At 55.2% G+C, this 71,937-nt stretch overlaps 3 protein-coding genes across 3 annotated transcripts; all 3 read right to left on the bottom strand.

The window, feature by feature from the left end:
- Positions 1–200: 200 nt before the first annotated feature.
- IUM83_12861 (uncharacterized protein) lies at positions 201–9,536 on the bottom strand (the record flags this gene model as incomplete). Its single annotated transcript, XM_067937506.1, has 3 exons — positions 201–775; positions 873–1,070; positions 9,254–9,536. 3 exons carry the CDS (start codon positions 9,534–9,536, stop codon positions 201–203), a joined length of 1,056 nt encoding a protein of 351 aa, XP_067788031.1.
- Positions 9,537–10,484: 948 nt separating this feature from the next.
- Positions 10,485–11,372, bottom strand: IUM83_12862 (Pol Polyprotein; the record flags this gene model as incomplete). The annotated part of the gene is made up of 1 exon (XM_067937507.1): positions 10,485–11,372. The coding sequence occupies one exon, from the start codon at positions 11,370–11,372 to the stop codon at positions 10,485–10,487; it is 888 nt and encodes a 295-aa protein (XP_067788065.1).
- Positions 11,373–52,459: 41,087 nt separating this feature from the next.
- IUM83_12863 (Secreted protein) lies at positions 52,460–52,867 on the bottom strand (the record flags this gene model as incomplete). The annotated part of the gene is made up of 1 exon (XM_067937508.1): positions 52,460–52,867. The coding sequence occupies one exon, from the start codon at positions 52,865–52,867 to the stop codon at positions 52,460–52,462; it is 408 nt and encodes a 135-aa protein (XP_067788030.1).
- Positions 52,868–71,937: the final 19,070 nt, after the last annotated feature.

The raw sequence follows: 71,937 nt of genomic DNA on the forward strand, positions 1-71,937 counted from the left end.
CCAGCCTGTAGCACAATAAGCAAAAATCGCCGTGGTAAGCCCTAGCTTACCACGCCAGGTACACCGCTTACCTCCGGCAATATTCCATCTTCGCGCACGCTGCCACAAACACCTTCGTTCCCCAGCGATGCGGCTTATCCTTGTTGAACTGGCGCATAGGATTGAATCGGGATCTTGAGGGTAATGTAGCTTCATCAAAGCTAATGACGGGCGGGGGGTGCTTTGTATCCACGCGCGAATGTCCTCTGTAAAACATTCACTACCCGTCGGATCTTCCACACCCGGTCCTGTCGAGCTTGAGGCGACTTGTAATTCGAGAAATGCAAGTACCCCATGATGTGAAAGAACCTGTGCTTCCCCATGTACAACTTGAACCGGGTCGTGGGCATAGCGCCTACCCTCTTTGTAGACCAGTGAGAAGCGATGCCCTTTCGATTCGGCGCCAGCATGCGCGCAATAAGCAGTGCCATGACTCGGAGAACTTCAAACGCCTGGATGTCCGGTACACTGGCCAACCTCCGGCGAATCTCACCTAAGTCTTCAACTTCGTCACCGCGTCGACGCGGTTGAGCCCGAATCGCCCGTGCTCGCGCAGGAATTGTTTGCTTGTGGTAGGTATTGCTCTCCACAGCAATTTGAGACCACAGCTTTGGTGGCATGAAGTAGAAGAGCAGCGCAATCTGATCGTCAGACACGCCAAGTACGCCATCATTTGGGTCATACGGGCCATCGTAAAGCCCATGATACTCCGGGTCTGCTCCAAACTTTGACGTGTCTACATCATACAACACAATAGCATGTTATGTTAGTCAATATGTAGAAAATGCGTTCCTCCAACAATCCTTATGTTGCATTCATCCAACATTGCGTACCGTACTCCCAACCATTGTCACGCATCGATGCGATCAGTCGCTTGTCCTTCGCCGCCGATAGCCAGATCGAATCTGGAAGCTCCTCCGCCTCTTGCGCAGTCTCCTCATCAGTCAGATAGCCGATGTCCCAGTCATCCGTCCAACTACCATGATCGGATTCGTCGTCTTCAGGCTCCTCGCGTAGATCTGGGTCCTCGTCTGAGTTGAGACCGGATCATTCATGTTCCATCAGGTTTGGGTCTGCATCGACGACACAGGTATGTATCGGGCATGGGTCATCTTGTCCACTCCCCTCTGGTTTGTCTTCATCACTTGGGGCAGACCGATCGCACTATCATAAACATATATATGTTAGACCTTATGTTGTAACGGGGTTACACACACAAGTGGCAACAGTCACTTGTGCACGACAACGGTCACAAGTGACAACTGTCACTTGTGCATGACATTTGTCACTTATGGTTTAACAGATAAATATCTGTTAAAGGTTTTAGATACTTCCTCACATTGGTGTAAGTCACACCAATGGATACATTGAAGTGGGCCACCACAATGAGTGGTCCACACCTACCCAAATATCCTATTGGTAGAAAGCAGCATCATTCTACCAATTAGAGACGTGCATATTAGCGGGTCTCTGACAGCCAGCCGCTGTCAATCCCTTTCATATATGATAAACAGTTTTTAGCAGATTTAGAAGGAAGATCAATTTACAAACAATACAGTTCTCATTTTACCTTAAACTAGCTACTTGGTGTTTTATTTGATTTATATTATACTTGTGGACTCAAGTATAATTAATTCAAATTATTAATAAACTCCTACGCTTCCTCATACACGCAGCGCGACGTGTAAGCTAAAGTAGTGAGCCAAAGTAGGCCCACTACACCTGGTAGCACTTTGTAGTCCGTCCAACGACCGACTACGTGACGTTCGTACAGGGTGTACGAACGCGGAGCCGAGAACCCCATGAGCACGGAGGTGCCCATGGAGAGCCCCAATACGCCTGCAACGCATGTTGCACGCGCGGACTGCCCCCACCTGTCAGATCCAGAGTGGGAGGCCCTCCAACGACTGTCAACAGTCATTGGGAGGCGGCGATAGCTGCGATGTTGCGTACGCTATCGCCGACAGAGCAACATGGTGTTGCTCTGGGGTTCATCATGAAGGAGCAGCGTGATGCTGCTTTCTCAGTGACGGCGTCGTCGGGGACGACACCGCGTGCTCAATCATTAAAATTGAGCGTAAGCAATTACGTGGGAAGAGAGGGCGAGCCTCTCCTCCGGTGGTCGAACTCGACACAGCCATAGCGGCTCGATGCATTGTCGACCCGCTGTCGAAGGTCGCGTTCGCCATGTCCTGCCTGGGCGGACGCGCAAGGAGTTGGGCGTACGGACGCCGACTCTCCGATCCTACGTGCTTCAGCACGTACAAAGTATTCAAAGAGGAGCTCAGACAAGCGTTTGAGCCCCCGCAAAATGAGTTCCGGTCGAGGGCGGAATTCCTCGACCTGCAGCAGGGTAAGCATGACGTCCATGCTTACTCGCAGCGTTCACGATACTGGGTCTCGACTATCGTGACTAATCCAATTGACGAGGCGACTAAGGTCGTCACGTTCATGAAGGGACTGAGAGACGGGCCTGTGAAGACCTATCTCTTCCGAGAGTACCCGAGTACTCTCGAAGCTGCAATCACCCTTGCCATGCAATAAGAGTTTAGCCTGCGGCAGTCTAAACTCCATGTAAATGTACCGAGGCCGCAACCGCGCCCGGTACCGAGGACGGGAGGTCCAGAACCAATGGACCTCTCGAACGCAACAACTGCTGGTTACCAGCAGCAGGGAGGTAACGTGCGATGCTTCCGCTGCGGGAGGATCGGTCACTTTGCACGGGAGGGCACAGCTCCCATGCCCCCTGGAGGTGGCCGTCGTGGCGATGCTAGGCATCACCGCGGACCAACAAAAAACGCGAACATCCAGTAGGCGCGGGGCGGCCTACTGATAATGCAGTCACGCGTGCCGACATTGGGCACGCGACACTGAGGACTGCAGCCCCCAGTGAGACCAGGTCTCGCTGCAAGAAACAAGATGGCAGGCAGAACCTGGTCATCTTGAAGGTAACGTCGAAGAGAGCGAGCGACTCTCTTCGAGCTTTGGTAGATTCAGGCGCGTCGAACAACTTTGCTCGACTGCGGAGTTTACCGAGTCTTGACTTCGAGGAGGTAAAGGTACCCCGAAGTCTTCTGGAGGTACGACTGGCAACAGGTGCCATCGTGAAGACTGAGAAGCGCGTCGTGAACGTGCGCTTCTCGTACAAACAACGGATGTTTGTCGAACACTTTATCGTCCTGGACCTGGACGATAAGTTCGACGTTGTTATGGGCATGCCGTGGCTTGCACGGCATGATCAGGTAATAGACTGGAAGAAGCGCACGCTCGTGCGTTTCGGTCGCGACAGCGGAATAGAGAGCGATGGCCCTGTTACCGCAGCGCACGCACCAGCAGGTGCGTGCGACTCGCCAGTCGAGACAGCGCTTAATGCCGCTGTCCCGGAATGCCCAACGGATGCGCACAAGTGGGATCCACGTCGTCGGCAGCACCGCCGACGTCGGAAGATGAGGATGTGTCGGTTGCGGGAACCAACACTAGCGTTCAAGTACGCATGGGACAGTCCCTGACCCGAAGAGGTCAGGTCAACGACGACGCGTCGGCTCCGGGAGTAGACGCATCCCCGGTTATGAGGGGCTCCGCCAATAACTGGCGTCGAGGTGACGAAGGCGTGTCAACTCCGGGAGTTGACGCTGCAAACAGTGCGGACGGTTGCAAACGTACCGCACTGACGAAATTTGTATGCTGTCGTGCAGCCGGGCTGCACGACGAAGCGCCATGCGATCAAGCCGGGCTTGATATCGCGCGCCCGCAGACAGGGTCTACCGGCGAAAGGACACATTACCGTGCAGCCGGCCTGCACGAAGGAACATGCGGTCAAGCCGGCGAACAACTATCCACGGCCGGGCCTGGACCAGAAGAACAACTGTGCGGAGCCCGGCTCCACACAACAAGAAGACGGCGCATGCGATGAACGCTGCGCAAGTCTCGGTCCGGGACCGAGACGCTACAAGAACTGTCTGCCGGGCAGACAGAAGCGGTGACGCCGGGCGTCGAGACGCTGAACGTCTTGACGCGTACCGATACTGGATTCCAGTATCGTGAGATGGAACTCGCTAGTCCTCCGACGACGGCGTCGGAGTTGACTTCGCTTCCAGTCATGAGCTGGAAGCGCTTCACGCGCGACTTGCACGATGGACGGATCGAGCAAGTCTGTGTTCTTTCGGACAGCGAAAGAACGAAGAGCGAGAGCGAAGAGCTGAGACAGCTCTTCATGGGAAGTACCACTGAGAGTGAAGACGCTCTCAGTGCGAAGACGAAGCGAGAGCGCTTCGAGGAACAAGGTTGGAACTCGCTGAAGTCGAGTCCCTATTACGAATTGTTGAGGGAGTACAAAGACATACTCCCGGAAGACATTCCTGCGGAGCTTCCGCAGGATAAGGGCATTCAGCACGAGATTGATCTCGTGCCGGGCACGAAGTGCTGTGTTACGCGGCAGAGGCCACTGCCGCGAGATCAAGTGAAGGCGATCGACTACTTCTTTGAAAGTCGTCGAAAAGCTGGACAAGTGCGGGAATCGAAGTCCCCGCACAGTGCTCCGACGTTCTGTGTCAAAAAGCCACAGGGTGGATGGCGTATCGTTCATGCTTACAACAAGCTGAACGATGCGACGGTACCGGTGCAGACGCCGATACCGCGAAAAGATGTTATCATCGATTCGATGGCCGGGAGCACCGCTTACAGTGCTCTCGACTTGCGAGATGGGTTTTATCAAATCCTAATGCGTGAGAGCGATATACCTCTCACGGCAGTGAGCACGCCAAGCGGCATGCTCTGGGAATGGCTAGTAATGCCACAGGGGCTTAAGAACGCCCCTGCGACTTTCAACAGGTGCGTGACGCACTTGTTGCGCTCGGTGCGCGACTTCGCACCGAGCTACTTCGATGATGTATTCATCCACAGCCGGGCTGTGGACGGGAAGACCGACGTAGAGATGCACAGGCTGCATCTCCGGAAGCTACTTGAGCTTATGCGAAAGCATAAGCTCTACGCGAACCTGAAGAAGTGTATCTTCGGGGCGAGCGAGATACCCGTCCTCGGGTGTCTCGTAGGGAAGAATGGTGTTCGCCCTGACCCGGAAAAGGTCAGAGTGATCAATGAATGGCCAACGCCTTCAAGTGTCAAGGAACTGAGGCAGTTCCTTGGCTTGGCTTGGCCACGTACTTGTGCAAGTACGTGGAGGATTACGCGGGCAAGATCCGCCCGCTGTCACAGCTTCTTAAGAAGGAAGCTGTGTGGAATTGGACAACCGATTGCCAAAAGGCATTCGATGCAGTCAAGCAGGGCTTGACTGAGGCGCCGATCTTGGCAGTGGCTGACCAAGATCGTCCATTCCACGTCGTATGTGACGCATCCGACTTCGCGATCGGATGTGCATTGATGCAGCACGATCACGAGGGCCGTGATCGTGTCGTCTAGTACTAATCGCGTCAGCTGAAACCAGCTGAGCGCAACTATCCGGTACATGACAAGGAACGCCTTGCCATGAAATACGCACTCGCAAAGTTCCGAGTGTATTTGCTTGGAAGTAGACCGTTTGTGGTCTACACCGACCATGCTTCACTGCGCACCGCAGTGAAGTCGCCACACATATCACAAAGAATGGCGAGATGGCTCTCATTCTTTGCGGAGTATAACTTCCGGGTCGAATACAAACCCGGAAGATTGAATGTAGTGGCCGAGGCGTTATCACGTCGGCCGGACTACGCAGAAACTGCTGACGTCAATATCATTGACGCCATGCGAACGAGCACACCCACGTCGTCTCTGTTGGACGACGTGAAGGCCGCGTACGCGCACGACGCGGACGCGAAACGCTTGCTGGCCTATGGCACAGCGCCTTCTGACAAGGCTCGTCAGAAGTTGCCCAAGCACCTTCGTGCGCGTGCACACCGCTTTCGTGTGCACGACGGACTACTGCTTTGCAATGCAGTCGACGACAACGCGGATCGCGTTGTCGTGCCGAACGACCATGACCTGCGACTCAGGATCATGTACGAGTATCATGATGCCCCATCTGCGGGACATCTCGGACGTGAGAAGACGTACGTCCTTCTCACGCGTGACTTCTACTGGCACCACCAGTACAAGTGTGTGCGCAAGTACGTCCGTGCTTGCGAGGTGTGCCAACGCGTAAAGCCTGCGCCGTTTGCGCAGGCTCCATTACAATCACTACCGACTCCGTCGGAGTGTTGGAAGTCCATGTCTTTGGACTTCATCTTTGGTCTTCCCCCGGACAGCGGCGGGAATACCGGTGTTGTGGTCTTCGTCGACCGCTTCAGCAAGATGGTACATCTTGCTGCGGTGCCGGCAGAGGTGACCGCGAAGCAGACGGCCCGTCTGTTCGTCGACATGGTGTTCAAACACCATAGCATGCCGATCGACATCGTGTCGGACAGAGACCCGCGCTTCACAGCGCACCTGTGGCAAGAAGTGTTTACACTTCTTGGGAGCCAACTTTCAATGTCGACTGCGGATCATCCGCAGACGGACGGTCAAACCGAGCGCGTGAATCGCGTGCTCGTCGATATGTTGAAGAGCTACGCTCACTCGTTCCAATACTGGAGCGAGTGTTTGTCGATGGCGGAATTCGCCATCAACAACTCGGTGCATGCCTCGACCGGGCATACACCGTTTTATGTGAATGCCGTGCGGCATCCCCGTCTGCCGAGTTTATTCGGAGTGGTGACTCCCACTTTATGTGGGGGAGGATCTACGACTGCAACACAACAGTCGCAAAAAGCCACTGACACCTGCACAGAGTCAGCCGCGACAACAAGGAACAAGACAACCAGGTCTGCACCCCGCGCAGACCTTGGCAGGAAGAACCAAGGGTCAGCGCAAGGTGCTGACCCCCAGAACAAGGAAAACGAGTCTGTGCAGAGCACAAACTCCACAAGGAACAAAGACCACTGGTCTGCGCAGGGCGCAGACACCGCGAAGAACCACGCAGAGGCCGGGCCTGTAGCGGAGAGCGAGCTGAACTCGTTCAGCTCGGATGCGATTGACTTTATCAATAAAAGACAAGCCGTAATTCGGTTTGTCCAGGACACGATTGCAGCTTCTGTGGATAAACAGAAGCTGAACGCCGATAATATTGGCAGGGGCAATACAAATGAATTCAACGTGGATTCATTGGTTTTGTTATCTACTCAAAATCTGCCTAAACATGCAGTTTCAAATTTCGGAGCAAGTAAGCTTGCTCCGCGCTTCATCGGGCCATTAACGGTGATGGCACGCCACGGTAACGCATACACGCTAGACATACCGTCTAGCATGCGGCTCCACCCGACATTTTATGTCGGGCGGTTAAAGCCATACCTCCAGCACGAGCCAAGTGGCTCGTCTGACCCGAAGAGACAGACTCGGCAGGGGAAACCCTCCTCTCCAGCGCGTTGTCGCGCTGGAGCAGTTAATACAGTCGGGCCTACAGCCCGACCGGCACGTTCAAGGCGGTCTGGGAGACCGCCACAGCCGGGACACGAAGGAACAGAGCGGCAACCGCCGCACTCTGAAGGTACTCCACGACCGTCACTTGGTCGTGGAGCAACACGAGATGAAGGTCAACACGGCGTTGACCATGGGGGCGTGTTACCACCACCTCCGCCACCGCTGCGAGACGCACGCGGAGAAATTCGCTGGATCATCCAGCGAATTGTTGATCATAGGAAAACAATCAGAGGTCCAGATTGTTTTCGCATTCGCTGGAGAGGTTTCCCTCCCCAACACGACACGTGGGAACCACGGAACGTCATGATGGAACACGTTCCGGACATGGTGAAGGAGTACGAAACCCGACACGCACTACCAGCAAGAAGGTAGTGCGAGCGCTGTAGTAATCTACAACGCCTGACGACTCGCGTGCTAGATAATTAGCACGGAGATAATTGAAGCTTTCAGGTATACGTATAGTATACCTGTTGTGGTCGCGGTTGCTAATATGCACCGCCACCTGGACGGACAGTGCGCACGACGCACGGACACCAGCCTCCACCGCAACAGCGTGGAGTTGCTAATACTTGCCTCACTTCGAGAAGGAGTCGAAGTGCTTTGGCACTTGCTTACCCGGTCACGGTAAGCAACAGAAATTCGCTTAGAGATGTCGACGCACAGGCGCGGTCGACATCGAAGAATCGTACACAGACACTGTGTTGTCTGTTCCCGTGGTAGTGGCGAACCTCGCCCTACCGCGCATTGTACACAGCAACAGAGAGTTTACACTCTGTTGCAATGGTGGTCTTCAGCTTGATCGTGCTCATTGCGGATGAGCACGGACATCCCCAGCACAAACAATTGAAAAGCAGTCAATATTAATTGACGTGTCGAGCCGACACGTCTAAGCTTAACGGGGGGATGGTGTAACGGGGTTACACACACAAGTGGCAACAGTCACTTGTGCACGACAACGGTCACAAGTGACAACTGTCACTTGTGCATGACATTTGTCACTTATGGTTTAACAGATAAATATCTGTTAAAGGTTTTAGATACTTCCTCACATTGGTGTAAGGCACACCAATGGATACATTGAAGTGGGCCACCACAATGAGTGGTCCACACCTACCCAAAGATCCTATTGGTAGAAAGCAGCATCTTTCTACCAATTAGAGACGTGCATATTAGCGGGTCTCTGACAGCCAGCCGCTGTCAATCCCTTTCATATATGATAAACAGTTTTAGCAGATTGAGGAGGAAGATCAATTCACAAAACAATACAGTTCTCATGTTACCTTAAACTAGCTACTTGGTGTTTTATTTGATTTATATTATACTTGTGGACTCAAGTATAATTAATTCAAATTATTAATAAACTCCTACGCTTCCTCATACACGCAGCGCGACGTGTAAGCTAAAGTAGTGAGCCAAAGTAGGCCCACTACATGTGTTGGATACATGGTTGAATGAACATTATTATGTTGGAGGATCTCAACATAGCTCACCTCATCGTCAGCTTCATCATCTTCTTGCAGAATACCGCGGCGCCGCTTGCCGGACGATGCTTGAGTTGTTCTTTTACGCTTCTGCTGTCGCGAAGACAGTCCCTCAGAAGAGAAAACGCGACGTTGCACAGGCGTCGTAACCGCAGCACATTCCACTGACGCCACCATATCTGCAATCACTTTTACCACCGACGTTGGAGTTGCTGCACTCGTTCTCGTTTCCTCCACTGTCGTTCCCCCTTGCCACGTAGTCTTCTTGCGCACAGTCACAGCACCTTTCGCCACTGCATCAGCTGCCGTTGCCGGCGCGATGCCTACACGACCACGCGCATCCGGCATCATAGTTTCCTTGGCTTCTGCGCAAGCGCGAGCTTCCACTGGCGCCTGCTTCGCTTCCGCGATCTCCATGCGTTGGGCGGTCGCGGTCGAAGTGTCTACAGTTTTGGACTCTGCATTCTCCATCTCCGGCGTTGTCAGTTTGGCAGTCCGCTTGCGTGTAGCCTTTTTCGTTTTCTTCTTGTCCTCTTCTCGGCCCTCTTTGCGTTCCGCCCGCCTCATACGTCGCTGGTAACGATCGCCAAGCAGTGCCTCAAGGCATCCCATGCGTTCTTCCTCGGTAAGTTGGTTCCGCGGAGTCTTTCCCGTTGTAGCTACCATCTTGACTCCCAGCAGGCCTTTTGAAGAATGACGAACTGGTGGCTGCGAACCACTCACCCGTTGATGGGTGTGTGGGTCCTGTCTCTACCACCTTCAACCGAACCCTCCCGACTGAAGACCTAAGCCTGTACATGCCGATGTTATGTACAAGAACATATCTTAATTTCATTATACTGATACATGGACATGTGTTCAATACAAATCTCAAGTTTAAAATATTCTTATGTTGGAGGTCCAACATACCAGAGACGCTGCGAAAAAGGTGAATTAGGGTAAAGACCTCTTATGTTGTACGGTACAACATAAGTGAAGTAAGGGGTTAAAGCTCCATGAGCTGCTGGAGCCGCAGGAAATGGTGAGGGGTACACGGCTTGCGAGATTGATGCCGCGCTCACCCTGACTGCTACCAGCGTTAAAACAAAAATGGTGACAAAAGTCGGCAGACCGGGTACTTGTTTCAGTCAGATGACAGGGGACATACTATAGAGCAGCTTGGTAACGATCTAGCAGCAAGGCTCTTTCCGCATCTTCTAGTTCCTCGACCTGAACCAGCATGCAGCGCCCACCCTCCGAAGGACAACATCCCGGCTCGCACTGCCTTAGCTCCCGTGTTGTGAACCGGTGATGCGAGGAATAGAGCAAATTGGAAACTGAGAATTGAAAGTTAGCTGCGTTCCGTGATCCTAACCCTACACTAACTGCGTGCATGCACTAGGGAGCGCCTGGGGCTGCCTCTTTGACTGGGTTCGCACCCAAGGTTGGGTGTCAGCTGGCTCCAGCTAGCTGCAATTGGGTGAATAGATGTATTTTCTGACCATCGCCTGTCGGGATACGACATCCGCCCCCAGGTTACACGTTGGTCGTGGTCGTGAAGTAGGGCTTGATGCGTCTCGTGCTGATAGTCTCTGTGTAGCGACCACGGTTGACGGTAACCGTTCCGTTCGTCCCGACTGCGGTGACAGGAAAGATACCATCAATAGGTTGAGCAAGTTTAGCCAGTTTGCAAGTTTTGCGAACAATGAGAACTTTATCTCCAGGATTGTAGCTGTGGTCGATGCGTGCTGCATTCTCACGAATATTTTCACGAGGGGTTTGGCGCTCGCGGCGAGTTAACATTCGTGCCCAATTAGCAGTGAACGCTACGGCGGACATCATGTCCCTGCCGAAGACGAGTTGTGCTGGCGAGGCGTCCAGTTTCGTGTGGTGGGTGGCTCGAATTGCGAAGGCGACTGCAGGCAGAAGCTCGATCCAGGCTTGTTGATCAATACGAGTAGTTCGTATCATATTGCCGACGAATTGGTGAACACGCTCTAGCACACCATTGGCTTGGGGGTTCTCCACGGACGTGGGCTTCGACTGGATTCGGTAGGACTCAAGCATTTCCTGGAATTCACGGCCTGTAAACTCCGGTCCCTCGTCATGAATTACACGCAGAGGACGCGGGTAGTGGCACAGCCAGTATTTATCTAATTGTTTATCAGTCAGAACCGATGTCTTGTCATCAAGTGGTGCAATCTCGATCCAATGCGTTGCCATGTCCATCATCATTAGCGAGTAAAATTTCGGAGCGTCGGGTTCATCAGCGTACGTGTACGGCCCAATCGGATCAACAGCAATTTCCGTCCACGGCTCTTGTTCGTGCTTCTTGACAGGTAGTTTGTCGTAGCGTTTTTGCGACGGCTTCCAAAGCTGGCAAGTGCTGCAGGATTTCACTAGCTGTTCGACCGCGCGTTTCATTCTAGGCCAATATACCGCTGCAGCCATCGTCAAGTACATTCTGGTCATGACTGGGTGCAACAAAACACTGTGGTAAAATGACAGCACAGTGTCTTGAAGGGCACTTGGGATCACAAGTTGCTGCCTCTGCGTGGCAATTATGGTCCTGTTGCCCAACTCCTTCTTCACAAACTTGCGGGGTATTTCGGCACGGTTTCTTGGAGTTCAGCATCTTCTTGGTGTGCTTCAGCCAATCGCTCGTAGCTCAGAGGATAATACTCTTCCGCTAAAACAACGCAAAGCTCTTCTGTGTTCTCTGTGTCCGGAAGTCGTGAAAGTGCGTCAGCGACAATGTTGTCTTCGCCTTTGATGTACTGAATAATTGACCCAAATTCTTCTAGCAGCAGACGCCAGCGCATAACTCTACTGGAGGCAAAGTTCGCACAGGATAAATTCTTATGATCGGTGTAGACAGTACTTCGTTGGCCGAGTAGCTTCGTACGGAATTCTTTCAGGATCTCCACGATCGACAGCAATTCTTGCTCCATGACTGAGTAGTGCTTCTGTGCTGTGGTCAACGTTCTGCTGTAAAACGCGAGTGGCTTGCCCTCCTGTGAGATAACCCCTCCACCAAGCTGCACACCGGACGCGTTTGCGTGCACATCAAATCCTTTAGTGTAGCCGGGGTAGTGTAGGGGTGTTTCGCGCTCCATGATCGCCTTGATCTTGTCAAAAGCACTCTGGTGTTCAGGGAGACAGACCCAGGATACTTTGGTTGATGTCAGGGCAGAGAGTGATGCAACCAAATGTGCTCGTCTTGGCCACACCTCTCGATAATAGTTCACCATTCCGAGGAAGTGACGGAGCTCCTTGCGGTTGCGCGGTGTAGCGATGCGTTGAATAGCAGCGATTTTGACAGGTCGTGGCATGGTGCCTTCTGGGGTCAACTTATAGCCCCAAACGTCTGCTTCCTTCGGTGCAAAACGGCACTTTTTGACGTTTACAGTGAGGCCTACGTCACGTAGTCGATCGAACACCAACTTGAGGTTACGGAGATGGTCCTCGAAAGTTGTAGTCGTCACAATTATCACATCGTCCAAGTAACAACGAACACAATCCAAATCCACGAGCAAAGCATCAATGCGTGCTTGAAAGGGATCAGGTGCTGTTGAGATCCCCATTGGCAGTCGTAAGTAGCGAAATTTGCCGAAAGGTAGGACAAAGGCTGTCAGCAGTGACGAGCGATATGTGAGATCGATCATGTAGTACCCCATGGTAAGATCGATCACCGTCACGGAGATGTAGCGCGGTATACTGCGCAGCAGGTCGTTGATCTTTGGTAAAGGCCACGGAACACGCTGTAGTTGCGCATTCAAACGCCGTTGAGAAGACGTGCGCTGCGATCCTTCTTTGGTAAAATGAAAGTTGGACTGCCCCACGGGCTGTCTGTTTACCTGGTGATGGTCTTTAGTCCTTCTAGGCTGTGGATCTCCTTCTTCACAATGGATAGCTGGCTGTGAGGAATTGGGCACGGTCGGGGAATGGTACGGTTGCAGATTCGGTAGTGTCGGAATCTCGTAGGGCTCTCCTTTCCACGTTCCGAGTTTCATACTGAAGAGAGTTGGCTGGTAGCTTTCTAAAAGCTGGAGGAGCCCATCTTGCTCCTTCCGACTGAGCTAATCAGGTATATACTCGTCTAAGGGCTCCTTCTTGTAGTCGGCGTCCAGAAGTTCGAGCTGGCGATCCTCAGCTGCTGTAATAGGCGAGTTGACTGGATCATCTCTGAGTACCTCCAGGGTGTCTGTATTAATCTGCTCCAGAGTGTGTTCTTCAGCGAGACGCATCGGAAGCGTAGATCCGTCCCAAGCGACGGTCTTCGCACCGAAGTCGAGAATAATACCGAGGTATGCGATGACGTCGCGTCCAAAGATGACTCCGTATGGAAGTTTAGGTACCACATAGCATTTCCAACGAACTGTGCGTTGCTCTCCGAATTCTGTCAACTGCAGGTCCAGCAATGAGTCCACTTGCAATAAGAGAACCTTGAGGCAGGTTGAACTTCTTCTGTGTTGGGAAAGTCGGAGTTTATCTAGTAAATTCGCCGAAACCAAAGTGCGACTAGCACCCGTATCAATCAGACCAGAGAAAAATCGACTGCCTTTAAGGCGAACAAGCGTCTCACACTTGACATCACTTGCTGGGTACTCTTCGATAACAACATGAAACTCCTCCGCCGGGCCATCTGGCAGGTCGATGTAGCTCAGCTCGCCCCGACGTTTGTTTGGCCGTTGAAAGTTGCATTCTTCACTGGAGTGTGAAGTCGTCCGATGGTGATCACACCATTTGCCGTCACCGCTGGGCTTGGCCTTTTGCTGGTGGTGGCCTGGCTTGCTCTTGGGCTTGTTCTTGTTGTTGCTGCGCGAGGGCTGCAACTCTTGGCGTCGGACCGGTTGGGTCTTTTCACGTCGAACCTCGTTTCGTTCCAAACAAAAGAAAAAGCGTGCAAGCTCGGCTAGTTTCTCCAAATCCTTGCCACTATCGTCAAACTGGTCTTGCCACTCGATAGGCATGCTCTTACGGAAATAGTAGCGCAGACTCTTCTCAGGTACAGGTTCGTCATCTTCGGGCAACACGCTCACCAGCGACGCTACGAGTCGGATTTCGGCGAGACGCTGATGCATAGTGATGTTACGTGGTTTTCTGCTATTTTTCAGTTTGTCCAGTAGATAGTAGCGTAGATCGCGAACCAGGAATTCCTTAGCGACTTCCTTCATTGCTTCTTTGAAGGATTGCTGGGTTTCGGAGACCCCATCCGCTGCGTTAAATGCGTCGAGAGCGTCGTCGCGCAGCAGAATCCGAGCTTTCTGGAAAAGAATTGGGCCTTCCTCCCACTGCTTGAGGTTGATTAGTTTCTCAAACGACTTGAGCACCGCAACCACTCGAAGGTGTTGCCGGCGCTGAAGGTCTCGACGACTACCTTGACTTTATCTTCGTGTCCAGCCGAACCGAAGGTCACGTAGTATGTCAACTGTTCTGGCTGCGTGCGTGCCGCGTGCGTTGAAGCCGTCGCCATGTCGCGTGCCGAGTTGGGTTTAAATTCAAATGCCGTAGCTCCCGTGTTGTGAACCGGTGATGCGAGGAATAGAGCAAATTGGAAACTCAGAATTGAAAGTTAGCTGTATTCCGTGATCCTAACGCTACACTAACTGCGTGCATGCACTAGGGAGCGCCTGGGGCTGCCTCTTTGACTGGGTTCGCACCCAAGGTTGGGTGTCAGCTGGCTCCAGCTAGCTGCAATTGGGTGAATAGATGTATTTTCTGACCATCGCTTGTCGGGATACGACATCCCGGCTCGCATGTACACATATACGGCATCGGCTGCTTTAACTGCATACGTATCTCTGACGGCTGACGGTTGGGGTAGTGCCCGCCGAACAGGTACAAAGTGCAGGGAGTCCACTTGGGTGTGAGGTTCTCTACAGCGGCGCGCGGGCGGAGTGGGGGTCCCTTACGGAGGCAGGGGTGTCGTCTTCTCCGCCCAGCGGAGTGCGCTGCATGATACTGTACAGTGTATCGTCCGCCGACGATTATTGCAACAAGATTTGCGATTTGCGATTTGGTCGGTCGTGTTTCTACAAACCAAGCTTAGTCGATCACTAAATTTCCAAAACGGAGACTTGTCTCGCCGTTCAATGCGCCAGTGGTCGCTAACACAGACAGACGACTCCACCACGTCCCAGCCGCCAGACGTTCACTCTACTTGCCTATGCGTATCTAGCCAGTGGCTAGTAGCCACACTGGTCAAGTGGAGCTGTGCAGTGGCAGCAGCGCAGACACGCCCACGTACGTCGCGTCCAGCTCGAGTGTAGGCGACCACCCCAGCACCGACAATTCGTCCAGAAAGTGTTCCGACGCTTCGCTCGTCGGCCAGTCCAGTGAAGGCTGGTCACCAGGCTCCACTTGATATGGAGCAGCACAAACCTCAGCAAACACGGATACGCACCCCTCCTCCTCCCTCCGACCCGAGCTCAGCATCAGTCGTGCGCGCACTCGACGAGCCATTGACACTGCAAGGTCGCCACTTTGACTGGGGAGCTTCCTTTCTGCAACCGTCGATACTGGAAGAGAGAACAGGAGAAGGTCCAGAGCAGTGCCGTCCTCCGCGACGCGGCCTTCGTACGCACTGAAGCCACACTCGTCGCCAAGCACGGCACTGCCAGCCGCGGCGGACAGTCCATTCGGGAACGACTCGAAAGCGTGAACTTGGCTGTCCAACTCCAGCACGGTGCTTGGTGTACTAGGGAGTTGCAGCGCTGGGTCGTTTGATGCTGCCGCGACGCTGAGGCGCGTGCCTTCTAGCACCACGTCGACGCTCGATAGCATCCGGACCAGCGAGATCACCGCCAGCAGAGACAAGTCGGAAGGAACGTTGGGCCAGGAGACGTCGACGTTGTTCTGTTCGTCACTCGGTGCCAGAGCCAGAGGGACGATGTTGACTGAAGACGGGACGAGGAACCAGCGCCGGCCCCACTCGTTGGTCGCTGGATCCGCGTGAGCCTGGCCTCTCACTCCCTGTTGGTGTCTCGACTCGGTCAAAGCTGCGTGAATTGTCTCGGTGGCGCCCACGGGTGTTGGCGCGCCAACGGACGGATTGTGCGACCATATCTTCTCACACTTCTGCTGCTCCAAGAATGCACTGAACAACTCCCGCGAGGCTCGTTCCAACGAATCGTCCTTCCGAAGTAGCAGTGCGGATGTGATTTTACGAAGCGACGAATACTTCGGCTCCGCGTACACCAGCGACAGGATGTCGTCCACTAGTGCTGGAATGGACGCATGGCCACGATGACGATACTCGCCGAAGTTCGCGTTGTTGCTGCTTCTAGCCGCCAGTAGCTGCGTGAACTCTTCGAACACATCAGCGACCAATTGACCGAACTGAGCGCACGATTCGGACATCGACGAGGTGGTGGCTGCGTGGGCAACCTCCACTCCAGAGGGAGCAACAACAGACGATAGGATATGCTGCACCCGCCGCGACGAAAATACATCCAGCAACAAGTCAGCGCACGATCGCAAGACCTCTTGCTCGCGTATCGGGTTCACCACCGCCGTAGCAACATTATCTTGTACGCGTGCTCCACTTACAAAACTTGACAGGGAGAACTTCGAGGAGATGTCTGCCACCAAAGTGCGTGCGGCAGTGTCTGCAACTGGTGCCAGTTGCTGCCTTTGACCCACAGGCGGTATCTTCGCCAGCCACCGCCGCTGAATGCGGAAATCCATTTGGCTGAAGTAGAACGTGAACGCTCGTAGTGGCACGGAGCGTAGGAAAAGCCGCAGCAGGAGCAACGGCTGCAGCATTTCGATAGCGGTGTGGCGTAGAGTGTGTGATCGTAGCGCGAGTGGTTCGCAGCAAATAGGACAGCTGAGACTCCGATGCGGACACTTGAGACCCAACGGCGGTGCTAGCGTCGAACGCCTTCGGTCCGTCTCAACTCGCTGCTGCATGATGAACGTCTCGTTAGCTGGAGCGTGAGTGCAGGTTTGTGATCCTTTGCCGAAGTTGTGGATCTCTGAGCGTGTGGGCTTAGCGATGAGAGGCACGGATGGGATTTTAGCGTGGATTGAGCTGAACCCAGCGCTTAGCGTGCCTGGAGACGCGCTCGACACCATGAAGACCTCTTCAGCTGTTGATATCTCCATCGCTTTCATCTCTGTGACGCCTTTGCTATCGTCTGAACCCGCCCCCTCCCTTATGCCATGCTTTGCTGGTGCGCGAGGCTGCGTGGAGCGGTGTGCGGTACTCTGTCGTCGGTAGGATATCATGGTGAAGGCGGGTGACGCAAGGCGATAAACAACCGTCGCAAGGCGAGCCACTGGTAATGCCACACTCGCACCTCCCCCTTCTCCTTCTCCTCCTCCTCGTCCTCCTCCTCGTCCTCCTCCACCACCACCACCATTACGACCGGTGTTGTTGAGTTGGCGACGCTCAGGCAACGGATGGAGCTGGAAGATATACGCCGCCAGCACATGCTTCATCTCGCGCTGGGCCTTGGTCGACCCGCTCTCGTACCCGTAGTACCATCGCGGGCTGCGGCGGTTGTTCAGCGCATACAAAATGGTATTCTGCGTCACAAGGCGAATCCGTCAGCATGATAGCAGCAACACAGCGTTGCCCGTGACAACACTAGCCCGCAGTTGGTACGCACCTGTGGCACCTGCTGCTGGTACGCGTCGTTCGCTTTTTCGGCGCGCAGCCAGTCGCTCTCGGCAGTGCTGGGGTCGGACTGCCGGGTCGCAGTCCCCGGCAGCGCCACGATGGAGTCCGTGGGCAGCGCCGTGACGACCTCCCCCGCGCCCGAAACAGCGAGCGTGGCCGCAGTCTCGAACCGCACGCACACGACCAAGTCCTCGTTCTGCTCGGCCGCAGCTGTCTCCTCGGTGGACGCGAACGTGACGAGCACATGCAGCGAGCAGCCGCAGTAGCTCCGCGCGACGTGGTCCGGACAGCAGTGCGGGAAGCAGCGCAGCAGCTATCGGCCCAAAGCACAATGGCCCCGAACCAACGCATAGGGTGCACCACCAAGTCAGAGACACACTTTCGGGTGTAGTTCACTAGATATGTACATTGAGAGAAGGGCATCCGGGGATGGTCGGCGACATCTGTAGATAGAATAACAGTCGTAGCTGGCGTTATACCTTGGAGCTGCGCTTTTTGTTGCTCCTGCCGGACGGCGCCGCAGTGTTGCCGGGCGTTTATGACACATTGTATGACAGATTGGTGTTCTGTAGTCAGCTCAGATGGCAACCAGGCCTCGCAATCGTGTGGCCTCGCCCGCCCTGGAGTGGACGACCCACCAGCTCGAGATGGACGACGCACCTGGCGTAGGACGGCGAGAAGAGCTCGTGCTCGTCATTCTGACAGCCGATACGCAGGAAGCGGCAGCTCGACACGCGCACGGGGGACTCCATGTCCGCCATGCGTCGTCCGTAGTGGAAGTGTGTTCGGGCGCAGCGCAGATTTTCCAGGAGGACACAAATCGCAAAAAAAGAAAAGAGGCTCCGTCGCGCAGAATCATGTCACTTGAAGGGAGTATGCTCTTTTGTCTCGATGCTTAGGAAGCACTGGGATGCAATTGACTAATTTTGATGTGTACATGTAGAGAACATGACCGACCAAATACCAAATCGCAGATTGAAATTGTCATCCTGGACCCTGTCTCCGTAAGGGACACCCCACTCCCGCAGCAGATAATCTCACGCCTAAGGGGACTGACTCTCTGTATTTGTACCTATCCGCCGCGCACAGTCCCAGTTGTCTAAGGCGCGTATGCAGTTAAAGCTCCATGAGATGCTGGAGCCGCAGGGTTTGGTGAGGGGTACTCGGTATGCGAGATTGATGCCGCGCTCGCCCTGAGTGCTACCAGCGTTAAAACAAAAATGGTGACAACGTCGACAGTCCGGGTACTTGTTTCAGTCAAATGACAGGGGACATACTATAGAGCAGCTCGGTAACGAGCTAGCAGCAAGGCTCTTTCCGCATCTTCTAGTTCCTCGACCTGAACTAGCATGCAGCGCCCACCCTCCGAAGAACGACATCCCGGCTCGCACTCTCAAACCCGAGAGTCTCCGGTTACACGCTCTCTTCCATTTGGCGCAGGCGGCCATCGAACCAGAAGTCAAGGTGGCGGACTGAATCAGCCTCGCCGCCCGAACACTAACTACTCCAGTTCGCTATTACGTAGTACCTGTTTGCTGTAATATATGATTCAAGCTCAAGAAGGTACGAGCGTTCGGTGTATGTTTTCTTGTTGTTTGCGCAGAAGCCCCGTATTCAGCGACTACTGCCGGCTCCTGGTCAAAGCAACAAGACCACATCGAGTCTTACTTCGGCCAGCAACATGATTAGGAGAAAATACCATGTTTGTTTTCAATGTCGATGGCCTGCACCAAACGAAGCGCTATCAGTAAAGAATACATTGACGCAGGGGATTCAGCCGCACTTACTGTCATGAGTGAAAGTGTCCGAAGTTGAGCTTATTGCTGCCTCACTCTACTCGTTTCAACAGCGGTCATTCGTGAAAATTTTACACGTATCTGCTATTTACACTGATGTATTTGCAGACCACTGCAACATAATTTTTTGATTTCGGAAACACTACGCGTTCATGTTAGTGGCAGCTGGTTGCACTATGCTAAGCTTCACTGCAACTTCTCTTTCATGCCATTTACCACCTCAGTACCTCAGTACCATCACACAGCTTGTGCACCAACACCCAGATCTCTTGGCTCTTGTTACTACTACGTAGTACAATTTTGCTTGTGAATCGGCTATGACACCTTCGATTTGCGCGCTTCAACACCGCAATTTTTTTTTTTTTTACCATAGACGGCATCTAGCATTTTACATCGACAGTTTGCTTCGAAAACGATCGAAGGCAACCCACTCACTTGGCTTCTCATGCATGCATGCAAAGTTTAGATGGCATCTACACGTAATTCGTACCAAGTTGTACGCACGAGCACGGTGGAATTCAGCAGAAATAAAACTAATCACCAGGTCAGATGTACGCAATGCAGCATTGCCTCCTGATTTTGTCAGCGACATCAGAACCCCAACAGCTATCCATTCACGGTAGTGTCCACTGACTGGTTCGTTACATGGAAGGGAGAGAGCTGATGCCGCCATTGTGCACCTCAAGTCCTCAATCATTCCTTCAGCAATTGCTGTAAATTCCGAGTGTGATTCCAGGCACGGAAACGGAAAAAGCGAGGTGCTCGGATGCCCTGCTAGACGTAGCATCTGCATACACAACTCCAAGCAATCCAGGGCCTCGGACCATCCATTCGTGACGAATCACGATGAACCGGTAGGAGCACGGTTAAGATTCTGGAAGGCTCGGTCCCCATGGCCCGCCACTAGCTTCATCAATCTGCAACAATAAAACCGTCCTGTTCAGCAACAAACCACTCCGAAGCTGCAGACCATCTCAGCAGCTTCATGACAGCACCGTTCGTTACGTACCCAGCCACTTTAGACTGCAAAAAAGCTCAACGACCGTCTCGGCAGCAGCGTATCTTTCGACTGATAGCAGACATTACCGCACGCCCACAGCAGATTGAGACCAACAGTCACGGCTAACCACGCCCACACCCGACAACGTAAAGCGCAGCTATCGCCCGATAGAGAGTCCATGGACTAGGATCCATCTCACCACCACTTCCCAACCAACGAACCAGCGACGTGACCCCAGTCATGGTGCACCCTTCGACCGCTTGCCACATGCAGAAGCTGCAGCCTTCCGCCCAGACAAAGGATGCGGCTGCGGCGGTGGCATGCTGGCGGGTTGTCCTCTTCTTGTTTGCTGGTTACTGCTGAGTAGGCGACAAGTTGTTTCCTACTCCCTGACAACACATTGCACACGTAGTGAAGATCGCGGCAGGCAAAAGACGACACCACAGAAAATTGTCCATCACCAAAAAATATAGACACCTACATGTACACATATACGGCATCGGCTGCTTTAACTGCATACGTATCTCTGACGGCTGACGGCTGGGGTAGTGCCCGCCGAACAGGTACAAAGTGCAGGGAGTCCACTTGGGTGTGAGGTTCTCTACAGCGGCGCGCGGGCGGAGGAGGCAGGGGTGTCGTCTTCTCCGCCCAGCGGAGTCCGCTGCATGATACTGTACAGTGTATCGTCCGCCGACGATTATTGCAACAAGATTTGCGATTTGCGATTTGGTCGGTCGTGTTTCTACAAACCAAGCTTAGTCGATCACTAAATTTCCAAAACGGAGACTTTTCCATGTAGTGCTCGCTGCTCAATGCGCAAGTGGTCGCTAACACAGACTGATAACTCCACCACGTCCCAGCCGCCAGACGTTCACTCTACTTGCCTATGCGTATCTAGCCAGTGGCTAGTAGCCACACTGGTCAAGTGGAGCTGTGCAGTGGCAGCAGCGCAGACACGCCCACGTACGTCGCGTGCACATCGAGTGTAGGCGACCACCCCAGCACCGACAATTCGTCCAGAAAGTGTTCCGACGCTTCGCTCGTCGGCCAGTCCAGTGAAGGCTGGTCACCAGGCTCCACTTGATATGGAGTAGCACAAACCTCAGCAAACACGGATACGCACCCCTCCTCCTCCCTCCGACCCTTGCTCAGCATCAGTCGTGCGCGCACTCGACGAGCCATTGACACTGCAAGGTCGCCGCTCTGACTTGGGAGCTTCCTTTCTGCAACCGTCGATACTGGAAGAGAACAGGAGAAGGTCCAGAGCAGTGCCGTCCTCCGCGACGCGGCCTTCGTACGCACTGAAGCCACACCCGTCGCCAAGCACGGCACTGCCAGCCGCGGCGGACAGTCCATTCGGGAACGACTCGAAAGCGTGAACTTGGCTGTCCAACTCCAGCACGGTGCTTGGTGTACTAGGGAGTTGCAGCGATGGGTCGGTTGAGGCTGCTGCGACGCTGAGGCGCGTGCCTTCTAGCACCACGTCGACGCTCGATAGCATCCGGACCAGCGAGATCACCGCCAGCAGAGACAAGTCGGAAGGAACGTTGGGCCAGGAGACGTCGACGTTGTTCTGTTCGTCACTCGGTGCCAGAGCCAGAGGGACGATGTTGACTGAAGACGGGACGAGGAACCAGCGCCGGCCCCACTCGTTGGTCGCTGGATCCGCTTGAGCCTGGCCTCTCACTCCCTGTTGGTGTCTCGACTCGGTCAAAGCTGCGTGAATTGTCTCGGTGGCGCCCACGGGTGTTGGCGCGCCAACGGACGGGTTGTGCGACCATATCTGCTCACACTTCTGCTGCTCCAAGAATGCACTGAACAACTCCCGCGAGGCTCGTTCCAACGAATCGTCCTTCCGAAGTAGCAGTGCGGATGTGATTTTACGAAGCGGCGAATACTTCGGCTCCGCGTACACCAGCGACAGGATGTCGTCCACCAGTGCTGGAATAGACGCATGGCCACGATGACGATACTCGCCGAAGTTCGAGTTGTTGCTGCTTCTAGCCGCCAGTTGCTGCGTGAACTCTTCGAACACAACAGCGACCAATTGACCGAACTGAGCGCACGATTCGGACATTGACGAGGTGGTGGCTGCGTGGGCAACCTCCACTCCAGAGGGAGCAACAACAGCCGATAGGATATGCTGCACCCGCCGCGACGAAAATGCATCCAGCAACAAGTCAGCGCACGATCGCAAGACCTCTTGCTCGCGTATCGGATTCACCACCGCCGCAGCAACATTATCTTGTGCGCGTGCTCCGCTTACAAAACTTGACAGGGAGAACTTCGAGGCGATGTCTGCCACCAAAGTGCGTGCGGCAGTGTCTGTAACTGGTGCCAGTTGCTGCCTTTGACCCACAGGCGGTATCTTCGCCAGCCACCGCCGCTGAATGCGGAAATCCATTTGGCTGAAGTAGAACGTGAACGCTCGTAGTGGCACGGAGCGTAGGAAAAGCCGCAGCAGGAGCAACGGCTGCAGCATTTCGATAGCGGTGTGGCGTAGAGTGTGTGATCGTAGCGCGAGTGGTTCGCAGCAAATAGGACAGCTGAGACTCCGATGCGGACACTTGAGACCCAACGGCGGTGCTAGCGTCGAACGCCTTCGGTCCGTCTCAACTCGCTGCCGCATGATGAACGTCTCGTTAGCTGGAGCTTGAGTACAGGTTTGTGATCCTTTTTTACCGATGTTGTGGATCTCTGAGCGTGTGGGCTTAGCGATGAGAGGCACGGATGGGATTTTAGCGTGGATTGAGCTGAACCCAGCGCTTAGCGTGCCTGGAGACGCGCTCGACACCACGAAGACCTCTTCAGCTGTTGGTATCTCCATCGCTTTCATCTCTGTGACGCCTTTGCTATCGTCTGAACCCGCCCCCTCCCTTATGCCATGCTTTACTGGTGCGCGAGGCTGCGTGGAGCGGTGTGCGGTACTCTGTCGTCGGTAGGATATCATGGTGAAGGCGGGTGACGCAAGGCGATAAACAACCGTCGCAAGGCGAGCCATTGGTAATGCCACACTCGCACCTCCCCCTTCTCCTCCTCCTCCTCCTCCTCCACCACCATTACGACCGGTGTTGTTGAGTTGGCGACGCTCAGGCAACGGATGGAGCTGGAAGATATACGCCGCCAGCACATGCTTCATCTCGCGCTGGGCCTTGGTCGACCCGCTCTCGTACCCGTAGTACCATCGCGGGCTGCGGCGGTTGTTCAGCGCATACAAAATGGTATTCTGCGTCACAAGGCGAATCCGTCAGCATGATAGCAGCAACACAGCGTTGCCGTGACAACGTTAGCCCGCGGTTGGGACGCACCTGTGGCACCTGCTGCTGGTACGCGTCGTTCGCTTTATCGGCGCGCAGCCAGTCGCTCTCGGCAGTGCTGGAGTCGGACTGCCGGGTCGCAGTCCCCGGCAGCGCCACGATGGAGTCCGTGGGCAGCGCCGTGACGACCTCCCCCGCACCCGAAACAGCGAGCGTGGCCGCAGTCTCGAACCGCACGCACACGACCAAGTCCTCGTTCTGCTCGGCCGCAGCTGTCTCCTCGGTGGACGCGAACATGACGAGCACATGCAGCGAGCAGCCGCAGTAGCTCCGCGCGACGTGGTCCGGACAGCAGTGCGGGAAGCAGCGCAGCAGCTATCGGCCCAAAGCACAATGGCCCCGAACCAACGCATAGGGTGCACCACCAAGTCAGAGACACAGTTTCGGGTGTAGTTCACTAGATATGTACATTGAGAGAAGGGCATCCGGGGATGGTCGGCGACATCTGTAGATAGAATAACAGTCGTAGCTGGCGTTATACCTTGGAGCTGCGCTTTTTGTTGCTCCTGCCGGACGGCGCCGCAGTGTTGCCGGGCGTTTATGACACATTGTATGACAGATTGGTGTTCTGTAGTCAGCTCAGATGGCAACCAGGCCTCGTAATTGTGTGGCCTCGCCCGCCCTGGAGTGGACGATCCACCTGCTTGAGATGGACGACGCACCTGGCGTAGGACGGCGAGAAGAGCTCGTGCTCGTCATTCTGACAGCCGATACGCAGGAAGCGGCAGCTCGACACGCGCACGGGGGACTCCATGTCCGCCATGCGTCGTCCGTAGTGGAGGTGTGTTCGGGCGCAGCGCAGATTTGCCAGGAGGACACAAATCGCAAAAAAAGAAAAGAGGCTCCGTCGCGCAGAATCATGACCCTTGAAGAGAGTATGCTCTTTTGTCTCGATGCTTAGGAAACACTGGGATGCAATTGACTAATTTTGGTGTGTACATGTAGAGAACATGACCGACCAAATACCAAATCGCAGATTGAAATTGTCATCCTGGACCCTGTCTCCGTAAGAGACACCCGTGCGCCGCAGTAGATAATCTCACGCCTAAGGGGACTGACTCTCTGTACTTGTACCTGTCCGCCGCGCACAGTCCCAGTCGTCTAAGACGCGTATGCAGTTAAAGCTCCATGAGCTGCGGGAGCCGCAGGGTATGGTGAGGGGTACTCGGTATGCGAGATTGATGCCGCGCTCGTCCTGAGTGCTACCAGCGTTAAAACAAAAATGGTGACAAAAGTCGACAGTCCGGCTACTTGTTTCAGTCAAATGACAGGGGGCATACTATAGAGCAGCTTGGTAACGAGCTAGCAGCAAGGCTCTTTCCGCATCTTCTAGTTCCTCGACCTGAACCAGCATGCAGCGCCCACGCTCTGAAGAACGACATCCCGGCTCGCACGCTCAAACCCGAGAGTCTCCGGTTACACGCTCTCTTCCATTTGGCGCAGGCGGCCATCGAACCAGAAGTCAAGGTGGCGGACTGAATCAGCCTCGCCGCCCGAACACTAACTACTCCAGTTCGCTATTACGTAGTAACTGTTTACTGTAATATGATTCAAGCTCAAAAAGGTACGAGCGTTCGGTGTATGTTTTCTTGTTGTTTGCGCAGAAGCCCCGTATTCAGCGACTACTGCCGGCTCCTGGTCAAAGCAACAAGCCCACATCGAGTCTTACTTCGGCCAGCAACAGGGTTAGGAGAAAATACCACGTTTGCTTTCAATGTCGATGGCCTGCACCAAACGAAGCGCTATCAGTAAAGAATACCTTGACGCAGGGGATTCAGCCGCGCTTACTGTCATGAGTGAAAGTGTCCGAAGTTGAGCTTACTGCTGCCTCACTCTACTCGTTTCAACAGCGGTCATTCGTGAAAATTTTACACGTATCTGCTATTTACAACGATGAATTTGCAGACCACTGCAAGATTAATTTTTGATTTCGGAAACACTACGCGTTCATGTTAGTGGCAGCTGGTTGCACTATGCTAAGCTTCACTGCAACTTCTCTTTCATGCCACTAACCACCTCAGTACCTCAGTACCATCACACAGCTTGTGCAACAACACCCAGATTTCTTGGCTCTTGTTACTACAATTTTGCTTGTGAATCGACTATGACACCTTCGATTTGCGCGCTTCAACACCGCAAAATTTTACCATAGACGGCATCTAGCATTTTACATCGACAGTCCGCTTCGAAAACGATCGAAGGCAATCCACTCACTTGGCTTCTCATGCATGCATGCAAAGTTTAGATGGCATCTACACGTAATTCGTACCAAGTTGTACGCACGAGCACGGTGGAATTCAGCAGAAATAAAGCTAATCACCAGGTCAGATGTACGCAATGCAGCATTGCCTCCTGGTTTTGTCAGCGACATCAGAACCCCAACAGCTATCCATTCACGGTAGTGTCCACTGACTGGTTCGTTACATGGAAGGAAGAGAGCTGATGCCGCCATTGTGCACCTCAAGTCCTCAATCATTCCTTCAGCAATTGCTGTAAATTCCGAGTGTGATTCCAGGCACGGAAACGGAAAAAGCGAGGTGCTCGGATGCCCTGCTAGACGTAGCATCTGCATACACAACTCCAAGCAATCCAGGGCCTCGGACCACCCATTCGTGACGAAACGCGGTGAACCGGTAGGAGCACGGTTAAGATTCTGGAAGGCTCGGTCCCCATGGCCCGCCACTAGCTTCATCAACCAACAACAATAAAACCGTCCTGTTCAGCAACAAACCACTCCGAAGCTGCAGACCATCTCAGCAGCTTCATGACAGCACCGTTCGTTACGTACCCAGCCACTTTAGACTGCAAAAAAGCTCAACGACCGTCTCAGCAGCAGCGTATCTTTCGACTGATACCAGACATTACCGCACGCCCACAGCAGATTGAGACCAACAGTCACGGCTATCCACGCCCACACCCGACAACGTAAAGCCCAGCTATCGCCCGATAGAGAGTCCATGAACTAGAATCCATCTCACCACCACTTCCCAATCAACGAACCAGCGACGCGACCCCAGTCATGGTGCACCCTTCGACCGCTTGACACATGCAGAAGCTGCAGCCTTCCGCCCAGACAAAGGATGCGGCTGCTGCGGTGGCATGCTGGCGGGTTGTCCTCTTCTTGTTTGTTGGTTACTGCTGAGTAGGCGACAAGTTGTAACCTACTCCCTGACAACACATTGCACACGCAGTGAAGCTCGCGGCAGGCAAAAGACGACACCACAGAAAATTGTCCATCACCAAAAAATATAGACACCTACATGTACACATATACGGCATCGGCTGCTTTAACTGCATACGTATCTCTGACGGCTGACGGCTGGGGTAGTGCCCGCCGAACAGGTACAAAGTGCAGGGAGTCCACTTGGGTCTGAGGTTCTCTACAGCGGCGCGCGGGCGGAGCTGGCAGGGGTGTCGTCTTCTCCGCCCAGCGGCGTCCGCTGCATGATACTGTACAGTGTATCGTCCGCCGACGATTATTGCAACAAGATTTGCGATTTGCGATTTGGTCGGTCGTGTTTCTACAAACCAAGCTTAGTCGATCACTAAATTTCCAAAACGGAGACTTTTCCATGTAGTGCTCGCTGCTCAATGCGCAAGTGGTCCCAAACACAGACTGATAACTCCACCACGTCCCAGCCGCCAGACGTTCACTCTACTTGCCTATGCGTATCTAGCCAGTGGCTAGTAGCCACACTGGTCAAGTGGAGCTGTGCAGTGGCAGCAGCGCAGACACGCCCACGTAGGTCGCGTGCACATCGAGTGTAGGCGACCACCCCAGCACCGACAATTCGTCCAGAAAGTGTTCCGACGCTTCGCTCGTCGGCCAGTCCAGTGAAGGCTGGTCACCAGGCTCCACTTGATATGGAGTAGCACAAACCTCAGCAAACACGGATACGCACCCCTCCTCCTCCCTCCGACCCTTGCTCAGCATCAGTCGTGCGCGCACTCGACGAGCCATTGACACTGCAAGGTCGCCGCTCTGACTTGGGAGCTTCCTTTCTGCAACCGTCGATACTGGAAGAGAGAACAGGAGAAGGTCCAGAGCAGTGCCGTCCTCCGCGACGCGGCCTTCGTACGCACTGAAGCCACACCCGTCGCCAAGCACGGCACTGCCAGCCGCGGCGGACAATCCATTCGGGAACGACTCGAAAGCGTGAACTTGGCTGTCCAACTCCAGCACGGTGCTTGGTGTACTAGGGAGTTGCAGCGCTGGGTCGGTTGAGGCTGCTGCGACGCTGAGGCACGTGCCTTCCAGCACCACGTCGACGCTCGATAGCATCCGGACCAGCGAGATCACCGCCAGCAGAGACAAGTCGGAAGGAACGTTGGTCCAGGAGACGTCGACGTTGTTCTGTTCGTCACTCGGTGCCAGAGCCAGAGGGACGATGTTGACTGAAGACGGGACGAGGAACCAGCGCCGGCCCCACTCGTTGGTCGCTGGATCCGCTTGAGCCTGGCCTCTCACTCCCTGTTGGTGTCTCGACTCGGTCAAAGCTGCGTGAATTGTCTCGGTGGCGCCCACGGGTGTTGGCGCGCCAACGGACGGGTTGTGCGACCATATCTGCTCACACTTCTGCTGCTCCAAGAATGCACTGAACAACTCCCGCGAGGCTCGTTCCAACGAATCGTCCTTCCGAAGTAGCAGTGCGGATGTGATTTTACGAAGCGACGAATACTTCGGCTCCGCGTACACCAGCGACAGGATGTCGTCCACCAGTGCTGGAATAGACGCATGGCCACGATGACGATACTCGCCGAAGTTCGAGTTGTTGCTGCTTCTAGCCGCCAGTTGCTGCGTGAACTCTTCGAACACATCAGCGACCAATTGACCAAACTGAGCGCACGATTCGGACATCGACGAGGTGGTGGCTGCGTGGGCAACCTCCACTCCAGAGGGAGCAACAACAGCCGATAGGATATGCTGCACCCGCCGCGACGAAAATGCATCCAGCAACAAGTCAGCGCACGATCGCAAGACCTCTTGCTCGCGTATCGGATTCACCACCGCCGCAGCAACATTATCTTGTGCGCGTGCTCCACTTACAAAATTTGACAGAGAAAACGTCGAGGCGATGACTGCCACCAAAGTGCGTGCGGCAGTGTCTGTAAATGGTGTCAGTTGCTGCCTTTGACCCACAGGCGGTATCTTCGCCAGCCACCGCCGCTGAATGCGGAAATCCATTTGGCTGAAGTAGAACGTGAACGCTCGTAGTGGCACGGAGCGTAGGAAAAGCCGCAGCAGGAGCAACGGCTGCAGCATTTCGATAGCGGTGTGGCGTAGAGTGTGTGATCGTAGCGCGAGTGGTTCGCAGCAAATAGGACAGCTGAGACTCCGATGCGGACACTTGAGACCCAACGGCGGTGCTAGCGTCGAACGCCTTCGGTCCGTCTCAACTCGCTGCTGCATGATGAACGTCTCGTTAGCTGGAGCTTGAGTACACGTTTGTGATCCTTTTCTGCCGATGTTGTGGATCTCTGAGCGTGTGGGCTTAGCGATGAGAGGCACGGATGGGATTTTAGCGTGGATTGAGCTGAACCCAGCGCTTAGCGTGCCTGGAGACGCGCTCGACACCATGAAGACCTCTTCAGCTGTTGATATCTCCATCGCTTTCATCTCTGTGACGCCTTTGCTATCGTCTGAACCCGCCCCCTCCCTTATGCCATGCTTTACTGGTGCGCGAGGCTGCGTGGAGCGGTGTGCGGTACTCTGTCGTCGGTAGGATATCATGGTGAAGGCGGGTGACGCAAGGCGATAAACAACCGTCGCAAGGCGAGCCACTGGTAATGCCACACTCGCACCTCCCCCTTCTCCTCCTCCTCCTCCTCCTCCACCACCATTACGACCGGTGTTGTTGAGTTGGCGACGCTCAGGCAACGGATGGAGCTGGAAGATATACGCCGCCAGCACATGCTTCATCTCGCGCTGGGCCTTGGTCGACCCGCTCTCGTACCCGTAGTACCATCGCGGGCTGCGGCGGTTGTTCAGCGCATACAAAATGGTATTCTGCGTCACAAGGCGAATCCGTCAGCATGATAGCAGCAACACAGCGTTGCCGTGACAACGTTAGCCCGCGGTTGGGACGCACCTGTGGCACCTGCTGCTGGTACGCGTCGTTCGCTTTATCGGCGCGCAGCCAGTCGCTCTCGGCAGTGCTGGAGTCGGACTGCCGGGTCGCAGTCCCCGGCAGCGCCACGATGGAGTCCGTGGGCAGCGCCGTGACGACCTCCCCCGCACCCGAAACAGCGAGCGTGGCCGCAGTCTCGAACCGCACGCACACGACGAAGTCCACGTTCTGCTCGGCCGCAGCTGTCTCCTCGGTGGACGCGAACGTGACGAGCACATGCAGCGAGCAGCCGCAGTAGCTCCGCGCGACGTGGTCCGGACAGCAGTGCGGGAAGCAGCGCAGCAGCTATCGGCCCAAAGCACAATGGCCCCGAACCAACGCATAGGGTGCACCACCAAGTCAGAGACACAGTTTCGGGTGTAGTTCACTAGATATGTACATTGAGAGAAGGGCATCCGGGGATGGTCGGCGACATCTGTAGATAGAATAACAGTCGTAGCTGGCGTTATACCTTGGAGCTGCGCTTTTTGTTGCTCCTGCCGGACGGCGCCGCAGTGTTGCCGGGCGTTTATGACACATTGTATGACAGATTGGTGTTCTGTAGTCAGCTCAGATGGCAACCAGGCCTCGTAATTGTGTGGCCTCGCCCGCCCTGGAGTGGACGATCCACCTGCTTGAGATGGACGACGCACCTGGCGTAGGACGGCGAGAAGAGCTCGTGCTCGTCATTCTGACAGCCGATACGCAGGAAGCGGCAGCTCGACACGCGCACGGGGGACTCCATGTCCGCCATGCGTCGTCCGTAGTGGAAGTGTGTTCGGGCGCAGCGCAGATTTTCCAGGAGGACACAAATCGCAAAAAAAGAAAAGAGGCTCCGTCGCGCAGAATCATGACCCTTGAAGAGAGTATGCTCTTTTGTCTCGATGCTTAGGAAACACTGGGATGCAATTGACTAATTTTGGTGTGTACATGTAGAGAACATGACCGACCAAATACCAAATCGCAGATTGAAATTGTCATCCTGGACCCTGTCTCCGTAAGAGACACCCGTGCGCCGCAGTAGATAATCTCACGCCTAAGGGGACTGACTCTCTGTACTTGTACCTATCCGCCGCGCACAGTCCCAGTTGTCTAAGACGCGTATACAGTTCAAGCTCCATGAGCTGCGGGAGCCGCAGGGTATGGTGAGGGGTACTCGGTATGCGAGATTGATGCCGCGCTCGCCCTGAGTGCTACCAGCGTTAAAACAAAAATGGTGACAAACGTCGGCAGACCGGGTACTTGTTTCAGTCAAATGACAGGGGACATACTATAGAGCAGCTCGGTAACGAGCTAGCAGCAAGGCTCTTTCCGCATCTTCTAGTTCCTCGACCTGAACCAGCATGCAGCGCCCACGCTCTGAAGAACGACATCCCGGCTCGCACGCTCAAACCCGAGAGTCTCCGGTTACACGCTCTCTTCCATTTGGCGCAGGCGGCCATCGAACCAGAAGTCAAGGTGGCGGACTGAATCAGCCTCGCCGCCCGAACACTAACTACTCCAGTTCGCTATTACGTAGTAACTGTTTACTGTAATATATGATTCAAGCTCAAGAAGGTACGAGCGTTCGGTGTATGTTTTCTTGTTGTTTGCGCAGAAGCCCCGTATTCAGCGACTACTGCCGGCTCCTGGTCAAAGCAACAAGCCCACATCGAGTCTTACTTCGGCCAGCAACAGGGTTAGGAGAAAATACCACGTTTGCTTTCAATGTCGATGGCCTGCACCAAACGAAGCGCTATCAGTAAAGAATACCTTGACGCAGGGGATTCAGCCGCGCTTACTGTCATGAGTGAAAGTGTCCGAAGTTGAGCTTACTGCTGCCTCACTCTACTCGTTTCAACAGCGGTCATTCGTGAAAATTTTACACGTATCTGCTATTTACAACGATGAATTTGCAGACCACTGCAAGATTAATTTTTGATTTGCAGACCAGTGCAAGATTAATTTTTGATTTCGGAAACACTACGCGTTCATGTTAGTGGCAGCTGGTTGCACTATGCTAAGCTTCACTGCAACTTCTCTTTCATGCCACTAACCACCTCAGTACCTCAGTACCATCACACAGCTTGTGCAACAACACCCAGATTTCTTGGCTCTTGTTACTACAATTTTGCTTGTGAATCGGCTATGACACCTTCGATTTGCGCGCTTCAACACCGCAATTTTTTTTTTTACCATAGACGGCATCTAGCATTTTACATCGACAGTCCGCTTCGAAAACGATCGAAGGCAATCCACTCACTTGGCTTCTCATGCATGCATGCAAAGTTTAGATGGCATCTACACGTAATTCGTACCAAGTTGTACGCACGAGCACGGTGGAATTCAGCAGAAATAAAACTAATCACCAGGTCAGATGTACGCAATGCAGCATTGCCTCCTGGTTTTGTCAGCGACATCAGAACCCCAACAGCTCTCCATTCACGGTAGTGTCCACTGACGGATTCGTTACATGGAAGGAAGAGAGCTGATGCCACCATTGTGCACCTAAAGTCCTCAATCATTCCTTCAGCAATTGCTGTAAACTCCGAGTGTGATTCCAGGCACGGAAACGGAAAAAGCGAGGTGCTCGGATGCCCTGCTAGACGTAGCATCTGCATATACAACTCCAAGCAATCCAGGGCCTCGGACCACCCATTCGTGACGAATCACGACGAACCGGTAGGAGCACGGTTAAGATTCTGGAAGGCTCGGTCCCCATGGCCCGCCACTAGCTTCATCAACCAACAACAATAAAACCGTCCTGTTCAGCAACAAACCACTCCGAAGCTGCAGACCATCTCAGCAGCTTCATGACAGCACCGTTCGTTACGTACCCAGCCACTTGAGACTGCAAAAATGCTCAACGACTGTCTCGGCAGCAGCGTATCTTTCGACTGATAGCAGACATTACCGCACGCCCACAGCAGATTGAGACCAACAGTCACGGCTATCCACGCCCACACCCGACAACGTAAAGCCCAGCTATCGCCCGATAGAGAGTCCATGAACTAGAATCCATCTCACCACCACTTCCCAATCAACGAACCAGCGACGCGACCCCAGTCATGGTGCACCCTTCGACCGCTTGACACATGCAGAAGCTGCAGCCTTCCGCCCAGACAAAGGATGCGGCTGCTGCGGTGGCATGCTGGCGGGTTGTCCTCTTCTTGTTTGTTGGTTACTGCTGAGTAGGCGACAAGTTGTCACCTACTCCCTGACAACACATTGCACACGTAGTGAAGCTCGCGGCAGGCAAAAGACGACACCACAGAAAATTGTCCATCACCCAAAAATATAGACACCTACATGTACACATATACGGCATCGGCTGCTTTAACTGCATACGTATCTCTGACGGCTGACGGTTGGGGTAGTGCCCGCCGAACAGGTACAAAGTGCAGGGAGTCCACTTGGGTGTGAGGTTCTCTACAGCGGCGCGCGGGCGGAGGAGGCAGGGGTGTCGTCTTCTCCGCCCAGCGGCGTCCGCTGCATGATACTGTACAGTGTATCGTCCGCCGACGATTATTGCAACAAGATTTGCGATTTGCGATTTGGTCGGTCGTGTTTCTACAAACCAAGCTTAGTCGATCACTAAATTTCCAAAACGGAGGCTTTTCCATGTAGTGCTCGCTGCTCAATGCGCAAGTGGTCGCTAACACAGACTGATAACTCCACCACGTCCCAGCCGCCAGACGTTCACTCTACTTGCCTATGCGTATCTAGCCAGTGGCTAGTAGCCACACTGGTCAAGTGGAGCTGTGCAGTGGCAGCAGCGCAGACACGCCCACGTACGTCGCGTGCACATCGAGTGTAGGCGACCACCCCAGCACCGACAACTCGTCCAGAAAGTGTTCCGACGCTTCGCTCGTCGGCCAGTCCAGTGAAGGCTGGTCACCAGGCTCCACTTGATATGGAGTAGCACAAACCTCAGCAAACACGGATACGCACCCCTCCTCCTCCCTCCGACCCTTGCTCAGCATCAGTCGTGCGCGCACTCGACGAGCCATTGACACTGCAAGGTCGCCGCTCTGACTTGGGAGCTTCCTTTCTGCAACCGTCGATACTGGAAGAGAGAACAGGAGAAGGTCCAGAGCAGTGCCGTCCTCCGCGACGCGGCCTTCGTACGCACTGAAGCCACACCCGTCGCCAAGCACGGCACTGCCAGCCGCGGCGGACAGTCCATTCGGGAACGACTCGAAAGCGTGAACTTGGCTGTCCAACTCCAGCACGGTGCTTGGTGTACTAGGGAGTTGCAGCGATGGGTCGGTTGAGGCTGCTGCGACGCTGAGGCGCGTGCCTTCTAGCACCACGTCGACGCTCGATAGCATCCGGACCAGCGAGATCACCGCCAGCAGAGACAAGTCGGAAGGAACGTTGGGCCAGGAGACGTCGACGCTGTTCTGTTCGTCACTCGGTGCCAGAGCGAGAGGGACGATGTTGACTGAAGACGGGACGAGGAACCAGCGCCGGCCCCACTCGTTGGTCGCTGGATCCGCTTGAGCCTGGCCTCTCACTCCCTGTTGGTGTCTCGACTCGGTCAAAGCTGCGTGAATTGTCTCGGTGGCGCCCACGGGTGTTGGCGCGCCAACGGACGGGTTGTGCGACCATATCTGCTCACACTTCTGCTGCTCCAAGAATGCACTGAACAACTCCCGCGAGGCTCGTTCCAACGAATCGTCCTTCCGAAGTAGCAGTGCGGATGTGATTTTACGAAGCGACGAATACTTCGGCTCCGCGTACACCAGCGACAGGATGTCGTCCACCAGTGCTGGAATAGACGCATGGCCACGATGACGATACTCGCCGAAGTTCGAGTTGTTGCTGCTTCTAGCCGCCAGTTGCTGCGTGAACTCTTCGAACACAACAGCGACCAATTGACCGAACTGAGCGCACGATTCGGACATTGACGAGGTGGTGGCTGCGTGGGCAACCTCCACTCCAGAGGGAGCAACAACAGCCGATAGGATATGCTGCACCCGCCGCGACGAAAATGCATCCAGCAACAAGTCAGCGCACGATCGCAAGACCTCTTGCTCGCGTATCGGATTCACCACCGCCGCAGCAACATTATCTTGTGCGCGTGCTCCACTTACAAAATTTGACAGAGAAAACGTCGAGGCGATGACTGCCACCAAAGTGCGTGCGGCAGTGTCTGTAAATGGTGTCAGTTGCTGCCTTTGACCCACAGGCGGTATCTTCGCCAGCCACCGCCGCTGAATGCGGAAATCCATTTGGCTGAAGTAGAACGTGAACGCTCGTAGTGGCACGGAGCGTAGGAAAAGCCGCAGCAGGAGCAACGGCTGTAGCATTTCGATAGCGGTGCGATGTTGAGCATGCGATCGTAGCGCGAGTGGTTCACAGCAAATAGGACAGCTGAGACTCCGATGCGGACACTTGAGACCCAACGGCGGTGCTAGCGTCGAACGCCTTCGGTCCGTCTCAACTCGCTGCCGCATGATGAACGTCTCGTTAGCTGGAGCTTGAGTACAGGTTTGTGATCCTTTTTTACCGATGTTGTGGATCTCTGAGCGTGTGGGCTTAGCGATGAGAGGCACGGATGGGATTTTAGCGTGGATTGAGCTGAACCCAGCGCTTAGCGTGCCTGGAGACGCGCTCGACACCACGAAGACCTCTTCAGCTGTTGGTATCTCCATCGCTTTCATCTCTGTGACGCCGTTGCTATCGTCTGAACCCGCCCCCTCCCTTATGCCATGCTTTACTGGTGCGCGAGGCTGCGTGGAGCGCTGTGCGGTACTCTGTCGTCGGTAGGATATCATGGTGAAGGCGGGTGACGCAAGGCGATAAACAACCGTCGCAAGGCGAGCCACTGGTAATGCCACACTCGCACCTCCCCCTTCTCCTCCTCCTCCTCCTCCACCACCATTACGACCGGTGTTGTTGAGTTGGCGACGCTCAGGCAACGGATGGAGCTGGAAGATATACGCCGCCAGCACATGCTTCATCTCGCGCTGGGCCTTGGTCGACCCGCTCTCGTACCCGTAGTACCATCGCGGGCTGCGGCGGTTGTTCAGCGCATACAAAATGGTATTCTGCGTCACAAGGCGAATCCGTCAGCATGATAGCAGCAACACAGCGTTGCCGTGACAACGTTAGCCCGCGGTTGGGACGCACCTGTGGCACCTGCTGCTGGTACGCGTCGTTCGCTTTATCGGCGCGCAGCCAGTCGCTCTCGGCAGTGCTGGAGTCGGACTGCCGGGTCGCAGTCCCCGGCAGCGCCACGATGGAGTCCGTGGGCAGCGCCGTGACGACCTCCCCCGCACCCGAAACAGCGAGCGTGGCCGCAGTCTCGAACCGCACGCACACGACGAAGTCCACGTTCTGCTCGGCCGCAGCTGTCTCCTCGGTGGACGCGAACGTGACGAGCACATGCAGCGAGCAGCCGCAGTAGCTCCGCGCGACGTGGTCCGGACAGCAGTGCGGGAAGCAGCGCAGCAGCTATCGGCCCAAAGCACAATGGCCCCGAACCAACGCATAGGGTGCACCACCAAGTCAGAGACACACTTTCGGGTGTAGTTCACTAGATATGTACATTGAGAGAAGGGCATCCGGGGATGGTCGGCGACATCTGTAGATAGAATAACAGTCGTAGCTGGCGTTATACCTTGGAGCTGCGCTTTTTGTTGCTCCTGCCGGACGGCGCCGCAGTGTTGCCGGGCGTTTATGACACATTGTATGACAGATTGGTGTTCTGTAGTCAGCTCAGATGGCAACCAGGCCTCGTAATTGTGTGGCCTCGTCCGCCCTGGAGTGGACGATCCACCTGCTTGAGATGGACGACGCACCTGGCGTAGGACGGCGAGAAGAGCTCGTGGTCGTCATTCTGACAGCCGATACGAAGGAAGCGGCAGCTCGACACGCGCACGGGGGACTCCATGTCCGCCATGCGTCGTCCGTAGTGGAAGTGTGTTCGGGCGCAGCGCAGACTTTCCAGGAGGACACAAATCGCAAAAAAAGAAAAGAGGCTCCGTCGCGCAGAATCATGACCCTTGAAGAGAGTATGCTCTTTTGTCTCGATGCTTGGGAAGCACTGGGATGCAATTGACTAATTTTGGTGTGTACATGTAGAGAACATGATCGACCAAATACCAAATCGCAGATTGAAATTGTCATCCTGGACCCTGTCTCCGTAAGAGACACCCGTGCGCCGCAGTAGATAATCTCACGCCTAAGGGGACTGACTCTCTGTACTTGTACCTATCCGCCGCGCACGGTCCCAGTTGTCTAAGACGCGTATGCAGTTCAAGCTCCATGAGCTGCGGGAGCCGCAGGGTATGGTGAGGGGTACTCGGCAAACGTCGGCAGACCGGGTACTTGTTTCAGTCAAATGACAGGGGACATACTATAGAGCAGCTTGGTAACGAGTTAGCTGCAAGGCTCTTTCCGCATCTTCTAGTTCCTCGACCTGAACCAGCATGCAGCGCCCACGCTCTGAAGAACGACATCCCGGCTCGCACGCTCAAACCCGAGAGTCTCCGGTTACACGCTCTCTTCCATTTGGCGCAGGTGGCCATCAAAGCAGAAGTCAAGGTGGCGGACTGAATCAGCCTCGCCGCCCGAACACTAACTACTCCAGTTCGCTATTACGTAGTACCTGTTTGCTGTAATATATGATTCAAGCTCAAGAAGGTACGAGCGTTCGGTGTATGTTTTCTTGTTGTTTGCGCAGAAGCCCCGTATTCAGCGACTACTGCCGGCTCCTGGTCAAAGCAACAAGCCCACATCGAGTCTTACTTCGGCCAGCAACAGGGTTAGGAGAAAATACCACGTTTGCTTTCAATGTCGATGGCCTGCACCAAACGAAGCGCTATCAGTAAAGAATACCTTGACGCAGGGGATTCAGCCGCGCTTACTGTCATGAGTGAAAGTGTCCGAAGTTGAGCTTACTGCTGCCTCACTCTACTCGTTTCAACAGCGGTCATTCGTGAAAATTTTACACGTATCTGCTATTTACAACGATGCATTTGCAGACCACTGCAAGATTAATTTTTGATTTCGGAAACACTACGCGTTCATGTTAGTGGCAGCTGGTTGCACTATGATAAGCTTCACTGCAACTTCACTTTCATACCACTAACCACCTCAGTACCTCAGTACCATCACACAGCTTGTGCAACAACACCCAGATTTCTTGGCTCTTGTTACTACAATTTTGCTTGTGAATCGACTATGTCACCTTCGATTTGCGCGCTTCAACACCGCAAAATTTTACCATAGACGGCATCTAGCATTTTACATCGACAGTCCGCTTCGAAAACGATCGAAGGCACTCCACTCACTTGGCTTCTCATGCATGCATGCAAAGTTTAGATGGCATCTACACGTAATTCGTACCAAGTTGTACGCACGAGCACGGTGGAATTCAGCAGAAATAAAGCTAATCACCAGGTCAGATGTACGCAATGCAGCATTGCCTCCTGATTTGTCAGCGACATCAGAACCCCAACAGCTATCCATTCACGGTAGTGTCCACTGACGGATTCGTTACATGGAAGGAAGAGAGCTGATGCCGCCATTGTGCACCTCAAGTCCTCAATCATTCCTTCAGCAATTGCTGTAAACTCCGAGTGTGATTCCAGGCACGGAAACGGAAAAAGCGAGGTGCTCGGATGCCCTGCTAGACGTAGCATCTGCATATACAACTCCAAGCAATCCAGGGCCTCGGACCACCCATTCGTGACGAATCACGACGAACCTGTAGGAGCACGGTTAAGATTCTGGAAGGCTCGGTCCCCATGGCCCGCCACTAGCTTCATCAATCAATAACAATAAAACCGTCCTGTTCAGCAACAAACCACTCCGAAGCTGCAGACCATCTCAGCAGCTTCATGACAGCACCGTTCGTTACGTACTCAACCACTTTAGACTGCAAAAAAGCTCAACGACCGTCTCAGCAGCAGCGTATCTTTCGACTGATAGCAGACATTACCGCACGCCCACAGCAGATTGAGACCAACAGTCACGGCTATCCACGCCCACACCCGACAACGTAAAGCCCAGCTATCGCCCGATAGAGAGTCCATGAACTAGAATCCATCTCACCACCACTTCCCAATCAACGAACCAGCGACGCGACCCCAGTCATGGTGCACCCTTCGACCGCTTGACACATGCAGAAGCTGCAGCCTTCCGCCCAGACAAAGGATGCGGCTGCTGCGGTGGCATGCTGGCGGGTTGTCCTCTTCTTGTTTGTTGGTTACTGCTGAGTAGGCGACAAGTTGTCACCTACTCCCTGACAACACATTGCACACGTAGTGAAGCTCGCGGCAGGCAAAAGACGACACCACAGAAAATTGTCCATCACCCAAAAATATAGACTACATGTACACATATACGGCATCGGCTGCTTTAACTGCATACGTATCTCTGACGGCTGACGGCTGGGGTAGTGCCCGCCGAACAGGTACAAAGTGCAGGGAGTCCAGTTGGGTGTGAGGTTCTCTACAGCGGCGCGCGGGCGGAGGAGGCAGGGGTGTCGTCTTCTCCGCCCAGCGAAGTCCGCTGCATGATACTGTACAGTGTATCGTCCGCCGACGATTATTGCAACAAGATTTGCGATTTGCGATTTGGTCGGTCGTGTTTCTACAAACCAAGCTTAGTCGATCACTAAATTTCCAAAACGGAGGCTTTTCCATGTAGTGCTCGCCGTTCAATGCGCAAGCGGTCGCTAACACAGACTGATAACTCCACCACGTCCCAGCCGCCAGACGTTCACTCTACTTGCCTATGCGTATCTAGCCAGTGGCTAGTAGCCACACTGGTCAAGTGGAGCTGTGCAGTGGCAGCAGCGCAGACACGCCCACGTACGTCGCGTGCACATCGAGTGTGGGCGACCACCCCAGCACCGACAACTCGTCCAGAAAGTGTTCCGACGCTTCGCTCGTCGGCCAGTCCAGTGAAGGCTGGTCACCAGGCTCCACTTGATATGGAGTAGCACAAACCTCAGCAAACACGGATACGCACCCCTCCTCCTCCCTCCGACCCTTGCTCAGCATCAGTCGTGCGCGCACTCGACGAGCCATTGACACTGCAAGGTCGCCGCTCTGACTTGGGAGCTTCCTTTCTGCAACCGTCGATACTGGAAGAGAGAACAGGAGAAGGTCCAGAGCAGTGCCGTCCTCCGCGACGCGGCCTTCGTACGCACTGAAGCCACACCCGTCGCCAAGCACGGCACTGCCAGCCGCGGCGGACAGTCCATTCGGGAACGACTCGAAAGCGTGAACTTGGCTGTCCAACTCCAGCACGGTGCTTGGTGTACTAGGGAGTTGCAGCGATGGGTCGGTTGATGCTGCCGCGACGCTGAGGCGCGTGCCTTCTAGCACCACGTCGACGCTCGATAGCATCCGGACCAGCGAGATCACCACCAGCAGAGACAAGTCGGAAGGAACGTTGGGCCAGGAGACGTCGACGTTGTTCTGTTCGTCACTCGGTGCTAGAGCGAGAGGGACGATGTTAACGGAAGACGGGACGAGGAACCAGCGCCGGCCCCACTCGTTGGTCGCTGGATCCGCTTGAGCCTGGCCTCTCACTCCCTGTTGGTGTCTCGACTCGGTCAAAGCTGCGTGAATTGTCTCGGTGGCGCCCACGGGTGTTGACGCGCCAACGGACGGGTTGTGCGACCATATCTGCTCACACTTCTGCTGCTTCAAGAATGCACTGAGCAACTCCCGCGAGGCTCGTTCCAACGAATTTTCCTGACGCGTCCAGATTTTTACGACGTAAGGGGGTAAATCGTTTTGTATTGCCTCGGGCTCCGAAACGTACCACTTTCCACTACATTGGTGGTTCATGAACGTTTCATTAATGGGAGCTTACGCAATGACCATCAGCTCAGTCCGATAAGGGACGAGGAGAGGCGGGTCTTCGTTGCCTGCTTGTTGGTCTGAAGACAAAGTGAGGGGAAACGCCACGCGTCCATCGGTTGGTCTGCGGTGTAGTCAACCCCAATGTACCGGTATGCACCAGTATACCGGAAGCACAATTCTGAAGTGGAAAACATAATTCCCTGGCTCTGCCATGGAATACAGCTTTCCACTACATTGGGGGTTCAACAACGTTTCATTAATGGGAGCTTATGCAACGACCATCAGCTCAGTCCGATTAGGGACGAAGAGGGCGGTGCCCCCAAATGGTCATGCAGTCAGCCCCACTAATGCAACGTCGAATCGCCCCGTGGGCCTGCTACCATGCTTGCCGCCAGGGTAACCACCGACTCCTTGCAGAGCCTAGTGTAGGTCATGAACGCATCGGAGTCCCAACGGCCGTGAAACTAGATTGTGAGGGCGTCCGTGCAAGATCTGTACACGTGAGCCGCCCCGCCGGACCGAAGAGAATGTGAGCTGAAACATCGCGGATCTTGACCTGTACTCGCAGCCGCTCGCTTGATAGCTTCTGCCATGTCGGCCGTCGCGATGCAGGCCGGCTTTCCGCGGCGGTCCAGGTACACTGAGGCCGGTATGTCGGCGGGCAGGTTTTTACGGACTCGGAGCAGGATCAGGGCACCAAACACGGGACACAGGAATGGGTGCCCAGAACGCGACAGCATGCGTGTTGTGGAGGTGCCGCCTTGATTAGTCTTGGAACCGATCAAGCATATACACATCGATTGTGCCTTCGAAGGGGTCAATGTTGGCTGACCTTCCACGTCTAGAACTGCGATGTCTTGAGCTCGAACGGCAAACCACTTGAAGGAACCTCCGGCAATTGCTACGATTTCCGATCGCCTCAGGAGGAAGAAGAACGCCAAGAACATGACCCCTCATAGGGCTTTGTAACGGGGTTACACACACAAGTGACAACTGTCACTTGTGCATGACATTTGTCACTTATGGTTTAACAGATAAATATCTGTTAAAGGTTTTAGATACTTCCTCACGTTGGTGTAAGGCACACCAATGGATACATTGAAGTGGGCCACCACAATAAGTGGTCCACACCTACCCAAAAGATCCTATTGGTAGAAAGCAGCATCTTTCTACCAATTAGAGACGTGCATATTGGCGGGGCTCTGACAGCCAGCCGCTGTCAACCCCTTTCATAGATGATAAACAGTTTTAGCAGATTTAGGAGGAAGATCAATTTACAAACAATACAGTTCTCATTTTACCTTAAACTACCTACTTGGTGTTTTATTTGATTTATATTATACTTGTGGACTCAAGTATAATTATTTCAAATTATTAATAAACTCCTACGCTTCCTCATACACGTAGCGCGACGTGTAAGCTAAAGTAGTGAGCCAATGTAGGCCCACTACACCTGGTAGCACTTTGTAGTCCGTCCAACAACCGACTACGTGACGTTCGTACAGGGTGTACGAACGCGGATCCGAGAACCCCATGAGCACGGAGTTGCCTATGGAGAGCTCCAATTCGCCTGCAACGCATGTTGCACGCGCGGACTGCCCCCACCTGTCAGATCCAGAGTGGGAAGCCCTCCAACGACTGTCAACAGTCATTGGGGAGGCGGCGATAGCTACAATGCTGCGTACGCTATCGCCGACAGAGCAACATGGTGTTGCTCTGGGGTTCATCATGAAGGAGCAGCGTGATGCTGCTTCCTCAGTTACGGCGTCGTCGGGGACGACACCGCGTGCTCAATCATTAAAATTGAGCGTGAGCAATTATGTAGGAAGAAAGGGAGAGCCTCTCCTCCGATGGCTTGTCGAACTCGACACAGCCATTGCGGCTCGACGTATCGTCGACCCGTTGTCAAAGGTTGCGTTCGCCATGTCATGTCTTGGCGGACGAGCGAGGAGTTGGGCGTACGGACGCCGACTCTCCGATCCTACGTGCTTTAGCACGTACGAGATATTCAAAGAGGAGCTCAGACAAGCGTTTGAGCCCCCGCAAAATGAGTTCCGGTCGAGGGCGGAATTCCTCGACCTGTAGCAGGGTAAGCATGACGTCCATGCTTACGCGCAGCGTGCACGGTACTTGGTCTCGAACATCGTGACCAACCCGATAGACGAGGCGACTAAAGTCGTCACGTTCATGAAGGGACTGAGAGATGGGCCTGTGAAGACCTATCTCTTCCGAGAGTACCCGAGTACTCTCGAAGCTGCGATTACTCTCGCAATGCAAGAAGAGTTTAGCCTGCCGCAGGCTAAACTGCATGCGAACGTGCCGAGGTCACAACCGCGCCCGGTACTGAACACGGGAGGTCCGGAACCAATGGACCTCTCGAATGCAACGGCTGCTGGTCACCAGCAATGTGCGATGCTTCCGTTGCTGAAGGATCGGTCACTTTGCCAGAGAGTGCACGGCTCCCGTGCACTACAACGGTGGCCGTCGTGGCGATGCCGGGCATCGCCGCGGACCAACAAAAAACGCGAACATCCAGTAGGCGCGGGGCGCCCTACTGGTAATGCAGTCGCGCGTGCCGACATCGGGCACGCGACACTGAGGACTGCAGCCCCCAGTGAGACCAACTCTCACTGCATGAAACAAGATGACAGGCCAAACCTAGTCATCTTGAAGGTTTACTCGAAGAGAGCGAGTGACTCTCTTCGAGCTTTGGTAGATTCAGGCGCGTCGAACAACTTTGTTCGACTACGAATCCTGTCGAGACTTGACTTCGAGGAGGTAGATACACCTCGAAGTCTTCTGGAGGTACGACTGGCAACAGGTGTCATCGTGAAGACCGAGAAGCGCGTCGTGAACGTGCGCTTCTCGTACAAACAAGGGTGTTTGTCGAACACTTTATCGTCCTGGACCTGGACGATAAGTTCGACGTAGTAATGGGCATGCCGTGGCTTGCACGGCATGATCCGGTGATAGACTGGAAGAAGCGCACGCTCGTGCGCTTCGGACGCGATAGCGGAACAGAGAGCGATGGCCCTGTTACCGCAGCGCACGCACCAGCAGGTGCGCGCGACACGCCAGTCGAGACAGCGCTTAATACCGCTGTCCCGGAATGCCCAAGAGGTGCGGGAGGATGAGCACAAGAGGAATCCACGTCGGCAATGCTGCCGACGTCGGAAGATGAGGATGTGTCGGTTCCGGGAACCAACACTCGCGTTCAAGTACGAATGGGACAGTCCCTGACCCGAAGAGGTCAGGTCGACGACTCGGCGTCGACCCCGGGAGTCGATGCACCCTCGGTGATGAGGGGCTCCGCCAATAACTGGCGTCGAGGTGACAAAGGCGTGTCAACTCCGGGAGTTGACGCTGCAAATAGTACGGACGGTTGCAAACGTCCCGTACTGACGCAATTTGTATGCTGTCGTGCAGCCGGGCTGCACGACGAAGCGCCATGCGATCAAGCGGGGCTTGATATCGCGCGCCCGCAGACAGGGTCTGCCGGCGAAGAGACACATTACCGTGCAGCCGGGCTGCACGAAGGAAAATGCGGTCAAGCCGGGCTTGATACCGCGCACCCGCGGACAGGGTCCGCAGGCGAACAACTGTCCACGGCCGGGCCTGGACCAGATGAACAACTGTGCGGAGCCGGGTTCCGCACAACAAGAAGACGGCGCAAGCGGAGAACGCTGCTCAAGTCTCGGTCCGGGACCGAGACGCATCAAGAGCAGTCTGCTGGGCAGACTGCGGCGGTGACGCCGAATGTCACGACGCTAAGCGTCTTGACGCGCACCGATACTGGATTCCAGTATCGTGACATGGAACTCGCTAGTCCTCCGACGACGGCGTCGGAGTTGACTTCGCTTCCAGTCATGAGTTGGAAGCGTTTCACGCGCGACTTGCACGATGGACGCATCGAGCAAGTCTGCGTTCTTTCGGACAGCGAAAGAACGGAGAGCGAGAGCGAAGAGCTGAGACAGCTCTTCATGGGAAGTACCACTGAGAGTGAAGACACGCTCAGTGCGAAGGCGAAGCGAGAGCGCTTCGAGGAACAAGGTTGGGACTCGTTAAGGTCGAGTCCCTATTACGAATTGTTGAGGGAGTACAAAGACGTACTCCCGGAAGAGATTCCTGCGGTGCTTCCGCAGGATAAAGGCATTCAGCACGAGATTGATTTCGTGCCGGGCACGAAGTATTGTGTCACGCGGCAGTGGCCACTGCCGCGAGAGCAAGCAAAAGCAATCGACGACTTCTTTGAAAGTCGTCGCAAAGCAGGACAAGTGCGGGAATCAAAGTCCCCGCACAGTGCTCCGACGTTTTGTGTCAAAAAGCCACAGGGTGGATGGCGCATCGTTCATGCGTACAACAAGCTGAACGATGCGACGGTACCGGCGCAGACGCCGATACCGCGAAAACATGTTATCATCGATTCGATGGCCGGGAGCACCGCTTACAGTGCTCTCGACTTGCGAGGTGGATTCTATCAAATCCTAATGCGTGAGAGGGATATCCCTCTTACGGCAGTGAGCACGCCAAGCGGCATGCTCTGTGCGCGACTTCGCGCCGAGCTATTTCGATGATGTGTTCATCCACAGCCGAGCTGTGGACGGGAAGACCGACGTAGAGATGCACAGGGTGCATCTCCGGAAGCTACTTGAGCTTATGCAAACCATAAGGTCTACGCGAACCTGAAGAAGTGTATCTTCGGGGCGAGCGAGATACCCGTCCTCGGGTGTCTCGTACGGAAGAATGGCGTTCGCCCTGACCCGGAAAAGGTCAGAGGGATTAATGAATGGCCAACGCTTTCAAGTGTCAAGGAACGGAGGCAGTTCCTTGGCTTGGCCACGTACTTGTGCAAGTACGTGGAGGATTATGCGGGCAAGATCCGCCCGCTGTCACAGCTTCTTAAGAAGGAAGCTGTGTGGAATTGGACAGTCGATTGCCAAAAGGCATTCGATGCAGTCAAGCGGGGCTTGACTGAGGCACCGATCTTGGCAGTGGCTGACCAAGATCGTCCATTTCACGTCGTATGTGACGCATCCGACTTCGCGATCGGATACGCGTTGATGCAGCACGATCACGAGGGCCGTGATCGTGTCGTCTACTACCAATCGCGTCAGCTGAAGCCAGCTGAGCGCAACTATCCGGTGCATGACAAGGAACTCCTTGCCATGAAATATGCGCTCGCAAAGTTCCGAGTGTATTTGCTTGGGAGTAGACCATTTGTGGTCTACACCGACCATGCTTCACTGCGCACCGCAGTGAAGTCGCCACACATATCACAAAGAATGGCGAGATGGCTCTCATTCTTCGCGGAGTATAACTTCTGGGTCGAATACAAATCCGGAAGATTGAATGTAGTGGCCGACGCGTTATCACGTCGGCCGGACTACGAAGAAGCTGCTGACGTGAATGCCATTGACGCCATGCGATCAAGCAAACCCACATCGTCCCTGTTGGATGATGTGAAGGCCGCGTACGCGCACGACGCGGACGCGAAACGCTTGTTGGCCTATGGCACAACAACCTCTGACAAGGCTCGTCGGAAGTTGCCCAAACACCTTCGTGCGCGTGCACACCGATATCGGGTGCACGACGGACTGCTTCTTCATAATGCAGTCGACGACAACGCGGATCGCGTTGTCGTGCCGAATGACCATGACCTGCGACTCAGGATCATGTACGAATATCATGATGCCCCGACAGCGGGACATCTCGGACGTGAGAAGACATATGTCCTTCTCACGCGCGACTTCTACTGGCACCACCAGTATAAGTGGGTGCGCAAGTACATCCGTGCTTGCGAGGTTTGCCAACGTGTAAAGCCTGCGCCATTCACGCAGGCTCCGTTGCAATCACTACCGACTCCGTCGGAGTGTTGGAAGTCCATGTCTTTGGACTTCTTCTTTGGTCTTCCCCCGGACAGCGGAGGGAATACCGGTGTTGTGGTCTTCGTCGACCGCTTCAGCAAGATGGTACATCTTGCTGCGGTGCCGGCAGAGGTGACCGCGAAGCAGACGGCCCGTCTGTTCGTCGCCATGGTGTCCAAACACCATGGCATGCCGATCGACATCGTGTCGGACAGAGACCCGCGCTTCACAGCGCACCTGTGGCAAGAAGTGTTTACACTTCTTGGGAGCCAGCTTTCAATGTCGACTGCGAATCATCCGCAGACGGACGGTCAAACCGAGCGCGTGAATCGCATGCTCGTCGATATGTTGAAGAGCTACGCTCACTCGTTCCAATACTGGAGCGAGTGCTTATCGATGGCAGAGTTTGCCATCAACAACTCGGTGCATGCCTCGACCGGGCATACACCGTTTTATGCGAATGCCATGCGGCATCCCCGTCTGCCTAGTTTACTCGGAGTGGTGGCTCCCACTTTATGTGGGGGAGGATCTACGACTGCAACACAGCAGTCGCAAAAAGCCGCTGACACTTGCATAGTGTCAGCCGCGACAACAAGGACCAAGACAACCAGGTCTGCGCGGGGCGCAGACCTTGGCAGGAAGAACCAACGGTCAGCGCACTGCGCTGACCCCCAGAACAAGGAAAACGAGTCTGTGCAGAGTACAGACTCCACAAGGAACAAGGACCACGGGTCTGCGCCCTGCGCAGACACCGCGAAGAACCACGCAGAGGCCGGGCCTCTTGCGGAGAGCGAGCTGAACTCGTTCAGCTCGGATGCGATTGACTTTATCAATAAAAGACAAGCCGTAATTCGGTTTGTCCAGGACACGATTGCAGCTTCTGTGGATAAACAGAAGCTGAACGCCGATAATATTGGCAGGGGCAACACAAATGAATTCAACGTGAATTCATTGGTTTTGTTATCTACTCAAAACCTGCCCAAACATGCAGTTTCGGATTTCGGAGCAAGCTTGCTTGCTCCGCGCTTAATCGGGCCATTCACGGTGATGGCACGCCACGGTAACGCATACACGCTAGACATACCGTCTAGCATGCGGCTCCACCCGACATTTTATGTCGGGCGGTTAAAGCCATACCTCCAGCACGAGGCACATGGATCGTCTGACCCGACGAGACACACTCAGCAGGGGAAACCCTCCTCTCCAGGGTGTAGTCGCGCTGGAGCAGCTAATACAGTCGGGCCTACAGCCCGACTGGCACGTTCAAGGCGGTCTGGGAGACCGCCACAGCCGGGACACGAAGGAACAGAGCGGCAACCGCCGCGCTCTGAAAGTACTCCACGACCGTCACTTGGTCGTGGAGCATCACGAGATGAAGGTCAACACGGCGTTGACCATCGGGGCGTGTTTCCACCACCTCCGCCACCGCTGCGAGACGCACGCGGAGAAATTCGCTGGATCGTCCAGCGAATTGTCGATCATAGGAAAACAATCCGAGGTCCGGATTGTTTTCGCATTCGCTGGAGAGTTTACCTCCCCAACACGACACGTGGGAACCACGGAACGTCCTGATGGAAGACGTTCCGGACATGGTGAAGGAGTACGAAACCCAACACGCACTACCAGCAAGAAAGTAGTGCGAGCGCTGTAGTAATCTACAACGCCTGACGACTCGCGTGCTAGATAATTAGCGCGGAGATCATAGAAGCTCTCAGGTATACATATAGTATACCTGTTGTGGTCGCCGTTGCTAATATGCACCGCCACCTGGACGGACAGTGCGCACGGCGCACGGACACCAGTCTCCACCGCAACAGCGTGGAGTTGCTAATACTTGCCTCACGTCGAGAAGGACTCGAAGTGCTTTGGCGCTTGCTTACCCGATCACGGTAAGCAACAGAAATTCGCTTAGAGATGTCGACGCATAGACGCGGTCGACATCGAAGAATCGTACACAGACACTGTGTTGTCTGTCCCCGTGGTAGCGGCGCACCTCGCGCTACCGCGCATTGTACACAGCAACAGAGAGTTTACACTCTGTTGCAATGGTGGTCTTCAGCTTGATCGTGCTCATTGCGGATGAGCACGGAAACCCCCAGCACAAACAATTGACAAGCAGTCAATATTAAATGACGTGTCGAGACCGACACGTCTAAGCTTAACGGGGGGATGGTGTAACGGGGTTACACACAAGTGACAACAGTCACTTGTGCACGATAACGGTCACAAGTGACAACTGTCACTTGTGCATGACATTTGTCACTTATGGTTTAACAGATAAATATCTGTTAAAGGTTTTAGATACTTCCTCACGTTGGTGTAAGGCACACCAATGGATACATTGAAGTGGGCCACCACAATAAGTGGTCCACACCTACCCAAAAGATCCTATTGGTAGAAAGCAGCATCTTTCTACCAATTAGAGACGTGCATATTGGCGGGACTCTGACAGCCAGCCGCTGTCAACCCCTTTCACAGATGATAAAAAGTTTTAGCAGATTTAGGAGGAAGATCAATTTACAAACAATACAGTTCTCATTTTACCTTAAACTACCTACTTGGTGTTTTATTTGATTTATATTATACTTGTGGACTCAAGTATAATTATTTCAAATTATTAATAAACTCCTACGCTTCCTCATACACGTAGCGCGACGTGTAAGCTAAAGTAGTGAGCCAAAGTAGGCCCACTACAGGCTTGCTCAAATGGTTCAGTCATCGCGAGGCTGCGGAAGCACGCTTCAAGAAGCCCGATCGACACTGGTGCTTTTCGGCGCGGTGGTGAGTCGAGGCGGCGGATTCCTTTGAGCAGCTTACGGATGTGCGGGTGTGAAATTGGGATGTTATGACCGCAAAGAAGTGGCGAACACCAAGGAGGACCTCCATTATCGAGTCGCTGCGAATGCCCCCCCCCCCCCCCCCCCCCCCCGGATCCGAAGCCGTACTGGAAGCCGTGAAGAATAAAATCCGAGATGTGCTGTACTTGGACAGTGAGAGGCATGCCCGTAAGCGAGGGGGCTATACCATGGTGGGACGTCCAGGTCGTCCACTTGGTCAGCGCTCGCCTGTATTGATCGAACGTGGAGTCGGCAACGGAGTGCGCTCGGAGATACGTAGCGAAATGTCGGTCAGACCGTGAATATCCACCGTCGGTGATACCTGCGACCAGCCGGGAGTTAGTGATGAAAATTTGGCTGCATACGATGGATTAGCGGCGATGCGGGAGCCAGTGTCTGTGCGTTCGTTGTCGGTCCAGGCCACGTGGGATGCTGAAAACCGGAGCTGGAACGAAGTTTCCCACCAGCTTAGGAGCCGGGTAATCACTTGGGCGCGTGGGTTTCGAGAGGCGAGCTTGTTTTGCCAAGCGACGGCAGAGCTGTTGTCGATACGAAACAGGACGTGGCAAGGGCGGCCGTTGCGAAGAACCCCGCAGCCCCAACGGCGACCCCGCGCGTGGACCGCGAAAGCGCAAGAAAGTAATTCGCGGAAGTTGATATCGAACCCGTTCGGCGCTCCATCCTTGAATGCTGAGATCAGCTCACGTTCGCTGTCCGTGAAGTGGTAAGTGAGAGCCTTCTGTGAGGAGACGTCCAACGCGTAGAGCCCGTAATCTGACGCGTCCATTTCAACTTCAATATCCGGTGCCGGGAGAGAGTTGAAGTATTCCAGCGACACACCGTTCAACTGGTGTGTATGGAGCACACGCCACCACCATAGCAAATCCTGTCGCATGTCAGGTATAACCGGGACACGCTGAAAACGATGTAGATGACTTTCGCGCTGGCGCAGGCGCTGGAGAAACGGCCGTGCAGCACGGATGCATGTTGCCACATGCCGAAGACTACCCATCAGCGACCGATAGGCCTGCCTTGAGAGCGACGAAGCGGAGAAAGCGTCCGCCACAATTTTCCGTGCCTGGAGTATCTTCTCTGGCGGCATAGACACCGTTTCCGCCACAGAGTCGAATACGAGACCCAGTACGCGTTGTCGTGTGTTCCAATCGGTGAACTTCTTAGCGTTAATAGCGTCAGCACCCAGGACCGCTACCATGGCATACCTTAGCGACCGATTCGCGTCAACACAGGATGTACCAATGCCCGCAGCCACATTGATGTGATCATCAACCCAGTGATAATTGAAGAAACCGTCCGGGAACGTGTCAGTGGTGTGCGAACCGTGCACGTAAGCGACGGCACCACCAGCAATTTCGTAAAACCCCGGGGACCCGGTCCAGCCAAATGGCGCTGCGAGCTCGATCATGATGACGTCGTCCTCCTCGATGTCACCGGCGAAAAGATACACGGTGTTGCTGTGGATGCTGATGTTTCGAAAAGCAGAGGCTACGTCACCAGCCCTCACACAGACACGAGCATTCGGGTGGGCGCGCTTGGACTTCAGGATCTCGGTTGCCACAACGTCGCAATGTGTATACTCCGGCTTGACGATGCTGTCCTGGTCCGTACAGTCGTTGATGAAGGTGCCTTCGGGGTACGACAGATCGTGAATCGTTTGACCTGTAACATTGGTGTCCTCGCCACCCTTGTCGACCACTCCGAAGGGGCTGATGATTATCTATGGGCCATTGCTTGAGGAGGTCCCGATCGAGCACCAAGGCGTCGCCCTGCGTCCTGCTCCTTGCGGATGTTCTTGCGGAGCACATTGAGACGGTCGCTCGCCGACCCGTGGTTTGGTGGCCGTTGTACCTGCCGCGGAGGTGTCTTACTTAACCGGACTTCAACACCACCATGAACGATATTCTGGAGCTCTTCCAAATGTTCGTAGTCCCTGCACACTTCGTTTAGCACAGCTGGCACCAAGCTTTTGGTTGGTCGGTAGTCGTTAACCGTCTGCCCGCGCACCATTTCGACAAAAGTTGGAAGGGAGGGGCCTGACCGCCGTGCATACTCCGATAGTACCTTCCGCAGCGGAGTATCAAGAAGAAACTCGGGCCCTGCCACTCCCGGTCGCGACAGCGGGTAGTTGTCCGGAGGCAGCGTAATGCCCAATTTCACCATAGCCTGAGCCAGCGTAGCTCTGCGAGTAACGCACAATAGATTGCTTCTTTCACGAGCGTTCGAGTGCATCGCTGCTGCGGCCATGACGCTAATGACCGAGCGCAGGTGGCTTGGTCGCGGTGCAGTTCCAGTACGCAACCGGTCTTCTTCTTCGGTGGGGAACTTGACGCCGCAGCTCGAAGACTGGTACACCGATCCCGGCGACGTGACTGTCCGTGGTACTGATTGTGTAGCAGCGTTCAGCTCGCTTTCATGAAGTGATACACACGAAACATCTTGCAATGTGGTCAGAGCTGACGCTTTACGCATATGCTTAATTGAGTGTACCGACTGGATGGCCGGTACTGGCTGTATGGCGGTGGGTGACTGTATGGTCAACTCGGACTGTATAGTCTGAGGTGTGGGTGGCTGTATGGCTAACCCGGACCGTAAGGTCAAAATACCCGTCTGGGCGGTGCCGGTGCCGGTACGGTCCTCCTGACTCCCCGGTAGACACGGTGTTTTGGCGTCGGGCGGGCTGAGCGATTAGGAAAGCAGACGGTCTCGCGGAAAATTTCCCGCTCGCGCGCCGATTTCCTCCCCGTCCAGGAAGCTTGCCGTCGTGAGGAAGCACACCTCCGCTGGCGGCATCTCGTCCTTGCTGTTCGGGGCAGTCGGTGCCGCCGGACTTGCATGCATGGCTGGGGCGGGGACCACTGGTAACTGGCCAACGCTCTGTCGGGCTACCAGCGCACGGAGCCGTTTGATATCGGCTTGTAGGGCTTGCACTTGAGCGGGAACAGCATGGTCGTCCTGGCCTACGACTCCCTGCGTGCTTGCACTGGCCTGAGTCGCGGGGTCCTCGGTCGCGGCACTCTCTTCGACTGCAGTACCGGGCGAAAACGATGCCATGAAATCGTGTAGGTCGAACCAGCCGCCGGACCTCGACGTAGCCGCCGGACGCTTCGCAACCGCCACCGCCTTGGCTTGCTTGGTCTTCGCCTAGGTCACCGTCTTCTTCGGCCTCTTCGCAGGTGGTGCCGGCGGCTTGTCCTCCGGGGCGGAGTTGGAGACGCGGCCGCTGTCACCCATGTGCTTCCTTGGTGTCCCCGCAGTCAATGCCACAGTGGCGCGCTTCGACACCTTCTTCTTGCCCGTGCGGGCGTCGACCACAGCTTCACCAGAAGCCGGCTTCGATGTCGCCCGCTTGCTCGTGCGTAGCGGTGCGGGCTCGGACGTGCGCCTCGCAGGCGCCGTCGTCCACGACGCGTCCGCACTCGTGACGTCTACGACGTCAGGAGGAGCGACGCCAGCAGCAGCCGCAGGGAGCTCGCTATCCGATGGAGCCGTCACGGCCCTGGATGACGGGGAGCTGGGGGTGGCTTGGTCGGTGGTCCCGCGGGTGATCATGGCGTAGCTTGGTAAAGTAACCCCCTTCTTCGTTGCTTGCTTGTTGGTCTGAAGACAAAGAGAGGGAAAACGCCACGCGTCCATCGATTGGTCTGCGGTGTAGTCACCCCCAATGTACCGGTATGCACCGGGATACCGGAAGCACAATTCTGAAGTGGAAAACACAATTCCCTGGCTCTGCCATGGAATACAGCCTATCGGAAAACCGATCATACTCCGGACTGATCTCCATTTCCTCACGTGTCCAGATTATTACGACGTAGGGGGGGCAAATCGTTTTGTATTGCCTCGGGCAAGCTCGAGGGCGTGATTAGCGGCACTCGTTCTCGTTGCTGAAACGCGCTTGAGATTGTAGAGGGAAAATCATGCGGTTGGACAGATCTGTTGTAGCCGCCGCCGATTGCATTGGATACTCCTCGAAGCACCGCGACATTCACCTGCCAGGTGTCTTGATGCACAAACTGTCGACTTTCCCCGCGAGTAGCGCTGTCGCGCCTCCGCTTCTTAGCGAGTGAGTGGAATATCTTGTCGACGGTACGCCTGCACATCTTGCCGTCGTTTTGAGTGCGCTCGCGACTTTTTGCGCAGTAAGATCAGCGCACAGAAATTCGTGGCTGGACAACCGGAGCTCACGCCGTGCTTGCAGCACGTGTTTAAGCGCTCGGACAGGGCAGCTTGAGCGGTCTCCTGATTGATGCATGGTTCTCCACGAGCCGCGCCCATATTGATCATTCTTTGCGCCACTGAGACCGATCGTGATAGCTGTCGCTCCTTCTGCGTTCACAGGTATACCGCGTGCATCGACAAAGAAGGCGTTCTTTGCCTTCAAGCAGTAAAACTTTCTGTACCTCCCGACCAATAGGTACTCGGATCTCCGTAGCATGAAGAAATAGCCGAGAAGCACGCTGCCCCATAGTAGGCGGTCGCGAGGGCGTTCGAAACGGAGGGACCGACGAAGAAGTCGAAGAAATGCGATAGTGACTGGCATTTCTTCTTGGTAGGTTTGGATAGACGTTTGATGCCTTGGAGTAGTATCTTGAGCAGAGGTGATCGGGTCAACTCCACGTCACGGTAACGCCTATGGAACCAGAGCACACTAGCAATTTTGGACTGGATAGTTGAATACTGGTTCCCACTGCTTGAGGAGTTCCAGCCGTATTTCCAAAGGTAGATACCAAAATACGCGAGTTTGTTGGAGCTGGATCGACCGACTGTCTTTAACATCGGTCTCCACCCCATCAAGGCTGAGAACTTTTTCCACTGCTGCCAGTGATCGTAGTACTTGCTCGAGGAAGCTTTGGCCAGGGCTTCGCTGCACAGAGTTGCTCCCAGAGATTTGCGAGATCGTCGAAGGGAGGTCGTACTCCTACCTGCGATGTGCTTCGTGGAGAACGATAGTTCGAACTCGTGTTCACCGATCGAGAGGAACCTGTTATATAGCTGAGCCATCGGATGGCGACTGAGTCGGTTGGTTGCCCATGCCACAGCGCACGAATTGTCAATATGGAAGCACACGTAGAACGGGTGTTTCGAAGCGTGAAATTGCCATGTTGAACCCCAGTGCAGAGCGGCCAGTACAACACTATGGAGTTCTCGGACGTTGATAGAGTTCTCAAAGGGATCGGCGTTCAGTAGTTCGAGCTCCTCGGATGTGTACTGCACTCGAATAAATTCTTGTCGCTGCTGCTCGAGGACACACAGCCCTGAACCGGAAGCGTCCATGTACACGTGGTTGCTTGGCGAAGATATGTTTGCAAATTGCGCTACTGGAATGCTGTTGAACCGGCACTGAGATTGAAGACGGCTTGGAACCAGCATACGTCGCTGATCACTTCTGTTTCGAGTGGGCACTGACCAAACGGCGGGCTGGTAATGGCGGCAACGTGAACTTTCTGGTAGAAGGCTCGTGCTGGTGGGAAACACATTGCTCTGTGACGTAAGATGCCGAGCAGCTTCTGGAGATCCGTCCTCGACGCGTGGTTCGTGGAGCGAATGTCCTCGATTGTTCGGTTTGCTTTCGCAAGCTTGTCGTTTGGAATTGAGACCGTACCAGCACCTATGTCCCAGAGTAGTCCCAATGCCTTGTTCTTCGTGCTCCAGGAAGTGAATTTCCTGTCGTTGATGGCCGTTGGCCCCAATACTGTAGTCATCGCCTGACGTAGCGCCGTGTTGGCGTGATGACACCGGCGTCCATAATTAACTTCAACGCAGGTGTGATGGTCACACCACAGATTTCCCTTGAGGTTCCCCAGCGTGCCGCATTCTAAACCGTCCCGCGCTGTGTTCTCGTAGAGATCATTGATGACGGAACCTGGAAGCGAATAGAATGCGAGTGAGCCACACCAGCTAAACCCGCAGGATAAATCGATGACAACGTAATCATCGATGACGAAGGTGAACATGTGCACCGCGCTTTCGTGTACCGGCACGTGCCGGAACGCCCCAGAGACGTCTCCGAGCATTAATAACACCTCCGCGTTGGGGTGTTCTGAACGCAATTCGTGTATGCGCTGCGCTATGTCGCGTGGGGGGTTGTACGCGATCGTAGGAAAATCTGACCGATCGGTGAAGTCGTTCACCGAGGCCCGTTGTGGGTATGAATAATCGTTGATCATACGTGTGTCGTTGCCATCCTTGTCCACCACCCGACCGGGCTAATAAATAGTTCCGGCCACAGCTTCTGGACTCGTTTGTCAAGGATGAGATAGCGGCCTTCTCGTTGCCCCTTGCGCACGTGCCAGCGAACTGCTGCCGCATGGACGATGGCGCTCTTGTGGTTTGGCGGACGCCGGGACTGTAACTGAGGTTTGGCACTGGTCCACTTGGGCATGACGCCTTCCTGAACGATTCTGTTCCAGTGTTCGTAGACTTCTTGACGGGAGGAGCCGGGAGGAATTGGAACCTCGTAGAGTGACTTGTTGGGTCTGTTGTCAGCTGTAGTTTGTCCTCGAACTCGGCGTACGAATATCGGGTAACGGTAAACTCGAGCGCAGAGCCAGATCCGAGAGAAATACGACAGATGAAGTGTCGATTGAGTCCTCCTGCTGTGATGGAGGGGGAAATTCAATGCCAAATACTGAAGCATACTCACGTAGATTGTCAAGCCTGTCACTTTCGGCGAGCTGGTCGAGTCATTCGAGGAAATGAATTGTAGATGCTAAACGTGGTGGGTCATTTCTCAGTCTCGACGCAACCTTCGTATCGTCGCTGGGGAGAGTTGGACTGGCTGCCAGTCATTCACTCTTTGGTCCTGGGGCTACGCCATGGTAGCGATCCGTAATGAAGTCTTTGACGACGTCAGGTAATGATGCCGGGCGGAAGTGTGCTCGCTTGCCATCGCAGCGGCCTCCTGATCCGTTGCCTGAACATCCCGCCACGGAAATCGACTTCATGCACAGCTTCTTATCACCTAGGCGGAGCAGGGCCGCCCAGACGACTGTCGGAACGGATGATTGACGACGTTGTCGCTCTACGCGACGGAACGTATCTGGGCCTGTGTGGTTACGGTGCGTGGCGGAATCTCCATTTCGATGAGGTGTGCCGTCTCCACTGCGGTGAGAGCGACGCAGTTCGAGAAGCTCCAGTAGGTCTTCATCTCGTCTCGAGAACTCGTGCTGGACGTCCTGGGCTGAGTCGGGGTCGCGAGACACAATGTAGCTACGAAACTTGCCAAACTTACTCGTGATCCAAAAGACCATGAGCTTCCAACCCACGATGTCGGATTCGTGGACTCCTCTATATCGTTCAACGAAGGTAAGTGCGGCGTCGATGAGCTTGACGACGGCCTCCACGTAGAACTCGCTAGCGAATGATCTCAAGCTCCCAAGTGCGCTGCTCACATCGCTGCGAGAGGTCGCTGCTGGAGCCGCACGAAGGATGTTACGCTTTGAAAAGTCGGTATAACTAACGTTGGCGTCTTGAGCTTAAACCCGGTCCCGCAAATCCGCCGGGCGACAGTGCATGAGCGTTAGCCCGCGGGCTAGAAATCCGAACTCCCAGAGACCGCGGCACACTGGTGGAAGCCGAGGGAAGTGTGCGTTTCCTGACGGTTGCATCCTTTCAAGTACATATTGGTGAGTCTTACCTTGAAATTGCGACTGTAAAATTGTACGGCTGGCACGACGTTGGGTGGCCGAAGGACGAAATCTTCCTCGTTCTTGCTCCTCGTCGCTGTCGCCGTTGTCGTTGGTGGTGTCAAGAAGTGGCCGAGCGCGCTGCATTCTACGCACGGACTCGAGGCCGCGAGTTCGTTTCCCTAGGGTTTGATTTATTTGTCGTACTTCTTGCACGTCCTCGTCGTCTGACGAGCTAGAAAGGCTGAGTAGCGCGTCGGCTAGTGAACAGGAAATCGTGCGTTGGTCAGCACGCTGTTGTGTCGTGGATTGACTTGGCGACTGGAGATCGCGATAGCGATCGAGCGCATTTTTCTTGCGTGATCCCAATTGACAGTCCAGGACATGTTGTCTGCGTACTGATACGACACTCAGATTGCGCGGACGTACCAACTGGATTCGGTCATCGGGAACAAATGGTGTCGTCAAGGCCGACCTCACCGACGCTGGCAAGTCACAGCGACGCTTGAGGCAGGTCCCGATGACGGCGTCCTGTTGGGCTGGTAACTCCTTCGGGTTAAGTACCATGCCCGATACACCAGCTCCCACCTGAAGTGCGTAAGTGATTGGATCTGCCTTGATGATGCTCAGGGGCTCCGACAGCCTGACTTCCACGGTTGCGTCACCCGCAAGGACACTAAGCCAAGTGCCTTCAGTGTTGACTTGGTATCGTGTAACGGCTCCATATGCCCACAGCCCCGCGTCGAGACCATTCGGTTCGACGAAGGCGACCGGGTGTGCCACGTAGCTGCCCGGTCACACGTTGGTTTCAGACGCATCGACAGCGCGTAGCCGCAGCGTAGACACTGGCGCCGAGAACACATCTCCGTCGTTTTCGGCGTCAGGACCAGCAACCCGAACGTTCGCCAAATCCCCGTCCACCTCGATCATTCGCACGTAGCAAAACGCACTCAACTCCGCAGCGTGTACAGGGCCGATAAAGGCGAGTGTGTTGACAGCAACGTAAGAGACGGTCATGGTAGAGCGAAATTCTTGGCTGACTGATAACTGATGGGGCTTGAAACGTCTTGGTCGCTGGAAGACGGGGTTCCGCGCGACGATGCAAATGAAAAATGGAGTTCCGGCACTCGCTGCGCTCGGCCTCGACTAACAATAGCTACCACTGTATCTCCGAAACTTACCTCCTATCGGAAAACCGATCATCCTCCGGACTGATCTCCACGTCCTTCCGAAGCAGCAATGCGGATGTGACTTTACGAAGCGGCGAATACTTCGGCTCCGCGTACACCAGCGACAGGATGTCGTCCACCAGTGCTGGAATAGACGCATGGCCACGATGACGATACTCGCCGAAGTTCGAGTTGTTGCTGCTTCTTGCCGCCAGTAGCTGCGTGAACTCTTCGAACACATCAGCGACCAATTGACCAAACTGAGCGCACGATTCGGACATCGACGAGGTGGTGGCTGCGTGGGCAACCTCCACTCCAGAGGGAACAACAACAGCCGATAGGATATGTTGCACCCGCTGCGACGAAAATGCATCCAGCAACAAGTCAGCGCACGATCGCAAGACATCTTGCTCGCGTATCGGGTTCACCACCGCCGTAGCAACATTATCTTGTACGCGTGCTCCACTTACAAAACTTGCCAGGGAGAACGTCGAGGAGATGTCTGCCACCAAAGTGCGTGCGGCAGTGTCTGCAACTGGTGCCAGTTGCTGCCTTTGACCCACAGGCGGTATCTTCGCCAGCCACCGCCGCTGAATGCGGAAATCCATTTGGCTGAAGTAGAACGTGAACGCTCGTAGTGGCACGGAGCGTAGGAAAAGCCGCAGCAGGAGCAACGGCTGCAGCATTTCGATAGCGGTGTGGCGTAGAGTGTGTGATCGTAGCGCGAGTGGTTCGCAGCAAATAGGACAGCTGAGACTCCGATGCGGACACTTGAGACCCAACGGCGGTGCTAGCGTCGAACGCCTTCGGTCCGTCTCAACTCGCTGCCGCATGATGAACGTCTCGTTAGCTGGAGCTTGAGTACAGGTTTGTGATCCTTTTTTGCCGAAGTTGTGGATCTCTGAGCGTGTGGGCTTCGCGATGAGAGGCACGGATGGGATTTTAGCGTGGATTGAGCTGAACCCAGCGCTTAGCGTGCCTGGAGACGCGCTCGACACCATGAAGACCTCTTCAGCTGTTGATATCTCCATCGCTTTCATCTCTGTGACGCCGTTGCTATCGTCTGAACCCGCCCCCTCCCTTCATGCCATGTTTTGCTGGTGCGCGAGGCTGCGTGGAGCGGTGTGCGGTACTCTGTCGTCGGTAGGATATCATGGTGAAGGCGGGTGACGCAAGGCGATAAACAACCGTCGCAAGGCGAGCCACTGGTAATGCCGCACTCGCACCTCCCCCTTCTCCTCCTCCTCCTCCTCCTCCACCACCATTACGACCGGTGTTGTTGAGTTGGCGACGCTCAGGCAACGGATGGAGCTGGAAGATATACGCCGCCAGCACATGCTTCATCTCGCGCTGGGCCTTGGTCGACCCGCTCTCGTACCCGTAGTACCATCGCGGGCTGCGGCGGTTGTTCAGCGCATACAAAATGGTATTCTGCGTCACAAGGCGAATCCGTCAGCATGATAGCAGCAACACAGCGTTGCCGTGACAACGTTAGCCCGCGGTTGGGACGCACCTGTGGCACCTGCTGCTGGTACGCGTCGTTCGCTTTATCGGCGCGCAGCCAGTCGCTCTCGGCAGTGCTGGAGTCGGACTGCCGGGTCGCAGTCCCCGGCAGCGCCACGATGGAGTCCGTGGGCAGCGCCGTGACGACCTCCCCCGCACCCGAAACAGCGAGCGTGGCCGCAGTCTCGAACCGCGCGCACACGACGAAGTCCTCGTTCTGCTCGGCCGCAGCTGTCTCCTCGGTGGACGCGAACATGACGAGCACATGCAGCGAGCAGCCGCAGTAGCTCCGCGCGACGTGGTCCGGACAGCAGTGCGGGAAGCAGCGCAGCAGCTATCGGCCCAAAGCACAATGGCCCCGAACCAACGCATAGGGTGCACCACCAAGTCAGAGACACAGTTTCGGGTGTAGTTCACTAGATATGTACATTGAGAGAAGGGCATCCGGGGATGGTCGGCGACATCTGTAGATAGAATAACAGTCGTAGCTGGCGTTATACCTTGGAGCTGCGCTTTTTGTTGCTCCTGCCGGACGGCGCCGCAGTGTTGCCGGGCGTTTATGACACATTGTATGACAGATTGGTGTTCTGTAGTCAGCTCAGATGGCAACCGGGCCTCGCAATCGTGTGGCTTCGTCCGCCCTGGAGTGGACGATCCACCTGCTTGAGATGGACGACGCACCTGGCGTAGGACGGCGAGAAGAGCTCGTGCTCGTCATTCTGACAGCCGATACGCAGGAAGCGGCAGCTCGGCACGCGCACGGGGGACTCCGTGTCCGCCATGCGTCGTCCGTAGTGGAAGTGTGTTCGGGCGCAGCGCAGATTTTCCAGGAGGACACAAATCGCAAAAAAAAAAAAGAGGCTCCGTCGCGCAGAATCATGACCCTTGAAGAGAGTGGTATGTTTTCTGGATGCGTCGACGCGTCCAGAAAACGGGTTTTCCAGCGAGAGAAATGGGTGGTCATGAACCAACGAGATGCAGTGTAGGATAGTCATTGTTCAATTTGCCGCGTAACTCCAGAGTTCCACCTGTTTCGCCTCCATCTCGAATCTTCCATGACTCGCTCAACACGTACACGCAGCCCCTGGCTTCATGCTCCGGTGTTCGTGCGTCATGAGGCAAGATGGGTACACGGTCAAGTCGTCGAGGTCTCCGGACGCGACCTCGTGGTTCAACCAGGAGAAGGCACTCCCATCCGTTGCCGCGCGTCGAACGCCCACAAAATCGACCCGATCATCGCCCTCCTGTTCGGACAAAGCGGACTTTCTCCGACACTGACGCTAGCAGCCGTCCGAGCGGGACACGCTACGGTTCTCTCCCGCCTTCTCGGCGACCAAACCTCACCGCGCTCGCGTCCGAGCCGTGACATCTCTAAGCTACTCGCGGGTCTTGTTGAGGATGGCTGCCTTCCCGACGGGGCTGCTCAGTGCGCGTGGGTCTCGCCAGGCGACGGACAGCGCCACCTCTTCAGCCTGCAGCATGCCGTCGACTATGTGTTCGTGCACGAGAGCTCTGCCCAGCGTATCAGCAAGACGGTTCGCGAAAGTGTCGGGGAGTCGTTCTTCTCCCCGCCCGTGCCCAGCGGTGTCCTCGCTGCCTTCTGCGCATGTCCCTACGGCCGCAACTCGGCGTAACCAAGCCCAACCCGAGTCTCTCTTCGACGACGGCAGCTAGGCCGATGCCGCTGAGCCTGCCGGCTCGCTTCCTCGCACGACATCAACCGGCGGGGACCGCCAAAGACTCGTTCTCGAGGAGCTAGCAGCTTTCCCCGACGTGCTAGAGAGGCATCTGGCGGCCCGCCGTGCACAATTATCCGAGAACGCTGGAATGGAATTCGAGGCGCAGCCACGACGCCGGGCCTCCAGCTCGGGTGATGATGACGATTTACATGAATTCGGGCCCAAGTCCAAGCGCCAGTGTTGCACCAGCGACGAAGTCACCGAGGACGACTCGCCCCACCACCAGTTCAAGCTACTATTCCGACCAACACCCTCGCAGCGACAGGTACACGACCTCACTCACGCCCCCCGTACTCCAGGTACGTCTGCGCATGAATTTGTAACAAGTTTGCTTGCCCACAACGCGGTGACGTTCGCTCCCCACCCGGCGACGCTGACCCGATTGTACGACTTCGCGTTTGGGGTGCACGGTTTGTCAATATTGCACTTGAACCACCTCGAGTCCCTTGCTCGTGTGGGTTGGGTGCTGGCGTCTAAGGAGAAGGGCACCAAGATCAACATGCAAAACTTCTCCTCGTCTGTGGAGCTCCCCACGGTCGCGGCACCAGAGTCGCTCGCCCAGATCAAGGCAGCACTGGACAGTATGAAGACCTATTGCGACGCATTCGGCTCGTTATCGACATGCCGCGTCGCCCAAGCGCTCCAGAAAGTCATTCAGGAGACAGCGGGTCTCGAGTTCTGGGAAGCAACCGACCTCAAGTACCTGGTCTACTGGATCGACACGGTCCTGGAAAGGTACCGCTCCGTCGTGGCGGACGACTCTCGTACCGGCCGGAATACGCGCTCGCAGTTTCACACCACAGTGACGCCGTCGGACCCCGAGCTCCAGCGATTTAACCAGCTCGTGACGGCGAAGAAGGTTCAGCTCCAGCTACACGGCGCGGGGCGCGCGCTCCACGGGTCGCACGACCGGAGTGACAGCGGCTGGAATGGCAGGTCGAAGTACGGACATGTCTCGCGCGGGTCGCGAGGTGCAGGAATTGGCTGGGATCAGCAGCACCGCCAGCAGCAGTTTGCCTCTGCGTCGACATCGAAGGTGCCGCCACATATCCGAGCTCTCATTCCACGTGTCAATGGGCGCACTATCTGCATGAAGTTTCTATCGGTGGCTGGGTGTCCAGGGGATGGAGCCAATCCTGATGAGCGCGTGTTTTTCAATTCACGGTGTCACGTCGTGCCGGCATCACCGCTACCAGGCCCTCTTGCCGACTACATTGACACCGAGTTCAAGGGACTGCGAAAAGGGGTACGTCGTGCGTGAAGGCGAGGCTCGCCCACGAGAGCACCGCGTACACTATACACTCCTCGTTGGGCGGCCGTCCAAGCTGAGCTGCTTCGTGATTTGGTTCGACACTCACGCGTCACGAGCCGGCAGCTCGACAAGGTGCTCGCACAGTTTGGATTGACACGACCGTCCGACCGACGCCAATCCATGCAATATACTCTGTCTGAGCTTGTGCGCAAGAGCAACATGTCGCTCCCTCACTTGGTTCGCCTCGTCCGCGGCGAAACTACCGCAGATTCTCGGCCGAACAAGGCTCTCAATCCCAGAACGTATCGTACACTGCTGCAAGGCTACGAGCATCAATCCCTCATGATCCGCATCGCGCGCGAAGGCTTTCGCGCCAAGTGTATCAAACCACGTGGATCCTCGCGGCCTTTTCATCCTAATCACCGCTCGGCTACGGCCAACGCAGCGTCGGTTACAAGGTCAATTTTGGAAGGCGAAGCATCCGGAACATACCTCTTGGTCGATAAAAACCTACTACCGCACTGGTCCGTGTGGGTGAGCCCTTTGGCGCGGTGCCCAAGCTCGACGGTGCGATCCGCCTTATCCATGATTTGTCATTTCCCGTGGTGATTCCGTCAATGATCACACCGTCCAGACCTCCCTCCCGATCACTCAGTACGAGTCCGTGGTCGCGCTTGCCCGGCGCATCCAGTTGCTCCACCTCCTCTACCCCAACATACGGATTCAGATGCTGAAGGGTGACGTGAAGGGGGCTTTTCGTCATCTGCGCCACCACGCCGACGATGTGGTCTGGATGGGAGGACGTGTTCCTGCGCTCAAGGCCGGCGTCATCGACCTATCGGCCCCATTTGGTTGGACGGGTTCCCCGGCAATCTATAATGTTTTCGGGCGCGCCATTTCGACCATTGTTGGCCGGGAATCTCCGGCATCGATGGCTCCCGACGTCTCCGACGCGTCACCGTTCTTCGTATACGAGTGGGTGGACGACCACGTTTTAGTCGAGCCCGACCTCGGTGCGCGCTGTTCCATCGCAGAGGACACGCTCCGTTTGGCAATGCTGGCCGTCTTAGGACCACTCGCGATCAACGAGGCCAAGTTCTCGTCGTGGGGAACTCAGATGCGGGCCCTGGGTCTGGATTGGGACTGCACGGCTCGAACAGTGTCCATACCAGCAGACAAGATTGCCAAGGCCCTTACTCGCGTTGAGGCCGCGGCGACCTCCCAACGAATGTCTTCGGTCGAGCTGCGGAGACTACTTGGTAGCCTACGCCATGTAGCATCCTGCCTGCGCGCCGCTAAGCCATTCTACCAGTGCTTGCACGCTATGGCCGCGTCGGTGCCCCGGTACGGTTCGGTTGCTGTTACGCCGTGGGCAATGGATGATCTCCAATGGTTCAAGACCATTCTCCTCCATGGACACCTTTCCGGCGTGCCCACATATTTATTTGGCTCTTTGCCACAGCCCGACGTGCATCTGTACATGGACGCCAGTGATGACGGGCTCTGTGTCCTAGATCCAGCCGAGAAGCGCTACATCACTATCACATTCGATGACGACGAGCGTGCACAGCCTCGCTTCGACATCAACGTCCGTGAACAGTTTGCCGTCGCACTCGCGTGCATGATATTTGGTCCATCATGGCACACCGCATTTGCGCCACAATGGCCGCACATACGATGCTGGAGCGACAACCATACCACGGTCTCGAGGACCAACAAACTTTCCTCACGGCACGAATTTGCCCAGAAACTCAATCGCGCGGTCGGCCTTTCTGAGGCGCTTTGGTGCATGCGGGTATCGACCGCTCACCTCCCGGGCACGTGGAACGTCGCTGCCGACGCTGGCAGCAGACTCTCGTCCCCGCCTCATCGCCTCATGTTTACTAACGCTGTCGCCTTGTGGACGCAGGTTCCGTTGCCAAGTCAACTGCGGCGGATCTACGCGACATTCTCTTCAACTTACAGGCCGCGTCACTGGCCCCAGGCTCACGACGACTGTACGACCGCACATGGCAACAATGGTGCCAGTGGCGCTCACTGCACAACGAACCAGACCGGCTACCACGCGACCTGGACGCGCAGTCCCTCCAACTTGCGCTGTTCGCCATCTCCTGCTGGCGTGGCGACGCCACATCGATCTCCAACTCGCCGGCCACCGTGTTGTCGAAGTGCAGCCACGTCTCGTGGCATCATCAGGTCCGGTTCGGATACTCGGTCGGGCTCACCGATAGCCACCGCCTTGCTCTGCTCGGGATGCGAAGGCTGTCGCGGCCTCCGACCCGCCGATCCCCCGTCACCGTCGCGCACCTCCGTGAGATCCACCGCAGCCTCACCTTCGCCCAGCCCTACGACCGCGTTCTGTGGGGGGCTGCGGTCTTGGGCTACTTTTTCCTCTTGAGACGATCGGAATACCTTGGATCAAGCGGCAAGAATGCATGGTTCATTATCCAGAGGCGCGACATTCAGCTCACGAGCGACAACGGACGCAGATCCAAGGATCTCAGAGCAGCCACGCACGTCACGATCAGGTTCAGAGGCAGCAAGACTGACCAAGTCGGCGAAGCAACCACCAGAACGCTGGCGAAGACGACGTCACCATGGCTATGTCCGGTGAGAGCGGCGCGTGCACTTATCCGCGAGAACAAGAATGCGGCGGACGTCACACCGCTGTGCTGGGTGAACGGAGCAGTGTTACCGGCGAAAGCGCTCGAGAAGATCATCAAGAAGGCGGCCACGAGATGCGGCGAGGACAGCAGAAAGTTCGGTACCCACTCGCTCCGGTGTGGCGGTGCGACGGCACTTTTTCAAGCCGGCTGCGAGGACTCGATAATCAAGCTCCAGGGCCGGTGGAACAGTGACTGTTATCAACGATACATTCACATGGAGGTCACCTCCAGAGAGAAGCTGGCCGACATGATGGCCACGGGGTCGTCAGGGCCGAAGAGTCTTCGCCAACCTCAGACTGCGCCATTGGGGGGCTAGCCACAGCTCTCCGCGGTGGCCGTCGGCGATAATACACTCTTTCCGCTCTGACGAGCGTGGCCCCCACACCTGACAAGATCACTACCGGCATGAGCTGCGATGGAAAATGCTCTTTTGTCTCGATGCTTAGGAAACACTGGGATGCAATTGACTAATTTTGGTGTGTACATGTAGAGAACATGACCGACCAAATACCAAATCGCAGATTGAAATTGTCATCCTGGACCCTGTCTCCGTAAGGGACACCCCACTCCGCCCGTGCGCCGCAGCAGCTAACCTCACGCTTAAGGGAACTGACTCTCTGTACTTGTACCTATCCGCCGCGCACGGTCCCAGTTGTCTAAGACGCGTATGCAGTTCAAGCTCCATGAGCTGCGGGAGCCGCAGGGTATGGTGAGGGGTACTCGGTATGCGAGATTGATGCCGCGCTCGCCCTGAGTGCTACCAGCGTTAAAACAAAAATGGTGACAAACGTCGGCAGACCGGGTACTTGTTTCAGTCAAATGACAGGGGACATACTATAGAGCAGCTCGGTAACGAGCTAGCAGCAAGGCTCTTTCCGCATCTTCTAGTTCCTCGACCTGAACCAGCATCAAGCGCCCACGCTCTGAAGAACGACATCCCGTAATCCCGGACCTGGTGGCAGCGGAGCAGCGGTGGTCCGGGTCGGTGAAGGGTGGTGTGATTTTGAAATCTGCTGGGTTGCCAGCATGTCTTACGCGGCAACGTCGACGACGAACAACGTTGCGGAGAACATGGGGTTGCTAACAGGATTGCACGCCTGTTACAGATACAAATGGGTGCCACTTCACGTGGTAGGGGATAGCACGCTAATTTTACATCAACAGCAGAAGCGACGACCTCCGAAGGCTAAACATCTTATCCCGCTGTACTGGCGAAGTCGAAGGGTTGCGGATCAACTTGCGGTGCTCACTTGGCAGCACCATTTACGCTCTTACAACAAAATGGCCGATGCCCTAGCCAACTTAGCGATGGACGCACGACGTAGTATGCAATGCACACCCAATCGAGTCATCGGCTCCACCTCGCTTTGGAAGGCTATTCACTCCTTTGCTGCTAGTGACGTAGGTCACTGGCTGGAGCGCAATAGTGATGAGAACTCTTCGGGGTTCGGAGCCTCCACACCTTAATGGTTGGGGGCGGCACTGAGTGTACCAACTCAGGGCATCGCAGTAGGGAGCTTGGTAAGAGACGAGCTCCGACTAGGTCATAGATGTCGTTAGCCAAGACGTTAAGTGTCATCAATGTACCTCAATGAAAAAACGAAAAACGAAAAGAACGACATCCCGGCTCGCACTCTCAAACCCGAGAGTCTCCGGTTACACGCTCCCTTCCATTTGACGCAGGCGGTCATCGAAGCAGAAGTCAAGGTGGCGGACTGAATCAGCCTTACCGCCCGAACACTAACTACTCCAGTACGTCATTACGTAGTAACTGTTTACTGTAATATATGATTCGAGCTCAAAAAGGTACGAGCGTTCGGTGTATGTTTTCTTGTTGTTTGCGCAGAAGCCCCGTATTCAGCGACTACTGCCGGCTCCTGGTCAAAGCAACAAGCCCACATCGAGTCTTACTTCGGCCAGCAACATGATTAGGAGAAAATACCATGTTTGTTTTCAATGCCGATGGCCTGCACCAAGCGAAGCGCTATCAGTAAAGAATACCTTGACGCAGGGGATTCAGCCGCGCTTACTGTCATGAGTGAAAGTGTCCGACGTTGAGCTTATTGCTGCCTCACTCTACTCGTTTCAACAGCGGTCATCCGTGAAAATTTTACACGTATCTACTATTGACACTGATGCATTTGCAGACCACTGCAAATTTAATTTTTGATTTCGGAAACACTACGCGTTCATGTTAGTGGCAGCTGGTTGCACTATGATAAGCTTCACTGCAACTTCTCTTTCATGCCATTTACCTCCTCAGTACCATCACACAGCTTGTGCAACAACACCCAGATTTCTTGGCTCTTGTTACTACAATATGCTTGTGAATCGACTATGACACCTTCGATTTGCGCGCTTCAACACCGCACAATTTTACCATAGACGGCATCTAGCATTTTACATCGACAGTCCGCTTCGAAAACGATCGAAGGCAATCCACTCACTTGGCTTCTCATGCATGCATGCAAAGTTTAGATGGCATCTACACGTAATTCGTACCAAGTTGTACGCTCGGGCACGGTGGAATTCAGCAGAAATAAAACTAATCACCAGGTCAGATGTACGCAATGCAGCATTGCCTCCTGATTTGTCAGCGACATCAGAACCCCAACAGCTATCCATTCACGGTAGTGTCCACTGACTGGTTCGTTACATGGAAGGAAGAGAGCTGATGCCGCCATTGTGCACCTCAAGTCCTCAATCATTCCTTCAGCAATTGCTGTAAACTCCGAGTGTGATTCCAGGCACGGAAACGGAAAAAGCGAGGTGCTCGGATGCCCTGCTAGACGTAGCATCTGCATACACAACTCCAAGCAATCCAGGGCCTCGGACCACCCATTCGTGACGAAACGCGGTGAACCGGTAGGAGCACGGTTAAGATTCTGGAAGGCTCGGTCCCCATGGCCCGCCACTAGCTTCATCAATCAATAACAATAAAACCGTCCTGTTCAGCAGCAAACCACTCCGAAGCTGCAGACCATCTCAACAGCTTCATAACAGCACCGTTCGTTACGTACTCAACCACTTTAGACTGCAAAAATGCTCAACGACTGTCTCGGCAGCAGCGTATCTTTCGACTGATAGCAGACATTACCGCACGCCCACAGCAGATTGAGACCAACAGTCACGGCTAACCACGCCCACACCCGACAACGTAAAGCCCAGCTATCGCCCGATAGAGAGTCCATGAACTAGAATCCATCTCACCACCACTTCCCAACCAACGAACCAGCGACGCGACCCCAGTCATGGTGCACCCTTCGACCGCTTGACACATGCAGAAGCTGCAGCCTTCCGCCCAGACAAAGGATGCGGCTGCTGCGGTGGCATGCTGGCGGGTTGTCCTCTTCTTGTTTGTTGGTTACTGCTGAGTAGGCGACAAGTTGTCACCTACTCCCTGACAACACATTGCACACGTAGTGAAGATCGCGGCAGGCAAAAGACGACACCACAGAAAATTGTCCATCACCAAAAATATACACCTACATGTACACATATACGGCATCGGCTGCTTTAACTGCATACGTATCTCTGACGGCTGACGGCTGGGGTAGTGCCCGCCGAACAGGTACAAAGTGCAGGGAGTCCACTTGGGTCTGAGGTTCTCTACAGCGGCGCGCGGGCGGAGGGGGTCCCTTACGGAGGCAGGGGTGTCGTCTTCTCCGCCCAGCGGAGTCCGCTGCATGATACTGTACAGTGTATCGTCCGCCGACGATTATTGCAACAAGATTTGCGATTTGCGATTTGGTCGGTCGTGTTTCTACAAACCAAGCTTAGTCGATCACTAAATTTCCAAAACGGAGACTTTTCCATGTAGTGCTCGCCGTTCAATGCGCAAGTGGTCGCTAACACAGACTGATAACTCCACCACGTCCCAGCCGCCAGACGTTCACTCTACTTGCCTATGCGTATCTAGCCAGTGGCTAGTAGCCACACTGGTCAAGTGGAGCTGTGCAGTGGCAGCAGCGCAGACACGCCCACGTACGTCGCGTGCACATCGAGTGTAGGCGACCACCCCAGCACCGACAATTCGTCCAGAAAGTGTTCCGACGCTTCGCTCGTCGGCCAGTCCAGTGAAGGCTGGTCACCAGGCTCCACTTGATATGGAGCAGCACAAACCTCAGCAAACACGGATACGCACCCCTCCTCCTCCCTCCGACCCTTGCTTAGCATCAGTCGTGCGCGCACTCGACGAGCCATTGACACTGCAAGGTCGCCACTTTGACTGGGGAGCTTCCTTTCTGCAACCGTCGATACTGGAAGAGAGAACAGGAGAAGGTCCAGAGCAGTGCCGTCCTCCGCGACGCGGCCTTCGTACGCACTGAAGCCACACCCGTCGCCAAGCACGGCACTGCCAGCCGCGGCGGACAGTCCATTCGGGAACGACTCGACAGCGTGAACTTGGCTGTCCAACTCCATCACGGTGCTTGGTGTACTAGGGAGTTGCAGCGATGGGTCGGTTGAGGCTGCTGCGACGCTGAGGCGCGTGCCTTCTAGCACCACGTCGACGCTCGATAGCATCCGGACCAGCGAGATCACCGCCAGCAGAGACAAGTCGGAAGGAACGTTGGGCCAGGAGACGTCGACGTTGTTCTGTTCGTCACTCGGTGCTAGAGCGAGAGGGACGATGTTAACGGAAGACGGGACGAGGAACCAGCGCCGGCCCCACTCGTTGGTCGCTGGATCCGCTTGAGCCTGGCCTCTCACTCCCTGTTGGTGTCTCGACTCGGTCAAAGCTGCGTGAATTGTCTCGGTGGCGCCCACGGGTGTTGGCGCGCCAACGGACGGATTGTGCGACCATATCTGCTCACACTTCTGCTGCTCCAAGAATGCACTGAACAACTCCCGCGAGGCTCGTTCCAACGAATCGTCCTTCCGAAGTAGCAGTGCGGATGTGATTTTACGAAGCGGCGAATACTTCGGCTCCGCGTACACCAGCGACAGGATGTCGTCCACCAGTGCTGGAATAGACGCATGGCCACGATGACGGTACTCGCCGAAGTTCGAGTTGTTGCTGCTTCTAGCCGCCAGTAGCTGCGTGAACTCTTCGAACACATCAGCGACCAATTGACCAAACTGAGCGCACGATTCGGACATCGACGAGGTGGTGGCTGCGTGGGCAACCTCCACTCCAGAGGGAGCAACAACAGCCGATAGGATATGCTGCACCCGCCGCGACGAAAATGCATCCAGCAACAAGTCAGCGCACGATCGCAAGACATCTTGCTCGCGTATCGGATTCACCACCGCCGTAGCAAGATTATCTTGTGCGCGTGCTCCACTTACAAAATTTGACAGAGAAAACGTCGAGGCGATGTCTGTCACCAAAGTGCGTGCGGCAGTGTCTGCAACTGGTGCCAGTTGCTGCCTTTGACCCACAGGCGGTATCTTCGCCAGCCACCGCCGCTGAATGCGGAAATCCATTTGGCTGAAGTAGAACGTGAACGCTCGTAGTGGCACGGAGCGTAGGAAAAGCCGCAGCAGGAGCAACGGCTGCAGCATTTCGATAGCGGTGTGGCGTAGAGTGTGTGATCGTAGCGCGAGTGGTTCGCAGCAAATAGGACAGCTGAGACTCCGATGCGGACACTTGAGACCCAACGGCGGTGCTAGCGTCGAACGCCTTCGGTCCGTCTCAACTCGCTGCCGCATGATGAACGTCTCGGTAGCTGGAGCTTGAGTACAGGTTTGTGATCCTTTGCCGAAGTTGTGGATTTCTGAGCGTGTGGGCTTAGCGATGAGAGGCACGGATGGGATTTTAGCGTGGATTGAGCTGAACCCAGCGCTTAGCGTGCCTGGAGACGCGCTCGACACCATGAAGACCTCTTCAGCTGTTGATATCTCCATCGCTTTCATCTCTGTGACGCCGTTGCTATCTTCTGAACCCGCCCCCTCCTTCATGCCATGCTTTACTGGTGCGCGAGGCTGCGTGGAGCGGTGTGCGGTACTCTGTCGTCGGTAGGATATCATGGTGAAGGCGGGTGACGCAAGGCGATAAACAACCGTCGCAAGGCGAGCCACTGGTAATGCCACACTCGCACCTCCCCCTTCTCCTTCTCCTCCTCCTCGTCCTCCTCCTCGTCCTCCTCCTCCACCACCACCATTACGACCGGTGTTGTTGAGTTGGCGACGCTCAGGCAACGGATGGAGCTGGAAGATATACGCCGCCAGCACATGCTTCATCTCGCGCTGGGCCTTGGTCGACCCGCTCTCGTACCCGTAGTACCATCGCGGGCTGCGGCGGTTGTTCAGCGCATACAAAATGGTATTCTGCGTCACAAGGCGAATCCGTCAGCATGATAGCAGCAACACAGCGTTGCCGTGACAACGTTAGCCCGCGGTTGGGACGCACCTGTGGCACCTGCTGCTGGTACGCGTCGTTCGCTTTATCGGCGCGCAGCCAGTCGCTCTCGGCAGTGCTGGAGTCGGACTGCCGGGTCGCAGTCCCCGGCAGCGCCACGATGGAGTCCGTGGGCAGCGCCGTGACGACCTCCCCCGCACCCGAAACAGCGAGCGTGGCCGCAGTCTCGAACCGCACGCACACGACCAAGTCCTCGTTCTGCTCGGCCGCAGCTGTCTCCTCGGTGGACGCGAACGTGACGAGCACATGCAGCGAGGAGCCGCAGTAGCTCCGCGCGACGTGGTCCGGACAGCAGTGCGGGAAGCAG

The sequence above is a fragment of the Phytophthora cinnamomi genome (genome assembly GCF_018691715.1).
Source record: "Phytophthora cinnamomi strain GKB4 chromosome Unknown Contig55, whole genome shotgun sequence".
In the NCBI taxonomy this organism is placed as follows: Eukaryota; Oomycota; class Peronosporomycetes; order Peronosporales; family Peronosporaceae; genus Phytophthora; species Phytophthora cinnamomi.